The following is a 72,089-nucleotide window of genomic DNA, read 5'->3' on the forward strand; positions in this document are numbered from 1 at the left end:
GGTCCTTGAAAAAATATTCTTTTAAAAATCCACGCCTGGTTTGGTCCTTGAAAAAATATTCTTTTAAAAATCCACGCCTGGTTTGGTCCTTGAAAAAATATTCTTTTAAAAATCCACGCCTGGTTTGGTCCTTGAAAAAATATTCTTTTAAAAATCCACGCCTGGTTTGGTCCTTGAAAAAATATTCTTTTAAAAATCCACGCCTGGTTTGGTCCTTGAAAAAATATTCTTTTAAAAATCCACGCCTGGTTTGGTCCTTGAAAAAATACGCCTTGTTTTCTTTTAAAAATCCACGCCTTGTTTGGTCCTTGAAAAAATATTCTTTTAAAAATCCACGCCTTGTTTGGTCCTTGAAAAAATATTCTTTTAAAAATCCACGCCTGGTTTGGTCCTTGAAAAAATATTCTTTTAAAAATCCACGCCTGGTTTGGTCCTTGAAAAAATATTCTTTTAAAAATCCACGCCTGGTTTGGTCCTTGAAAAAATATTCTTTTAAAAATCCACGCCTGGTTTGGTCCTTGAAAAAATATTCTTTTAAAAATCCACGCCTGGTTTGGTCCTTGAAAAAATATTCTTTTAAAAATCCACGCCTGGTTTGGTCCTTGAAAAAATATTCTTTTAAAAATCCACGCCTGGTTTGGTCCTTGAAAAAATATTCTTTTAAAAATCCACGCCTGGTTTAGTCCTTGAAAAAATATTCTTTTAAAAATCCACGCCTGGTTTGGTCCTTGAAAAAATATTCTTTTAAAAATCCACGCCTGGTTTGGTCCTTGAAAAAAAAATATTTTTCAAATCCACGCATGATTTGGTCCTTGAAAAAATATTCTTTTAAAAATCCACGCCTGGTTTGGTCCTTGAAAAAAAAAATATTTTTCAAATCCACGCCTCATTGGTCCTTGAAAAAAAATTCTTTAACAAATCCACGCCTTGTTTGGTCCTTAAAAAAATACTATTTAAAAACCCACACCTTTTGTCCTTAAAAAAATATTATTTAAAAATCCACCTCTTTGGTTTTGATGGTCCTTGAAAAAAAATATCTTTATAATCCTTAAAATTTGTAATATTAAAACAAAATTTTCATTCAATATTTACCAATAAAATTCCTTCAAATTATCCTGAAGCAACAAACGATTTAACAAATTAATTTCAAATTATTATCTCTTTTATTCGATAAGACAATATTAACACAATTTCTAATCAACAGTACTTCATCAATTGCCTTTTGGGTCCAATTTTTCCACTAATTGATTTACATAAATTTCCCACCCGTTGCTGTTGCATCTTCACATCGTCTTCCATCATAAATTTATGTTTTAATTACAAATATTTGCAAATCCTTATCGCCAAAAATCAAAATCTACTTTTCAAGTTGTTTTACAAGATTTTCAATTTTAATTATGTTTACCTTTTGTTAATTATGTTGTTGTTATTATTCCTCTAAGGTGGAGGAGAGCAATTAATTCCCCTCTTAACCCCGGCTATTGTCATCAATCCTTGAGAATATAAATACGGAGCTCGCTTGTGGTGTGGAGGGTGTGGGAGGCACAGAGAGCGCATTACAATGTTAATATAAGAAGTTAATCATTTACAAAACATTTACCCACTCAAAAGGTTCTTTTGAAATATTCTGAACACGCGCACTTAACAAACAACAACAACAAGAAGATGAATAACAACAACTTAAATACATAACAATAATCAAATGAATTGAAATATTAATTGAAATTTTTGTGCAAAATTGAAATGAATTGAAAGTTCAAAGTGCAAATGAAACTAGTGACAGTGTAGTTGAGGGAGGGGGGAGAGATGGAGATATGGAACACAAGGCTACAAAAAATAAAGAGTATGTAAGGATTTTTGTAGAATATTATTCAAGCATTTGAAAGGAATATGTGAGAAAATAGCAGGATTTCAAAAACAGAACCAGATTCAAGCATTTCGATATACACAAGGTCACCTGGATTTCTCCTGATCAAGCAACGAGACATCAAATTGATCATGTTGTGATAGATGGAAGGCATTCATATTCACATTAGATGTTCGATCGATACGAGAAGTGAATATCGATTCGGACCATTAACTTGTGGTAGCCAAGGTTCGCACTTGTCTTCATGTAACAGCAAAGGTGTGATCTAACACAACACGGAAACTCGACGTCGAAAAGCTGCAAACACAACAGGTAGCAGAAGTCTACTCCGTTCAACTTACCCACCTGTTTGACGAAAGCACTCCTTGTCCCGATAACAATATAGACGCACAATGGCAAAGAATTGACCACTACCTACCAGCTGCAGCAAAAGCAACACTTGGGTACCAAAAACCAACATCAAAAAACCCATGATACGATCTGGAGTGTCGTAATGCTACTGAGGTGAAAAACGCAGCGTATAGGATAACCCTGCATACAGTAGCAACATGTAATGCCAGAGAGAATTATCGGGACAAAAAGAGGGAGGAGAAACGTATTTTTATAAAAAAAGAAGAAAGAACAAGAACAACGTAAGCGTAGGCAAATCGAGATGTACAGGAGTCAGAATGAAGTCCGGAAAATTTACAAACGGGTAAAACACCAAACCGAAGGCTTTTGTGCAGGCACATTCTCCTGTAAAGATGAAGAAGGAAACCTGCTGACATATACAGACAACGTGTTGATGATCTGCAAGGACCATTTTGAAAAGCTTCTGGTATCAAATACTGGCGGTGAAGAAGATGCCCCAGAACGAATAAGAGATGACGGTGTAGATGGTATAACACCTAGCCAAGATGAGGTCTGAATAGCAATTAATCGGCCGAACTATTCAAGACCGGTGGACAGATGCTGATCAGAAACATGCTTCAACTGATTATAAGAATTAGGTTAGAGGAATGCATATCCAATCCACATTGAAAATTTACACGAAGATGCGGTTATGGACAAGGACGGCGCTGCGCAGTTTATATTTAAGGATTAAAATAGACCAACAACTTTTTTAAATTGATCTATAGGCTACAACTAAAAACCGAACATTACAACACATCACCTGGGGAAGCGGATAGAATGGCTGTTGATCGGTTCAACTCGGGAAAAAATATTCCAAAAATATGCCAGGGTAAACAAAATAGCTGTTGATCGGCCAAGGGGTGAAAATATTGCCCATGCACGGAATATAAAACCGCAGAAAGTTAGAGTTCGGTACAGTAGTTTTCGCTTATAGTCCATTTCGCTTAAAGGCCAAAACGGATATAAGCGAAAAAAGTACTATTTACTGACATTTTTCTTCCAAATTCATACAAATTATTTGTTCTATAGTCCACTTCGCCTATAGTCCATTTTCGTTTATAGGCCACATTTTCTGTGCATGCAAAACTAATATTGCATAGAAAAAATTTTCATATAAGCCACCCTGTTTTTTGAACTTGAATGACATTTGGATTTCTGGCACCTGTTTTTTGAAATTTTCATATAGGCCACCCAGTTTTTTGAACTTGAATGGCATTTGGATTTCTGGCAACATTTATAAATGTCAAAAATTGCTAGATTCATAGAAGTTGTGAAAATGGGTACGCGCGTTACATTGAGTGTGGAGAAAAAATTAAAATTATTGAAAGACTATGATGAAAATAATATGAAATGTGGACAACTGAGTGCCAAGTATAGAGTAAATAAATCAACAGTTCATAAAATAATCAAAAATAGTTCAAAAATTAAAAAAGCTTCCAATTCGTGCAATCTAAAAACATTGCGTCAAAGAAAAGGTGATCACCCTGATATTGAAAAGGCGCTTCTTATATGGTTTAATGAAATGCGGGGCCAGAATGCAGTGGTTATTGTTTAAACAATTTATTTATTTTAAATAAATATATGAATTTGATTTAATAAACTTAAATTTTATTTAGAAAAGTACATGTTTTGTGTATAGTCCATGACGTGTATTATATCACGATTCAGTTATAATCCAGTAATGGACTTAAAACGAAATTCGGATATAGTCCAAATTCGCTTATAGTCCACAAAAGTTGTGCAACTATAGTTGTGGACTATAAACGAAAACTACTGTAGTAGTTGTGTTGGTTATCATGTGATGGGCCCGTCCCACTATACTGCTGCGCTCACTGGTTGATAAATAAATTTGACACCTCATGACGCAAGGCGAAAAAAGGCATTTCGGTCGAAGGATATGCCTAAAAACCCCCAAATTACCGAATAATTGGGGGGTACTATTATATATGCTCTACCCCAAAATTTTGGGTCAATATTTATAGGTTTTGTTAGGGAGATTTTATATTCCAAAATATAAAATATATCAAAATACAGCAAATTTAGTTCAAATTCGTGATTAAAGTCCCCTAAATACTAAAATTTGAGATGTAGCCTTATATGGTGGCTACTCTATAAAGTGGTCCAATATTAATAATTTTTGTAGGAAGATTTACTATCCAAGGGGAACCCAAAATACCAAATTGCAGCCAATTTGGTTGAGAACTTGCCCAAAAATCTCAACATATCGAACATTGAGGGGTACCGTTGTATCAGGGACACACTAAAAAGTGGACCAATATCTGTAATATTGCGAGCTCTATCGTGATTTCAAAAAGCGAATATACAGACGAACAAGTCTAAATCGAAATAGAATTTTATTCTGATCAACAACATGTATATATTCCGATTAATATTTGGAGGAGTTGTAAACGGAATGACACTCCACCCTTGTGGTCCCAGATGATTACTTAAATCAAGGTTATTTAGTCCTTAACAAATACTGTTTATAATATCCCTTTGTATTTTTTCTTAATAAAACTATTTATAACCAGTGAGTGGAGCAGTATAGTCGGACGGGGCCGACCATATGATACCCTACACAACTTCCACGAAAATCTATCTTTCTGTTGTTCTATATTCTGAGCTTGTGCATTATTTCGTGATATTTGTACCCTCTTGACCGACAAATATTACTAAAATTCAGTACAGCTCTTCTAATTACATGTCAGATTCCCTTCACTGTGGGTTGTGTAGTGATGTTCGGCTTTCTATTGTGGCCTATAGATCCACTCGAATTAATACAAAAAATTAAGTTTTCCGTCCACCTCATCCCTGTATTATTATCTGATCATCACCGAAAATAATACGCGTTGTCCTTGACCATTCCCGGATCCTCATGGAAAATGTCAAACCTATCATCGCTATATTTCAGCCCTCTAGTGTGATAATGGGTTACTAAATAATATATGAATGCGTAGGCACTGTAAATATTTAAGTGTAACTCCCACATCCAAGTACATATGGCAATATAATTGGTATCAATTTAAAGGTCAACCATTCCTCTTGGATATACTATCAACTTCTCTGGTCTATATTCTTCAGGGGTAAATATATACGCTATAGAATACAAATTTTGAAATTTTTCACATAAAAGTCAAGGTCCATTTGACCCTCTAAATATTGACCGATCTTTATCCAAATATTCACGCCTATTCTATGACCCTATCCCCTTCTCCATTTGAAAATTCGCGATGTTCGGGTTATAATTGCGGCCTCTGGAGCGACCAGAAAATCAGACCAAAATAAAGTTTTTGGTCCATTTCGTCCCCTAAATATTTACCAATCTTTATCAAAAACAATAAGGGTCTTCATTGGTCAGAACCCATCCTACATGCCAAATTTCGTAAAGATTGTTCCATAACTGTGGCCTGTATCATATTTAGAAATTATAATGGACAGACGGACGGACACACATGTCTAGATCGACTCAACTAGTCGAGATATGACGATCGGTATACATAAAGGTGGGTCTAGGATCAATCTTTCGCGGCGTTACAAACTCTTGGGGCTGCACAAAGCTATAATACCCTAACAACATAGTTGTGTAGGGTATAAAACTCACCGCATGTGACATTCCTTGGAAAGAAAATTACTATCCTCTGTTTTGTAAGCTAGTGTCGACAGACTAATAAGGATAATTGTCATTGACTGAATAAATAAGAAGGATGAATGCATAGCAACTACAACACGAACAACAACAAAAACATTTAATACATTTCTTGCTAATTATGAAATAATTGTAAGTATCAACACAAGGACACAGACAACTAATACACATACACACGACACATTCTGAAGAACCCAAGACGAAGATGATAAACTTTTAGCTATTTGTCACTTATGGAAATTAACAACCACGGAAACAGCAGCAGCAACAACAACTTCAGCAGCAACAGCATTAATAGTTAAATATTTACCATTGTAAAGATAAATTAGTTATTTATAGTTTCAACATAAAAGGCAACAAACACACGCACACCCACTTACACTAACATCAATGGCAGAAGAACTACGAAGGGAATTTTCCTTTTATATGTGACTGAGCTAAGATAAATTTTCCCTTTTTCCCAACTCCCTAGTTGGAATAAGCAAAACAAACCAAGCTGTCAACCACCACCAATCCCTGGGAAAAGCTAACTTCGTCAACTAAGAAACCGCAACAACAACAAAAGTAACAACAAACATTGTAGTTGTAGTAGTTAATACTTTTGTAATTATGTTATATCAATGCCAACATCATAGTGGGGTTTTTTAAGACTTCCTCCCCCTCCTCCTCCCTCTTCAAAAAGGACAATTATCATTGCCTGCAAATAAAAATAAATAAATATCTAACATTCAGCAGCATTATTCAAGGCATTCCTGATATTGCTTCGTCCTTCTCTTTTTGACATCATCCACATCGCTGTCAGCGTCAGCGTCAGCATCATCATTATCAAACATTCGTTGCGTCGCTTTGCCTTGTGCGCGTTGTCAGCGTAATAAGCCCTCGCATAATAAACTTTTCTATTGCTTCTTTTCATTTCATATTTGAATGTTTGTTGTCACATATAGTTGTTGTTGTAGTTGTTTTTGCAAATTTTTCTAGTTTTCTGTCTCGTAGCAATGCCATTGCCAGTTGTGGAAAACTGAAAGAACGAAACGCTTTACTAATTCATGAGCGTCGGGAAAACATTTTACATTTTTCCTATTTGGCTACAAAAACAGCAGCCCGGCGACGACAACAACAACAAAAATAATAAACGAGAATTCTTAACATTTCAATTCAGTTTTCATAATGTTGCCTTTAGTTCTTTTATGTAAGCGTGTGAGGGAGTTTTCTTTTTATTTAATCTTTTGCTCAAAAATAACACTTAACAAGAATAGTGGAAGAAGAAGAAAACGAAGAAGTAACAAAGTTTAGATTATACATCATAAACAGGCGTTCCCTTTATAAAGACAGTGGGTAAAGTAGTTACAATGTGGTAGGGGGAAATAATGTGTTTTTAGGCACATGAAGGGATTTTTCTAGGCAACAATGTCCTAGACAAGTATGAAGGCCTGGACGTTCTTAGTTTTGTACAAACACAGAAACAGAAAAGGATCAAATACATGATATATATGACTACATGAATATATATATATAGAGTTATCCATTTCGTGATTTCAAAAGTAAACGTAAATAAAACCCATATAACATATTTTTATACCCTTCACCACACTGTGGTACAGGATATTATGTCGTTGTACATATGTTTGTAACAGGCAAAAGGAAACGAGATAGACATGGTTCCTTTTGAGAATATGCATAGAATCACTTTTTAAGCCGATTTATGCATGTCCGTCTGTCCGTCCATGTATTTTTGTTAACAAAGTACAGGTCACATTTGTGATCCGATTTGAATGAAATTTGGCACAGTTCACTTATTTGGCCCAAGGACGAATCTTATTGGGAAAAATCGGTTAAGTTTTGATATAGCTCCCATATATATATTTTCGTCCGATTTTAGGTAAATAGTGCACCAAAGTCCCCAGATATCCTTCGATTTGCGCGAAATTTGGTACAGCGTACTGAATTAAGTCTAGAACGATATGTGTTTAATTTCGTGAAAATCGGTTCAGATTTAGATATATCTCCCATATATATTTTTGTCCGATTTTAAGTAAATAGTGCACCAAAGTCCCTATATATCCTTCGATTTGCACGAAATTTGGCATAGCATTCTGAATTAAGCATATAACGACGTGTGTTAAATTTCCTGAAAATCGGTTCAGTTTTAGATATAGCTCCCATATATATTTTCGTCCGATTTTAGGTAAATAGTACACCAAAGTCCCTATATATCCTTCGATTTGCACGAAATTTGGCATAGCGTACTGAATTAAGTCTAGAGCGATGTGTGTTAGGTTTCTTTAAAATCGGTTCAGATTTAAATATAGCTCACATATATATTTTCGTCCGATTTAATGTAAATGGTACACCAAAGTCCCTATATATACATAGATTTGCACGAAATTTGGCATACTATTCTGAATTATGCATATAACGACGTGTGTTAAATTTCCTGAAAATCGGTTCAGATTTAGATGTAGCTCCCATATATTTTTTCGTCCGATTTTATGTAAATGGTGCACCAAAAACTCTATATATCCTTCCATTTGCACGAAATTTGGATTTATAAGTAAATGAAGAACTCAAAATATGGCCGAATGCAAGAACATACTGAAATAAGTGTAACCTAACAAGTGACTAGTTTCGATGAAGTCGGTTTAGATTTCGATATTTTGCTTTAAATTTATTTACATAATTTTGTCCCATTGTAAGACACAACTCTATATCTGACCGCTGACCATCCGGATTTTGCCAATGATATAGCCAATAGGAGGTTGTACAGATCCCTCAATCGGTAGACTGGACTACAGCGAACGCCGTCGATCAAGCTCGTCAGTTATTTCATTCCTATATATGTCACTATGTCCTGGAACCCAACATTATGTCGTATATCATGCAGAGCACCTTTACAGTCAAAACCCGCTTTTGAATTTATAGTACACGACTTAAGTGCCTTAAGGACCGTCTAACTATCAACATATATAGCCAGCGGTCCTACATTGTTAACAGTAAGTGTTGTGACTATTTCAGCCGATTTCGTGATTGCTAACATTTCTGTCTGAAAAACGCTACAGAGATCGTTAAGTTATTTTTAGCTAATTCTTTGTAGTAAAAACCTGCACCAGTGCCTTCCTCCATCTTCGACCAGTCTGTATATATCGGCAGACCGGCCAGAGGTCACTTGTCACTTTCCTGTTAGTAACATAATCACTGATGTGAGTGTTCCTATCTAAAAAGTCAAATCTGAATTTGTGTTCTGGACGACGATCTCCACGTGTTCGTTTCCTGGAATCCCAGAGCCCACCTCACCGGCTGGAATTTGACAGTAATATACAATGGTTAGAGATTTAAAATAATATGTTACAGACATATTGTGGTGTGCTTCTGAGTGCTCCAGTAGTAAGGATTGACGCTGATCACTGTACGCTATTGGCCAGCAATATACACTTGTTAACCCCCTGCTACCACATAAGGCCACCATATGTAAGTATGGGGAGTACAACCGTCCGCTTCTCCTCCTCCTCGGTCCGAACCATTTGTCGACGTGTATGCTGCACCAGCGAAGTAGGTCGATGATAAAAGATCAATAGTCTCTCTACCGGAGTTTGTCCACGTTCCATCAGTTCTATTAAAACTACCTATCAATTTGAGATCTTTAGGTATTACTCTTCAAAATCTGGCCGCTTCGAGCAGTTCCTGATCTCGAACTTATTCTAGCTCGTCTTTCGAGGTTCATGCAAGGTTTCTGTTGTTCTCTCGGGATGGAAATCTGGAAAAATATCATAATATTATAGAAAAGAGCATTTTTCAGATTGAGAAGCACCATTTTATGGGGGTTACCCTTAAAACTTTATCAGGTCAATACTGATAATTTTAGATTCGATGATTTGCCAAAAAATCTCCAAATACCGTTTAATTCGGTTAAAAAATCCACTCAAATTTGGTATTTTTGGTTTTCAATGGATATTAAATATTTTTACATAAAAAATCATACTGGGTGAAGTTTTGGTCATTTGGGTGAAGTTTTGGCTATTGGTGTCAAATCTTTTTATAAAATCTTGTTATATTATTTCTTACTAAAATTACCAATATCAGTCAGGTATAGTCCCCAAATAATGATACCCGTAATTATACCCTTCACCACACTGTGGTACAGGGTATTATGTCTTTGTGCATATGTTTGTAACAGGCAAAGGAAACGAGATAGGCACATGGTTCCTTTTGAGAATATGCATAGAATCACTTTCTGAGTCGATATACGCATGTCCGTCTGTCCGTCCGTCCATGTATTTTTGGGAACAAAGTACAGGTCGCATTTATGATCCGATTTGGATAAAATTTGGCAAAGGTCGCTTATTTGGCCCAAGGACGAACCCTATTGAAATTGAGAAAAATCGGTTCATATTTAGATATAGCTCCCATATATATTTTCGTCCGATTTAATGTAATGGTGCACCAAAGTCGATTTGCACGAAATTTGGCATAGAATTCTGAATGAAACCTAGGACGATGTGTGCTAAATTTCGTGAAAATCGGTTTAGATTTAGATATAGCTCCCATATATATTTTCGTCCGATTTTAGGTAAATAGTGCACCAAAGTCCCCAGATATCCTTCGATTTGCGCGAAATTTGGTACAGCGTACTGAATTAAGTCTAGAACGATGTGTGTTTAATTTCGTGAAAATCGGTTCAGATTTAGATATAGGTCCCACATATATTTTCGTCAGATTTTATGTAAATGGTGCACCAAAGTCCCTATATATCCTTCGATTTGCACGAAATTTAGCGTAGCGTACTGAATTAAATCTAGAAAGATGTGTGTTAAATTTCGTGAAAATTGGTTCAGATTTAGATACAGCTCCCATATATATTTTCGTCCGATTTTATGTAATTGGTGCACCAAAGTCCCTATATATCCTTCGATTTGCACGAAATTTGGCATAGCATTCTGAATTAAGCCTATGACGATGTGTGTTTAATTTCGTGAAAATCGGTTCAGATTTAGATATATCTCCCATATATATCTTCGTCCGATTTTAGGTAAATAGTGCACCAAATTCCCTATATATCCTTCGATTTGGTACTGGTACAGCGTACTGAATTAAGTCTAGAACGATGTGTGTTTAATTTCGTGAAAATCGCTTCAGATTTAGATATAGCTCCCATATATATTTTCGTCCGATTTTCTGTAAATTGTGCACCAAAGTCCCTATATATCCTTCGATTTGCACGAAATTTGGCATAACATTCTGAATTAAGCCTAGGACGATGTTTGTTAAATTTCGTGAAAATCGGTTCAGATTTAGATATAGCTCACATATATATTTTCGTCCGATTTTAGGTAAATGGGGCACCAAAGTCCCTATATATCCTTCGATTTGCACGAAATTTGGATTTATAAGTAAATGAAGAACTCAAAATATGGCCGAATGCAAAAACATACTGAAATAAGTGTAACCTAACATGTGACAAATTTCGATGAAGTCGATTTAGATTTCGATATTTTGCTTTAAATTTATTTACATAATTTTGTATCATTGTAAGAAACAACTCTATATCTGACCAAAATTTATGTTGCAGAATTACATGTTTAATTTCATTCGATATTTTGAATATACCCAAAGTGGTGAAGGGTATCATACTACTTTCCTTACTGGTTTCATAATATATTAGGCTGGGGTAAAAGAAATCCATTAGGTCATCGAAAATGCCAATAAAATCGGAGAAATTATAGAAGTTTAGAATAGTTGTAACAACGCCCAGGAGCTAAAAATCGACCATTATACTGTTTTAAACCATTTACAGAAAGCTGGATTCAAAAAGAAACTCGATAGGATGGATCGAATTTTGGCCAAACGGAATGATGTAGACCCACTTCTTAAACGGATAGTGACTGGACATGAAAAATGGATCACATACCATAACCCTGTGGGAAAACGATCCTGGTCAAAGAGCGATGAAGCGCCTCAATTTTTTGCCAAACCAGGACTAACGGCCAAGAAGGATCTGCTATGCATTTGGTGGGACTGAAAGGGGATTATTTATTATGAGTTGCTTCCATATGGCCAAACATCAAGAGTCTCTCTACCGGATTTTGTCTGCGTTCCATCAGTTCTTTTAACACTAGAACGCCGAAGGCGGTCATTTTGACCGCTTTCCAATTTCAAGTAAAAAAGCAACTGTGCAGTTAATGACACTTTTTTTAAAAAATTTGGTGACTTTTTGTACCTTATAGAATTACGTTTATTATAAAAAATTCACCAAATATTAAAAAAGTGTCATTAAATGCACAATTGCTTTTGTACTTGAAATTGGAAAGCGATCAAAATGACCGCCTACGGCGTTCTAGTGTTAAAACTACCTATCAATTTGAGATTTTTAGGTATTACTCTTCAAAATCTGGCCGCTTCGTTTACTCCTTTGATTGATTCACTTAAGCAAATCCAAGACCTGCACTTAGCCTTATTTATTTCACGTATGTACCTTTTGAAATGTTTTCTATAAACTTCCCAATCTGTACTAAGTTTCGTCAAACTAGCTTTGTTATATCATCCAGCAGTCTTTCACACGAATGCTAGATCGTTTGACCATCATACCGACTGAGATTTCCTCTTAGCACACGTAAAGGGCAAAAAACATTATAGCGCGTCAGAACAGTTCCTGTGACTTCGTTCACAGCTATCTCAAAATCCCCAAACGCTCTGAGAACATTATGACCTTAGAATGGGTATGCTGATTTCGAACTTTTTCCAGCTCGTCATTCGAGGTTCTTTCAAAGTTTATGTTGTTCTCTCGGGATGGGAATCTGGAAAAATATCATAATATGATCGAAAAGGAGCATTTTTCAGATTGAGAAGCACCATTTTATGGGGGCTACCCTTAAAACTTTATCAGGTCAATATTGATCATTTTAGATTCGATGATTTGCCAAACAATCTCCAAATACCAAATACCGTTTAATTCGGTTAAAAATCCACTCTAATTTGGTATTTTGGGTTTTCAATGGATATTAAATCGTTTTACAAAAAAAAAAATCATATTGGGTGATGTTAGACCAAAACATCACCCAATATGATTTTTTTTACGCCCCTTTTTTATCGAATTAGCCCTTTTTTATATTATGGGTTTTTATTTGTTGTCGAATCTTTTTATAAAATCTTGTTATATTATTTCTTACTAAAATTACCAAAATCAGTCAGATATAGTCTCCAAATAATGATACCCCTCATTTTGATTATGCATGTTTTCAACCGAAATTCTGCCTTGAAAATGTTCCTACAAAAAATTATTGATATCGGGAGGTATTTGCTATTAACTATGAAATTGGATAAAATAAAATATGTGATATTTATCTAACTGTGAATCGACTTTAAACAAATATCAATAGGTCATCCGTTGGGCTATGTCTGTACTTCTACAAAATGCAACAACGTAATTCTATGTTCAATTTTGTACGTTGTGCAAAATATAATGTCAATTTGACTAACATGAGGAGTTTGATGTCCAATTTACTTAAAATCGGGCGAAAATATATATATATATATATATATATTATATCTGAATATGAACCGATTTCTACGGAACTTGTCACAGGTTAGGTTATACTAATTTCAGTACGTTTTGTTCCTATCAACCATATATTGGATCCTTGGTGCGTCAATTACTTGAAATCAATCTATAATATAAGGGAGTTATACCTAAATCTCAACCGATTTTCACGAAACTTGGCACACATCAGTCTGGACTAAATTCAGTACGATATGCCAAATTTCGAGCAAATCGAAGTATATATAGGGACTTTGGTACACTATCTTGACCGATTATTACGAAACTTGGCAGACATCATTGTAGGGTCAATTCAGTAGGGGAGAGGGGGGCACCTTTGAACGTGGGGCACCTTTGAACAGCGCTCATTAAATCTTGGTTATATATTTTTCCGACCCGCAACCACATTTTTGTATATGGCAATCTTGTTCTTGCTTTTGGCTTGCTTTTTCAGTTGTCGAAAAATTGTGCATGGGTGACCATGTTTTCTCAGTGTCATTGTAAACTTTTATTCATTTGTTTGTAACGGAGCAGGAAGAATTCTGTGATAGTTTTCTTTCGCCAAACAAATTTTTTGCATTCCAACAATCATTTCTAACATAACTAATTTAATTTCTTTCATATATATTTATTACAAAAAAAGTTATTTTAAATTTCCGTAAAATGCCATGGGTGGGGCACATTTGAACATGCCCATTAAACTCGAGTAAAAAAAGGAGTTTTTAACTTTTGGCTTCGATTTCTCAAAATTTTAAATGGGCTAATAAAATTACGAAATTAACTGTATTTTTCACCATATTAATTTTAGTTTTTAAGTCATTTTATGTTTTAATAACTTTTGATCTAATTTTTTTAAATTTTGAACATTTTTTATATATTTTTTAATGAATTAATGCATTTTTGATATGTATGAATAAAATACATACATATTTGAACATAAACACTGTAAAAAAAAACATGTCGTTCAAAAATGCCAATCACTGTTCAAAGGTGCCCCCCTGGGGGGGGGCAGTTTTAAAATATCTAAATCTGGACTGATTTTCTCGAAATCTGGCACACATCATTCTAGGCCTAATTCAGTACGCTGTGCAAATCGAAAGTTATTTAGGGACTTGGGTGCACCATTTACCTTAAATCGGACGAATATATATATGGGAGCTATATCTAAATCTGGACCGATTTTTCCCAATTTCAATAGGGTTCGTCCTTGGGGCAAATGAATGAGCTGTGCCAAATTTCATCCAATTCGAATAATAAATGCGACCTGTACTTTGTTTACAATTTAACATGGACATATGGACGGACAGACGGAAATCGACGTACGTAAATCGACTTAGAAAGTGATTCTATGCATATCCTCAAAAGGGGCCATTGGTCTATCTCGATTCCTTTTGCCTGTTACAAATATATGCACAAAGACATAATACCCTGTACCACAGTGTGGTGAAAGGTATAATTATCCGTAATTCCATCAAAATATCATCTTGATTAATAATATTGCATCAGAGGCTGGGAAAGTCCTTATTTTTGAGAAACCTATCCATCCTCTTCGTGTAACTATTTGACCCTTTTAGGGTCAGCGAAGTCATTGGTCATTCCCCGAAAACGAGATTATTCCAGGTTTAGTTCGAAGTACTTATGCCCATTCTACAGCTAATTCTATTTCAATTTTAAATTAAATTTTGATTTGAAATTCATGAAATTCTGGTGCATTGTCTTATTGCAGCTTGGTTTCCAAAAGTGTCGCCAGTTGTAGATCTTTCCTTCAGATCTTCAATGGCTTGAAAAATACATAAACCATAGGTCCACGGTTTTGAAAATTTCTTCTCATTTCAACAACACTGTCTTCAAAAGACAAAGCCATCCATATATACCAAAAAAAAATATTCTCAAGTAATGTCATACCATAATTTTATAATGGCAAGTTCTTCTTTAACAAAGAAGAAGCTACAAAGAAAGAAAAACTAAAAATTGTTCACAAATTCGCAAAAAATGGGTGACAAAGCAACGCACACACACGCCCTCACATTCATCAGATAAACATCATGAATAGAATATTGTTTCCTTAGCATTTAGCTTGTCACCAAGCATCGCCCACCGCCCTCCTCCCCACTAAATGAAAAACACTAAAACGAAACAAAAAGCAATGAAAATCAACGGCAACGAAACGCTCGCGCAGCAGATGAATGTAAAGTTTATTTCCCGAATAAAATGTTATTTTACTTTCTTTCTTTAACATCAAGAAATAATAAAAGTTTCTTTTGATTTTTTAAGAACCATTTTTTCGCAAAACGTTTGTGATTCGAATGTTTCTTTTGCATCATAGAGAGAAAGAGAGGGAGAGTAGTATTTAGTAAATTTTCAATTACATGTTTTTTGCTGGTGTTGTTTTTGTTATGTGTAGTAATGTTGCTGATGTTGTTGTAGTGCTTGTTTCTGCTAGTAATTCATGTGAATAAATATGCTGCAGCTAGTGTAAAGAAACAATTGCCCCTCCTTCTTCCTCTTACTCTTGCCCAGACATCTTTGCTCAACATGTAAAATAAACAAAATTGTATAAAGTTTGTCTTTTCCATCCATTCAGACATCCTTCCTTCCTTTCTGCCATTCCTCTCGGCCATACAAAAGTTAGTCCTCACGTTCCCCCTTTCTTTTATTTTGAATTTGTTTTTGCCTTGTCACCACCACTATGGCATAGTAAACTCATCATATCTTCGTAGGAACATACGGCCCAAGTTCTTTTTTCACATTCCACCGGGATCCTTCCCCTTCCATTTGTTTTGTTACAAAGTGATCCCCGAAGCCAATATACACTCATACAATTTAATAGACTATCCAAAAGATATGAACAAATTATTTTTTTCTAGAGCTGACCTGAAGAAAATCATCTTCGTTTTCAAACGAATTGACTGTAATTTTCTAAGTTTGGTTCTCATTGGGTATTAAATCGTCCTACCAAAAAGGATCAATATTGGTCCACTTTTTAGGGTAGTCCCCATATAACGTTACCCCCCATTATTCGGTATTGTGTGGGTTTTAGACTCGTTTTGAATTATGGGTTCACTTTGGCTTTCAAATCTACCTAACGAAAATATTGACTTAAACAACATGTACCTTAGAACTTTTTGCAGGGTTAACTTACTTTATGAGGATTTATTTGACAAATATGTAATGGAATTGGCAACTAAAACCCACTATGTTAACTTAATCCGGTGTAATGTAATGTATGTTTAATATTTTGAATTCTCATTGGGTAGAAAATGCTCCTAGCAAAATTTATTAACATTGGACCATGTTTCCTGGTAGCCCTCATATAATGGTAACCTCCATTGTTAAGTACTAACATATGCCCGCAACTTCGTTAGCGAATGTATTAATGTATTAACATATTATTTTTAGATAATACTGCACATGTCTGAAAAAACAATCCACAAATTAATATCGACCATAAATTAAATTTGAGTACCATTTAGTACCAATTTCATTTCTAAAGGTTCACCTAAATCCAAATTTTAACAAATTTTCCATTTATCACACATTATTTCTATAAGTACCCTCCTCAACCCATGATTCCAAATTCAAATTTGAGGATTCCAACTCTATTAATTCACCCACGATTTAAATTGTGCCGCATTTAGTAGTATAATTTCCAAAACTTCCTACTTAACCCAAACCTACACCCCGACAGTGATTTTAAATCCAAGTTTCAGAATTCCAACTCCATAGGTTGACCCACAATTCAAATTGTACAAAATTTAATACACAGTAGTATGCATTTCCAAAAACCTCTTACTTACCCCAAACCTACACCACCACAGTGATTAAAAATATAAGTTTCAGGATTCCAACACTATCGCTTCACCCACAATTTAAATTGTACCAAATTTAGTACACTTAGTACAAATTTCTAAAACTTCCTACATACCCCAACCCTACACCCCCTCAGTGATCCAAATCCAAGTTTTAGGATTCCAACTCCATAGGTTCACCCAAAATTCAAATTGTACAAAATTTAGTACACAGTAGTACGAATTTCCAAAAACCTCTTACTTACCCCAAACCTACACCACCACAGTGATTCAAAATATAAGTTTCAGGATTCCAATTCTATCGGTCCACCCACAATTCAAATTATACCAAAAATTTGTACACAGCAGTGCCAAAATTCACCCACCCACTATTGGCTCACCCATAATTCAAATTCTACCAAATTTAGTACATAGTTGTACCAATATCCAAAACTTCCTACATACCCCAATCCTACACCCCCACAGTGATCCTAAATCGAAGTTATAGGATTCCAACTTTATCGGTTGACCCTCAATCCAAATTTGAGGATTCTAACTCTATCGGTTTACCCACAATTCAAAGTGTACCAAATTTAGTACACAGTAGTACCAATTTCTAAAACTTCCTACATACCCTAATCCTACACCCCCACAATGATACTAAATTCAAGTTTTAGAATTCCAACTCTATCAGTTCACCCACAATTCAAATTGTACCAAATTTAGTACATAGTAGTATCAATTTCCAAATCTTCCTACATACCCCAATCCTACACCTGCACAGTGTTCATAAATAAAATTTCAAGATTCCAACTCTTTCGGTTCACCCAAAAAATCAAATCGTACTAAATTTAGTACATAGTAGTACCAATTTCCAAACCCTCCTACATACCCTCAGTGATCCTGCACCTCCACAGTGATCCTAAATCAAAATTTCAGGATTCCAACTCTATCACTTCACCCACAATTTAAATTGTACCAAATTTAGTACACTTAGTACAAATTTCTAAAACTTCCTACATACCCCAACCCTACACTCCCTCAGTGATCCCAAATCCAAGTTTCAGGATTCCAACTCTATCGGTTCACTCACAATTTAAATTGTACCAAATTTAGTACACATTAGTACAAATTTCTGAAACTTCCTACATATCTCAATCTTACACCTCAACATTGATCCTGGCTCCAAATTTCATGATTCTAGCTCTATTTGTTCACCTAAAATTCAAATTGTACCAAATTTAGTACCATTTAGTACCCATATGTATTATTTTCGTAAACTGAAGCCTGACCCCAATCCCACACTCCTACAGTGATCCTGACTCCAAATTTCATTGTTCCCTCTCTATCGGTTCACCCAAATCCAAACTGTACCGATTATGGAACGATTTAGTAATTTTCGTACACATAAATAACAAATTTTCAAAACTACGTTCATATCCCAATCGTACACTCCGACGGTAATTTTAATTTCAAATTCCAGGATTCCAGCTCGATTTGTACCTCTACATCAAATTTGTACCAAATATAGTACCATATAGTACTTTTTGTACACATGAATACACGCTTTCCAAACTCTCCTCATATCGACCCTAATTCTCAACCTTAATTTGCATTCCAAATTTCAAGTTTTTAGCTCAATCCATTAACATGCTACTAAATTGGACCAAATTTAGTACATTTCAGTACTTTTCCGATACTTATAGTTCGAATTTCCAAAAAGTCCTTTGCTACATCTATTCTACACTCCATCAGTGACCCTCAATCCAAATTTCAGATTTCTAGCTCTACTGGTTCGCCAAATACAAATGATACCATATTTAGTATTATTTAGTACTTTTCATACGGTTCTAGTACGAATTTTCGAAAACCCAGCCTTATCTGTATCCTTTTGACCAAGAGTGACACTCACCCAAAATTTCAAGATTCTAGCTTCAGCCGTTTAGTCTGGGAGTTGATGAATCGTTAAATCAGTCTGTCAGTCAATCACTTTACTCTTTTATTAGTATAGATTAAATTTGTACCAAATATAGTACCATATAGTACTTTTCGTACACATAAGTAAGCGCATTCAAAACCATCTCCTCAAATGGACCCTACATCTCAACCTTAATTCACGCTCCAAATTTCAAGTTTTTAACGCTATCCGTTCACATGCTACCGAATTCTACCAAATTTAGTACATTTTCGTACTTTTCGGATACTTATAGTTCGAATTTCCAAAAACCCGTTGCTACACCTATCCTACACTCCATCAGCGACCACCAGTCCAAATTTCAGAGTTCTAGCTCTACCGGTTCGCCAAATACCAATGGTATCACATTTAGTACTTTTTAATACTTATCTGTCACCTTTGGACCAAGGGTGACCCTCACCCATACTTTCAAGATTCTAGCTTCAGCCGTTTCGTCTGGGCGTTGATGAATCGTTAAATCACTCAGTCAGTCAATCACTTTACTCTTTTATTAGTATAGATTAGTACCTTTTTGTACTTTTCGTACTGTTATAGTACGAATTTCCAAAAACCCAGCCTTATCTGTCACATTTGAACCAAGAGTGACCCTCACCCAAAATTTCAAGATTCTGGCTTCAGCCGTTTCGTCTGGGCGTTGATGAATCGTTAAATCAGTCAGTCAGTCAATCACTTTACTCTTTTATTAGTATAGATTTTGGTGGTTTTTGGTCATGTTTCTCAACCGAATTGACTCTAATTAAATTTTTAAGGCTCCATATGGGGCGTCAAATCTTCCTACTAATGATAAATATTGGTTCTCTTTTAAGAAAATTTCCCATATATAACGCTTCATCACAAATTTCGGTATTTTGGGCACGCGCTTCAACCAAATGCATGCTTATTCAACCATATTTGGAGCATATAATGCCCTTCTCTTCATCAGAAACTGATATCAGGTCTAATAACCATAGAATACGGATTGGAGGTCTTCTGTTTTGAGGAATACTAATAGCAGGTCTACTATTCCAAATTTCTACCGATTGGATTTCTTTTATCCATAAAATGTCAAAAGGAGGTCTTCGGTTCATGGTAGACTACGAGGGCAGTTCGGAAACTTCTTAGCCTAGCACAAAAAACGCGATATAAAGAAAAAAATATAAGTGTAGAAAATTCCCATTGGAGGAAAAAAGAACAGGTTTTCTAAATTTTTGAACCGTATATTTAGATAATAAAACATATAATAGTCCGGTTCAATAAATTTAGCTCTTTAATGATATACATATAAGGCAATGAAACCGGTTTTATTGTCTGAATATTCGGTTCAAAAATTTAGAAAATCGTTTCTTTTTTCTCGACATTTATTTCCTTGATGTATTTGGCATAACTATATAGGTTTTTAGTAAATAATTCGGACGAATCCGACAGTTCTACATAATAAGGAATGCATACTGAATTTATTGAAATAGATATAGGGTTTTAGTGACAACAAGTGAAAAAGCGTTAAGTTCGGCCGGGCCGAACTTTGGATACCCTCCACCATAGATATACTGATAGGTACTAGAAATGAAAATGTAGGGAACATACCAAAAAGTGGACCTATACCGACATTTCTAAAAACAGATTATGTAAACCATAATACAAATTTCAGAAATTTTTAATGGATAATTATTGCCTTGTGACTATTGAGGTTGTGGACTTAAGGGTGAGGGTGGACACTTTAACACGGTGGAAACGTGCCTCATCGAAATATTTGTCCTAGACCCCATGTTTCTTTGGATCAAATCCATTTCAGAAAATTAAAATTTCATCCAAACTTTGCGCGTCTTATTATTTCTTCCAAACTAAGTTCAAATTCGAAAATGAGGAATATCGGTCCACTCCATCTGGAACCTCCACACAGGGGCTAGGTCTAAATGCGGCTGTAGTTCATTATCGAACCTTTTGCTCTATTTTTTTATCTCGCTATCCTCCACAGGTGAAATGATTACAACAGAATCTTAGAACCAAATTCAAAACGCGGAACAAATCAGATAACTATTTTAATATAAATAAGTGAAAAAGCGTTAAGTTCGGCCGGGCCGAACTTTGGATACCCTCCACCAGGGACGTACGCAGGAGGGCGGCCCGGGGGGCCCGAGTCTTAAAACCAAACTCAAACCGCGGAACAAATCAGATAACTATTTTAATATAAACAAGTGAAAATCGTTATGTTCGGCCGGGCCGAACTTTGCATACCCTCCACCATAGATATACTGACAGGTACTTGAAATGAAAATATAGGGAACATACCAAAAAATACATTTCTACAATCCGATTATGTAAACAATAATTTTTAATAGAAAATTATACCCTCAGCCTTATGGCTAATTAGTGTGTATACACTTTCACACGGTGAACACTTTCACATGTTTCTTGGGACCAAATCCATTTCAGAAAAATTTGATTTCATCCCATCTTATTATGTCTTCCAAACTTAGTTCAAGTCCAAATTTGGGGAATATCGGTCCATGCCTTCTGGTACCTCCCACACAGGGGCTACGGCTAAGCGTAAATGCGGGCTATAGTTCACATATACATAGTTCATTATCAAACCGTACGTTCTGGTTTTTTATCTCGATATCCTTCGAAGGTGAAATGATTACTCTGTTTTAATCATTTCACCTTAGAACCAAACCCAAAACGCGGAAAAATCAGATAAGTTTATTAATTAAAAAATGGGGTTTTATGGGGGCTACGCCTAAAAGAGGTTGACTATTAATAATTTTTGGTAGGGAGATTTGTTTCCATATACGTCTACAAAATACCAAATTTCAGTGATTTCGGTTGAAAAACGCGCTCAAGAACCTACAAATGCCGAAATTTAGGGGTACCTTTATATGGGGGCTACCAGTACCCAATAAGAACCCAATGCACCAAATGTCAGCGAATTCGGTTGAAAACGCGCTCAAGAACCCCAAAATAGCGAAAATTTGGCGGGTACCCTTATATGGGAGCTATGCCTAAACGTGAACCGATATATCCCATCTTCGAACTTGACCTGCCTGCAGACAAAAGACAACCCTATGCAAAATTAGCAACCTATCTAAATTCCTTCGGATTACAACAGACGGACAGACGGACGGACAGACATGGCTATATCGTCATATAATATATATACTTCATATATATACTTCATAGGGTCGGAAATGAATATTTCGATGTGTTACCAACGGAATGACAAAATTAATATACCCTCCATACTATGGTGGAGGGTATAAAAACGAAATTACAGCAAAGTCGTTTGAAAACGTTTTCGAAATCCCCAATAATACCGAATATTATGCGGTACCGTTATATAGGGACTGCACCAAAACGTGGACCGATGTATCCCATATATCTCATATAAATCGACATAGAATTTTATTCTGATTACGAATAAATATACTTTATGGGGTCCCCGATGAATATTTCAAGGTGTTACAAAAGGAATGAAAAATTTAATATACACTTCACCTTACGAGTATGGTGGAGGGTATAAAAATCCATAACAAATATTCCATCTATGCTAAATCCGATGGTCTCCTATCTATAAAAAAATCTGGATTAAATATTCTCCCCATGCATTTTCTTCGAGTGTATTTTTTTGAAACCAAAGAAACTATGAAAAACTGTTGACAAGTTGTTGCTGTTGGCATTTATTTTCTCTACAGTTGTTTATTCCTGTCTCAAATATCCTTGCTACATAGTAAAGTTTGCCTAAACGTAGTTTTATATGTGTGTGTGTTCGTTTTTTGTGTATGTATGAATGTGTATTTATTTATTTTGTCTCCATTCTACACTTGTGTATACATTTTGCAAGCAAAAATACTGGGATACAATATTAAAATAAGGACATGTTCTTCATACATTTATTCATACATAAGTATATAAATAATAAACTATTCATACAAACACACATACATATCTGTGTGTGTGCGTGTGTTTATCGTTAAATCATCTTCAATGGATGTTGTTAAACTACTCATATTTGTAATGTGAAACAAGACAGCAAACACAAGGACAAACATACTTGGTGTCTTTCATTGCCATACAAATAATGTTATCATTTAAGGACATTTGTAAGTGGGTACTTTGAAATGTGATGAAATTGTGTCCTCTTTTGCCTGTTGATAGATATTTTTAATAGTTGAACAAATAAAAAAATAATTTGGGATTTTTTTTTATTTTTTTCTGTTGAAGTGGTTTCAAAATAAATTCAAATTCGAAATAGCCAAAAATCTATACATATATATAAAAGAGCTTAGTGTTAAGTGAGTGAGTGACTGAGTGACTGACAGATCATAGCCCAGACGAAACGGCTGAAGCTAGAAGCTTGAAATTTTGAGAGTGGGTTGTTGTTGGTGTGTAGGCATGAGATAAGGCTGGGTTTTTGAAGATTCGAACTAGAAGGGTACGAAATGTACCAAATTGGTACCCTCTGTAATAGGCGAACGCGAAGAGCTAAAATTCTGAAATTTGAAATGTGCGTCACTGATGAAACGTTAGAAAGCTGTACAAAAGGGTTTTTGGAAATTTGACCTATAAGTGTACTAAAAGTACTAAACATTACTAAATTTAGTTCTAATCGTGTATTTATTGAACATATATAGCTAGAATCTTAAAATTTCATACGGAATAAAGGTTGGGAAGTAGTGTTGATGTATGGAAATGGTTTAAAAAATTCCTACTTATGTGTATAAAAAGTACAAAATGGTACTAAATTTAGTACTTTTTTCATTTAGTTGAGTGTATAGAGATGGACTCATGAAAATCGGAATTAGGACTACTATTGGAGTACAGGATTGAGTTAGATTTTAAAAATTGTACTTGTGTGTACGAAAAGTACTTAATGGTACTAAACTTGGAGCAAGTTGGATTTAAATAGAGCTAGAGTCTTCAAATTGGGAATTAAATGACTGTTGCAGTTTAGGATTGAGGTACTTTTGGAAATTCGTACTTATTGGTACGAAAAGTGCTAAATGGTACAAAATTTAGTACATTCTTGATTTTGCTTGAACGGATAGAGCTGAAAACAAAACTGTTGAAGATTGAGCTATATCGACATCTTTGGAAATTCGTATTTATGTGTACGAAAAGTACTAAACGGCACTATATTTGGTACAATTTGGATTTGTGTGAACGGAGAGAGCTGGAAACCTAAAATTTGGAATAATGGTTGCTGTTGGAGTATAAAATTAAGATACGGAAGCATAGTACTTATGTGTACTAAATGGTACTATATTTTGTACTACTTTACAAATAGTTTTTGTTCGAGCGAATGGAGCTGAGATCCTGAAATTTTGAATTAAAATTACAGTTGGAGTACAGGATTGAGATATGTCGGTAGTTTTGAAATTTCGGTATTATGTATACTAAATTATAGTAAATTTGGTACAATTTAGATTTGAGTGAACGGATAGAGATGGAAAACCAGTAATGAAAGTAGTAAAGTCGGACTGGGCCGACTATATGATACCCTTCACCACTTTGGGTATATTTTACATATGTATCCTAACAGACGACGCGTTTGGTTATAAATCTATATCTGAACCGATTTCAGGAAAACTTGCCAGAGACTAATTTATATAAGATTAGTACGTAGTGTCAATCGGCTTAGCTATGGATCTTTTCACGAAGCTTAGCAACATCATTCTAGATCATTAATTCAGTACCCTATACCAAAATTCGTGCAAATCGAAAGATATATAGGGTCTTTGGTGCACCAATTACCTTAAATCGGATAAAAATACATATGGGAGCTATATCTAAATCAGAACCGATTTTCACGAAACTTGGCAGACATCATTCTCAATCTTATTCATAACTCTGGTCCAAATTTCGTGCACATCAAAATATTTCCAGGGACTTCAGTGGTCTATTTACCTAAAATCGGGCGAAGCTATATATGGGAGCTATATCTAAATCTGAACCGATTTTCATGAAACTTTGCACACATCATTCTATACTTAATTTAGTACGCTGGGCCAAATTTCGTGCAAATCAAAAGATATATAGGGACTTTGGTACACAATTAACGTTAAATAGGGCGAAGCTATATATGGAAGCTATATCTAAATCTGAACCGATTTTCATGAAACTTTGCACACATCATTCGTGACCTTATTCATTACGCTGTTCCAAATTTCGTGCAAATCGAAAGACATATAGGGACTTTGGTGCACCATTTACCTTAAATCGGATGAAAATACATATGGGAGCTATATCTAAATCAGAACCGATTTTCACGAAACTTGGCAGACATCATTCTCGATCTTATTCATAACTCTGGTCCAAATTTCGTGCACATCAAAAGATTTCCAGGAACTTTAGTGGTCTATTTACCTAAAATCGGGCGAAGCTATATGTGGGAGCTATATCTAAATCTGAACCGATTTTCACGAAACTTTGCACATATCATTCTAGACATAATTTAGTACGTTGAGCCAAATGTCGTGCAAATCGAAAGATATATAGGGACTTTGGTGCACCATTTGCCTTAAATCGGACGAAAATATATGTGGGAGCTATATCTAAATCTGAACCGATTTTTCCCAATTTCAATAGTTCAATAGGTTCATCCTTGGGCCAAATGAAGGAGCTGTGCCAAATTTCATCCAATTCGGATAATAAATGCCACCTGTACTTTGTTTACAATTTAACATGGACAGATAGACGGACGGACGGACATGCATAAATCGATTTAGAAAGTGATTCTATGCATATTCTCAAAAGGAACCATGAGTCTATCTCGATTATTTTTGCCTGTTACAAACATATGCACAAAGACATAATACCCTGAACCACAGTGTGGTGAAGGGTATAAATATTTTACAATTCGTTTTGTGTGAGCGGGAATCCATAAAATTAGAATTAAAATTAAAGTTGGAGTGTATGATTGAGACATGGAGGTAGTTTTGAAAATGTATAATTATGTGTACTAAAATGTACTAAGTTATAGAGATGGAAAACTTATTTTTAAAAATAAAATTACTATTAGATTACAGGATTGAGATAGTGTTGGAAACTTGAACTCATAAGTACGAAAAGTAATAAATGGTACTAAATATGGTACAATTTGGATCTATATGAACGGATAGGGCTGGGATCCTGCGATTTATGATTAAAATTACTGTTAGAGTTAGGAATTGAAGACGTTTTGGAAACTTATACTTACGTCTACGAAAAGTAATAATTGTACTAAATTTGGTACAATTTGAATGTTGGTGAACGGATAGAGCTGGAATCCTTAAATGTGGACTTAATGTTATTATTGGAGTGACGTTATTTTATGAAATTGGTACTTACGGGTTAGAAAGGCACAACATTTGGTACAATTTAGACTTTGGTTAACGGGTAGAACTCGAATCCTGAAAGTTGCAACTTAGGTTACTGTGGGAGTGTATGATTGATATAGGTTTGGGATATGGGTACGAAATGTACAGAATGGTACGAAATCTGGTACAATTTGGTGAATAGACAGAGCTTGAATTCTTAAATATGGACTTACTATTGATATTTGAAATCAGGTTTAGAATACAGAATGGTCTGATCTGATACAATTTGGTTTTTAATGAACAGGCAGAGCTGGAATTCTTAAATTGGGACTTACGATCACTGTTTGAATGCAGGATTGAGGTACATTGGGAAATTCGTACTTATGAGTACAAAAAGTACTAAATTTTGGTACAATTTAGACATCGGTGGAATTAAGATTATTGCCATACATTCCCCGCCAATAAAAAAATGTTTTTATACCCTTCACCACACTGTGGTACAGGGTATTATGTCTTTGTGCATATGTTTGTAACAGGCAAAAATAATCGATATAGACCCATGGTTCCTTTTGAGAATATGCATATAATCACTTTCTGAGTCGATTTATGCATGTCCGTCCGTCTGTCTATCCGTCTGTCCATGTTAAATTGTAAACAAAGTACAGGTCGCATTTATGATCCGAATTGCATGAAATTTGGCACAGCTCATTTGTTTGGCCCAAGGACGAACCCTATTGAAATTGGGAAAAATCGGTCCAGATTTAGATATAGCTCCCATATATAGATTCGCCCGATTTTAGGTAAATGGTGCACCAAAGTCCCTATATATGTGTCGATTTGCACGAAATTTGGTATAGCCTACTGAAGAAGGTCAAGAATGATGTGTGCTAAGTTTTGTGGAAATCGGCTCAGATTTAGATATAGCTCCCATATATAGATTCGCCCGATTTTAGGTAAATGATGCACCAAAGTCCCTATATATCTTTCGATTTGCACGAAATTTGGTATAGCCTACTGAATAAGGTCAAGAACGATGTGTGCTAAATTTCGTGAAAATCGGTTCAGATTTAGATATAGCTCCCATATATAGATTCGCCCGATTTTAGGTAAATGGTGCACCAAAGTCCCTGAAAATCATTTGATTTACACGAATTTTGGCATAGTGTATTGAGTTAAGTCTAGAATTACGTGTGCTAAGTTTCGTGAAAATCGGTTCAGATTTAGATATAGCTCCCATATATAGTTTCACCCTCTTTAAGGTAAATGGTGCACCAAAGTCTCTGCTAATCTTTTGATTGGCATGAATTTTGGTATAGCGTACTAAATTAATTCTTGAATGATGTGTGCTAAGTTTCCTGAAAATCGGTTCTGATTTAGATATAGCTCCCAAAGTCTCTGAAAATCATTCGATTTGCACGAATTTTGGCATAGCGTATTGATAATTAGTATAAATTAATCTCTGGCAAGTTTGCTTCAAATTGGTTCAGATATAGATATCTCGTAGCTTCCATATATAATTTCGACTTATTTATTAAGAATAAATTTTAAACAGTGCAGCATACCGAATAACGTGTGTAAAGTTTGCTTTAACTCGGTATACACAAATCTGTCCCACTGTACGCAAACGACTCTAAACTTGCCTAAATGAAATGAAATTTAGCATAGGTTCCAGAAAGATATAAATATCACATATTTAAGTTCGTTCAATTTCATGTCAAAATTCCATCAAAAAGTCGACGTCTTTTCGGATACATATGTACCCAAAGTGGTGAAGGGTATCATAAAGTCGGCCCAGTCCGACTTTACTACTTTCTTTACTGGTTTTTTTATATTAACAAATTGGGCCTGACTATTTTGCAAAAACAAAGACATATTCTAGACTCCAATTTAATACTATATTTCAAATTGGAAGCTAAACATAAGTCTGAACCGATTTTATATGTGAAATATAAAGCTTAGCTTGATGCGATTTAGCAAATACTTTAAATTTTGCCCTCTAATTCAGAAAATAGTGACATTAAAATATAAATAGCAAACCTTGTAATAATTCGTTTTTTTAATAAAAAGCTAACCACAAACAACAATTTCCTATTTGTTTTCAAAATATTTTTTTCAATTTTCCACTTGATTTGTTGACAAAACCAATCTAATTATTAATCATGCAGAAAAATTTGTTAACACAACATTACACACAATTTATTGACAAATAATAAACAAAAAACAACAAAGGAAATAAAAAAACAATTATGAATAAATTATATAGCTTTTTTTATAATGTCGGTTCTTCATTTAAAACCACCGGTTCCCCGTCTAATTTCTTTATTGTTGGCAAACGTTTAATGCACTCAGCCCTCCAGGTGGCCTCATCCATGCCCTCCGAAATGGGATTGCCGACAACAACTAAATCTTCCAATGTTTCCAATTCTTGTAAACGATTAAATTCAGACCAATCCTTTATCAAATTATTGCTAATATATAAGACCTTTAATTTTTTGAGAGCTGTGAGGCCTTTGAGTTTCTCTATCAGGTTATAGCTTAACCAAAGTTCTTCAAGGGTCTCAGCGACAGCTTCCTGCAAAGAAAATTATTTTTACTACAATTTCTCATGAACGTCGTAATTTATTTTTTCAGCTTACCAAACCCGATATTTGTTTAATATAATTCCTCGATAACGACAAGACACGAAGATTTTTCATGCCATTTAAACCGAATATTTTCTCAATCATGTTGGTGGAAAGACTGAGGCGTCTGAATGAAAAGGTGATAGATTTATTTTATAGATTATATTCATTCAATTAGAAATTATGGGACAAAGGACTTCCGATACTCACTCACAATTGACCAGTGTACCTAAGGTATTGTCCATTTTTTCTATTGGTGGCCATTGAAATTGCAACTCAATACAGGTGGCCTGTGTGGCATTTTGTTGTTCACGTTCTTCCCACCGTTTAAGGGCTTCTTTAATTGTCGTTGCTTTGGACATATTGACTTCTTCGAAGAATTTATTGAAACTGTCGCTATTGATTTGTTGCTTAAAATAATAATAAATAAGCGTTGTTTATGGCACTCGGTTGCCTAGTTTCATGCGGTATTATGACAATCTCCATAATTGACTATGGTAACACTGGACTATAAATAAACAGAATATGGGGTAAGTGATATTATGGTATAATCATAAATAAAGAATTATTTTGAAGCAAATAAAACAAATAAAAACCAGTAAGGAAAGTAGTAAAGTCGGACGGGGCCGACTATAAGATACCCTTCACCACTTTGGAAACATACAAGATTTGCTAATATGTACAATAAGCTGTAAATAGAATCGGGTGAAATTAAATGTGCGATCTACTTAGATATTTGAACCAAAAAAAACCAGTAAGGAAAGTAGTAAAGTCGGACGGGGCCGACTATAAGATACCCTTCACCACTTTGGGTATATTCAATAGATGGGATCCTAACAGACATCGCATTTTTTGAAGGACAATTAACATGAAATTAAACATGTCATTCTGCAACCTATACTAAATTATGGTCAGATATAGAGTTGCTTCTTACAATGGGACAAAATTATGTAAATAAATTAAAAGCAAAATATAGAAATCTAAACCGATTTCATCGAAACTTGTCACATCTTCGGCCACATTTTGAGTACTTCATTTACTAATAAATATATAGGGACTTTGGTGCACTATTTACCTAAAATCGGACGAAAATATATATGGGAGCTTTATCTAAATCTAAACCGATTTTCACGAAATCAAAGGATATATAGGGACTTTGGTGCACTATTTACCTAAAATCGGATGAAAATATATATGGTAGCTATATCTAAATCTGCACCGATTACAACAAAACTTGTCACACATCGTTCTAGGCTTAATTCAGAATGCTGAGCCAAATTTTGTGGAAATCGAAGGATATATAGGGACCTTGGTGCACTATTTACCAAAAATCGGACGAAAATATATATGGGAGCTTTATCAACATCTGAACCGATTTTCACGAAATTTAACACACGTCGTTCTAGGCTTAACTCAGAATCCTATGCCAAATTTCGTGCAAATCGAAGATTATATAGGGACTTTGGTGAACCATTTACATAAAATCAGAAGAAAATATATATGGGAGCTATATGTAAATCTTAACCGATTTATCCCAATTTCAATAGGGTTCGTCCTTGGGTCAAATAAGTGAACTGTGCGAAATTTTATCCAAATGGGATCACAAATGCGACCAGTACTTTGTTAACAAAAATACATGGACTGACGGACCGACGGACATGCACTAACCGACTTAAGTGATTCTATACATATTCTCAAAAGGAACCATTCGTCTATCTCGTTTCCTTTTGCCTGTTGCAAACATATGCACAAAGACATAATACCCTGTACCACAGTATGGTGAAGGGTATAAAAATAATTTGGTTCAAGAACACCAAAATACCGAAAATGTGGGGTACCCTTATATGGGGTCTACACGAAAAAATTTACCTATATTTATATTTTATAGTGGAGAGATTTGCTATCAAATAAGAACTCAATGTACTAGAATTCAGTTATAAAACGAGCCCAAGAACGCGAAAATACCGAAAATTGGGGGTACCTTTATAAGGGGGCTATCCGAAAAAATGGACCTTTATTTATAATTTTTAGTAGGGAGATTTGCTACCCAATAAGAACTCAAAGTACCAAATTTCGAATTCGGTCGAAAAATGCGATTAAAACCCCCAAAATACCGAACATTGGGGATACCTTTATATGAGGGGTATCCGGAAAAATGGACCTTTATTTATAATTTTTGGTAGGGAGATTTGCTTCCCAATAAGAACTCAAAGTACCAAATTTCAGCGAATTCAGTTAAAAAACGCGCTCAAGAACCTCAAAATACCGAAAATTTGGGGGTACCCTTATATGGGAGCTATGCCTAAACGTGGACCGATTTTCTCCAATTTCAATAGGGTTCGTCCTTGGGCCAATTAAGTGACCTGTGCCAAATTTCATTTAAATCGGATCATAAATGCGACCAGTACTTTGTTAACAAAAATACATGGACGGAAAGACGGATATGCATACATCGACTCAGAAAGTGATTCTATGCATATTCTCAAAAGGAACCATGGGTCTATCTCGATTATTTTTGCCTGTTACAAACATATGCACAAAGACATAATACCCTGTACCACAGTGTGGTGAAGGGTATAACATATAACAAATGTCGATAAAATCGGAGAAATGATTGAAGTAGACCGGCATGTTAGCAGTCGTAACATCGCACAGGAGCTAAAAATAATGGATTTCTTTTTCCGCAACCTAATATATAGATGTTGTATTTGCATGTGAATATTTTTTACAAAATCCAATACTCTTTATTATAGCTCCAATTTGATACGTTGTGCAGAAATTCATCACAATCTGAAAAACTTTAGTTATTTGGTACGCCATTTAGATTAAATCGGATAGAAATATATATGGAAGCTATATTCAGGTTTAGATATAACTTCCATATATATTTTTATCCGATTTAATTTAAATGGGGTACTAAATATCTAAAGTTTTTCCGATTGTGATGAATTTCTGCACAACGAGTTCCAAATTTTTCAATCCAATACTCTCTACTATATTTCATGTAAAGCGAACAGTGAGAAGTTATCATGCCCGCAATCAAAAATAGGGACTTTCTTTGCTTATAAAAAACGACAACAAAACAACAACAACAATTGTTTGTAAATTATCAAAAAATCGAGAATGAGGGGTGGTTCCCTTAATTCAATTTCCTGTGCAAAATGTTGTGTCAATCGGACAATCTTTTGGAGTTTGGTTCACCATTTACATAAAATCGGACGAAACTATATATGGGAGCTATATTTAATCTGAATCGATTTCAACAAAACTTTGCATACATCAATCGGGATCTAATTTAGTACGCTGTGCAAAATTTTGTCTGGATCGGACAAATATGGACAGTATGGTGCTCCATTTACATAAAATCGGACGAAACTATATATGGGAGCTATATCTAAATCTGAATCGATTCCAACAAAACTTCACATTCATTAATCTGGACCTAATTCAGTACGTTGTGCCAAATTTCGTCTCAATCAGACAAAATATTATTCAAAAAGTAAAGAAGCGACTTGATCGAAACCCACGTGGCAGTGGCCGAAAAATGGCTCGTGAGCTGAACATATCGTAATATTCCATTCGGCAAATATTGAAAAATGATACCCCGAGCTCATTTTACCACATTTGCCATTGAAATTTCGGCCGCCACAACAGCCGATGGTCGCTCTCCGCTCGTAATAATCGACCGTGGCATCAGAATAAATACCAAATATTATTGCGAAAATATTTTGGAGGGTGTATTAAAGCCTTGGGCACGCATAACTTTTGGCCGCAGACCTTGGATATTCCAACAGGACTCAGCACCATCGCACTCAGCACGCGCCATCCAAGAATGATTACAGAATAAGGTTCCTCGCTTCATTTCCAGCGCATAATGGCCACCAAAATCTCCGGATACCAATCCATTGGACTATTTTGTCTGGAGTATTTTGGAAAGCAAGGTTGGGACTAAAAAATACCAAAGTGTCGATCATCTCAAGCAAGCGGGAATGGTCCAAAATACCGCAGGGCAACATTTGGATAGCGTGTGACGGTTTCATTGCCGATTTGAAGGAAATAATTCGTGCCGATCTCAAAAAATCTAAACTTATTCTAAAATTTGATAATATTTCTGACAGTTTTTTGCTTTCATTCAATAAAATTTGAAAATAACCAGTAAGGAAAGTAGTAAAGTCGGACGGGGCTATATGATACCCTTCACCACATTGGGTATATCTAACGATTGAATCCTAACAGACGTCAAATTTTTGAAGGACCAGAGACAAAATTATGTAAATTAATTTAAATCTTAACCGATTTCAACTAAACTTGCCACACATTATGTTATTGTAACTTCAGTACGTAGTGCAAAATTTTGTGCCGATTGGACCCACCTTGGTGAAGCATTTATATCCAACTTCTAGGTTATTCTAACTACAGTACGTTGTGCAAAATTTGTGTCAATTTTGTGTAAACTCGGACGACACCATTTACATTAAATCGGACGAAAACATATATGGGAGCTATATCTAAATCTCGACCGATTTTCACGAAACTTGACACTCATCATTCTAGGCCTAATTCATTACGCTATGCCAAATTTCATGAAAATTGAAAAATATATAGGGACTTTGGTACACCATTTACATTAAATCAGACGAAAATATATTATGAGAGCTATATCTAAATCTGAACCGATTATCTCGAAACTTGACACACATCATTCTGCACCAAATTCAAATTCTGCACTCTATGCCAAATTTCATGCAAATCGTATGATATGTAGGGACTTTTTGTGCACCATTTACCTTAAATCGGACGAAACTATATATGGGAGCTATATCTAAATCTGAACCGATTTTCTCGAAACTTGGCACACACCATTCTAGGCTTAATTAAGTACGCTGTGCCAAATTTCGTGCAAATCGAAAGATATATAGGGACTTTTTGTGCACCATTTACCTTAAATCGGACGAAACTATATATGGGAGCTATATCTAAATCTGAACCGATTTTCTCGAAACTTGGCACACACCATTCTAGGCTTAATTAAGTACGCTGTGCCAAATTTCGTGCAAATCGAAAGATATATAGGGACTTTGGTGCACCATTTACCTTAAATCGGACGAAAATATATATGGGAGCTACATCTAAATCTGAACCGATTTTTCCCAATTTCAATAGGGTTCGTCCTTGGGCCAAATAAGTGACTTGAGCTAAATTCGAAATCGACTCAGAATGTGATTCTATGCATATTCTCAAAAGGAACCATGGGTCTATCTCGATTATCCTTTTGCCTGTTACAAACATATGCACAAAGACATAATACCCTTTACCACAGTGTGGTGAAGGGTATAAAAATTAGACAAATTATGGCGTTTGACTTTTTTTGCAGTTTTTTATCTCACGGTGTCAGAGATGACCTGTCAGAAACAGTGACGTAAATGACATACATTTCCCCAATCCAGTAGGTTTTTTACAAAATAGCTATTTCCATTAATTAATTCAGAAATTACGCATGCTTTACTCAAATCCATATAAAATTTTAAAATATTGTTCTCAAAAAAATTATAAATTTTTATCAGTTCTAGTAAGGAATAGTCAGATATATGTAAAAATAATATATATTCCTGAAAATAACTGTATATGCTGATAATATTGAAATAAATGACGTTTACTACATTTATTACATTTTATACAGGTATATGACGTTTACACCTTTTTGACAGTCGAAAATCTAAAAATTCGTCACACGGACCATCCCTGCACCCTGTACACTGCACTTAGACTACCCAGAGGATTTTTATCACACTTACAAAAATTTAGTCTAGTTGGAAAATTCGGCTAGGAACTTCTACCGTATATGGGAGCTATGTCAAGGAATGAATTTAAATTGAAATATTTCTGGAATACGTTTTTTACGAATTTACATTTTCTGAGCAAGAATCGGAAAAGGGCGATGAAAACATAAGCATATAGCTTTCTTGTCTCTGGGCCCAATTTGAAATCTTATAAGCAACTTTTTGTAGAGTATTTGGATGTCAAAAACTTCGACATAGAAAAAAAAAATATAGTTTACATAAAATTCTTCATTCTATATGACTTAAGGCACACAGTGTTACGACCGCGGCCAAAAATGGTCAAAACCAAGTACCTCGGAGGACAATTTTTTTTTGTTAAGGATTGATAGAAAACACTCCAATTATATCGATATGTCGAGTAGTTTTGTCTCTACAAAGGTTCAAATCTGATAATTATTTATAAACAGATTTTTTACCATATTTTCGAAAAATGGATGTGTGTTTTCTGATGCTCAAATATTTGAATATTCAAATTAACGGTTATTATAAAAGTGTTTATTTTGGTTGCTGTGGATGTTAAAAACTATGATTCGCTGTAGTTTGTATGTATATAGATATCATATGGTGTATACAGTCGTCCACATTGTAGTACTTAGTTCATCAAATTTCAAAAAACAAATTTTAAAATTAGTGGAGCAGAAAAAAGTTTCAAAAAGTTTCGCTCTATTTTTTTATTTGAGTGATGATAAGGGTGTTATTTAAGGAATAATAAAAATTAGGTACAGAGACCTACGGTCCTAAGAGTTTTTTTAACTTTTTTGGTGACCACCTTATGAAAAAATGTGGCATATTCATGAAATGGTTAGAAGCGAATGGTCAAATATGTTATGTATACAATTAAATAAGTTATTGAGGGTCAAATAGGAAGGAGAAGATGGATTCAGAACATAGAAATCATACAATATTTTACATAAAATTTGCAATTAAGTCGTACGTTATTCGAAGCGGAGATATGGGAAAATTGGTTTTAAAATATAGCTTTTAAATAAATTTTCAGTCAGTTTGAAGATTATACTTATTTATCAGATTAGTTGAGATATAATCTTATAATCTAAACTTAGAGGTCGTACATCAATTACCTTTGTGGAAAATTCATACAGAAAAATATTAGTTCAAATATTAGTTTTGATATGCTAACAACAAAAGTCATGCCACAAAATAATTAGTTGCAGCCCGAACTTTTGTTAAAGCCAAGTCAAATAAGGATTTTATTTAGTACTAGCATATGCCCGCAACTTCGTTAGCGAATGTAGGAAATATTTAATAATGTATTAACATATTATTAACATATTATTATTAACATATTATTTTATTTTTAGATAAAACTGCATATGTCTAAAAAAACAATCCACACATTAATATCGACCATAAATTAAATTTGAGTACCATTTAGTACCAAATTTCATGATTCGAGCTCTAAAAGTTCACCCAAATCAAATTTTAACAAATTTTCATTTAGCACACATTACCCACACATCCATAAGTACCCTCCTCAACCAATGATTCCAAATTCAAATTTCAGGATTCCAACTCTATTAATTCACCCACAATTGAAATTGTACCGAATTTAGTAGTAGAATTTCCAAAACTTCCTACTTAACCCAAACCTACACCCCGACAGTGATTTTAAATCCAAGTTTCAGGATTCCAATCCACAATTCAAATTGTACCAAATTTAGTACCCATAAGTATTATTTTCGTAAACTTAATCCTGACCCCAATCACATACCCCTACAGTGATCCTGACTCCAAATTGCATTGTTCCCGCTCTATAGGATCACCCAAATCCAAACTGTACCGATTATAGCACGATTTAGTACTTTTCGTACACATAAGTAACAAATTTTCAAAACTACGTTCATATCCCAATCGTACACTCCGACGGTAATTTTAATTTCAAATTCCAGGCTTCCAGCTCGATTTGTACCTCCAAATCAAATTTATACCAAATATAGTACCAAATTTATACCAATATAGTACCAAATATAGTACTTTTCGTATACATGAGTACACGCTTTCCAAACTCTCCTCATATCGACCCTAATTCTCAACCTTAATTTGCATTCCAAATTTCAAGTTTTTAGCTCAATCCATTCACATGCTACGAAATTGTACCAAATTTAGTACATTTCAGTACTTTTCCGATACTTATAGTTCGAATTTCCAAAAAGTCCTTTGCTACATCTATTCTACACTCCATCAGTGACCCTCAATCCAAATTTCAGATTTCTATCTCTACTGGTTCGCCAAATACAAATGATACCATATTTAGTACTTTTCGTGCGATTCTAGTACGAATTTTCAAAAACCCAGCCTCTGTATCTGTATCCTTTTGACCAAGAGTGACACTCACCCAAAATTTCAAGATTCTAGCTTCAGCCGTTCTAGTACGAAATTCCAAAAACCCAGCCTTATCTGTCACCTTTGGACCAAGGGTGACCCTCACCCAAAATTTCAAGATTCTAGCTTCAGCCGTTTCGTCTGGGCGTTGATAAATTGTTAAATCAGTCAGTCAATCACTTTACTCTTTTATTAGTATAGATTAGTACCTTTTAGTACTTTTCGTACAGTTATAGTACGAATTTCCAAAACCCAGCCTTATCTGTCACATTTGGACCAATGTGACCCAAAATTTCAATTCTCTAGCTTCAGCCGTTTCGTCTGGGCGTTGATGAATCGTTAAATCAGTCTGTCAATCAGTCAGTCAGTCAATCACTTTACTCTTTTATTAGTATAGATTTTTTATTACAATCCGACCTTGTAATATTCTTAACAGCCATTCACAAAAGCATGAAGAGGAAGCTTCCACATTCCATTATATAATATCCCATTGTATGAATTTGTATGTACCACCTCAAACAAATCAAACAAGTGTATTCACTGTCTCTGCCATAATTTAACAGTTAAGTGTCCTAAGTGCCCAGTTAAGTTATTGGCAAACATTATTGCGTTAAGAATGGTAAATATTTACAACGTTTGTGGTCGTTAACCACAAAAATTGAAAGTGTACTACAAGAGAAATATATGCGAACAAATAAAGGTAAGTATAAACGAATTATATTTACACTTGACCTTAAGTAATAATTTCAAATAATTTTTAATGTATAGAAAATGAGTTTAGAATTCTCATTATCAAGGCCTATATAAGGTCGGCCAGTAAGCGAATTCATAGAGAAAACTTAAGTTTAACGTCAATTATTTTATTAAGATAATTCACTTGAAAATTTTCTTTAAAATATTGAAATAGTCCAAATGTGCTTCACAAAGACGATATAAATTATAATTGAATTTTGGCAACATATTAATATTTTCGTTTTGACGTCTAACATAATTTTGTATAGGTTTCAAAATATGATTTGACAGCAAACGTTATACTCACCTGTGCTTACTAGCCGACCTTATAAAGGCCTTGCTCATTATATTACAAGCTGAACGACACGTTACATTACAATAACCAGGGATCGGAGCAGTATAATCGGACCATATTATATCCTACACAATAAGCACTGATATCTATGTTTCTGTGGAGCCTGTATAATATTTCGCGATATTGGCACTCTCTTGACCAATTACATGTCAACAGCTCCTCTGAGGAGTATTTTCCTACCCACCACTCAAATTTGTTGTGATGTTCGGCTTATAATTGTGGCGTCTAGAGCGGCCAGAAAAATTAAGTTTTCGGTCTATTTCATCCTCGTAATATCATCTGACCATAATTGAAATTTTTAGTCGTCGTCCTTAACTATAGCCGGAACCTCATGCAAAAGTTTCAGTCATCAGTAGAGATGGTATTTACCGGGTATTTACCGGGTAAATACCCAAGGGGTGGGTAAATACCGGGTAAATACCCATTTGCGGGTATTTATTTGGGTATTTACTATATTGACTCGGTAATACAACATCTTACACCCTATTTCCGGATTTCTGTTATCAAATCGATTTAGAATGGATAGTTTTACGATACTTTAAAGACGTGGGTAAATACCCGAGTTTTTACCCAAAAATTGGGTATAAACTCATTAACTGCCGAACCACTTGACATAGGCGGCCACAATTTTGCACACATGTTTCTAATGACAAAGCAAATATAGAAATCCAACATGGGGTCCCTGGGTCCAAGTTTTGATATAGCCCCCATATAACCATATCTCCCGATTTAAGGTATTTTTTTGTTTATTAGACACATTTTACAACCAAATTGGCTGTAATTTGGCACAGAGTGCTCTTTTTGGGTACAAAATGTCCATGCAAAATTTTATGTATGTAGGTCCACGTTTACTGGTAGCCCCCATACAAAGGTACCCCTATTTTGAGTATTTACCCAAAAATTGGGTATAAACTCATTAACTGCCGAACCACTTGACATAGGCGGCCAAAACTTTGCACACATGTTTCTAATGTCAAAGCAAATATAGAAATCCAACATGGGGACCCTGGGTCCAAGTTTTGATATAGCCCCCATATAACCGTATCTCCCGATTTAAGGTATTTTTTGCCTATTAGACACATTTTAAAGCCAAATTGGCTGTAATTTGGCACAGAGTGTTCTTTTTGGGTACCAAATATCCATGCAAAATTTTCTGTATGTAGGTCCACGTTTACTGGTAGCCCCCATACAAAGGTACCCCTATTTTGAGTATTTACCCAAAAATTGGGTATAAACTCATTAACTGCCGAACCACTTGACATAGGCGGCCAAAATTTGGCTCAGATGGTTTTTATATCAATACAAATATTGAAATCCAAAATGGGGCCCCTGGGTCCAAGTTTTGATATAGCCCCCATATAACCGTACCTACCGATTTAATGTACTTTTACGATCAAATTGGTTGTAATTTGGCATAGTGAGATTTTTTTTGCACAAAATATTCATGCAAAATGTGGTTTTTGACACACATGGTTTAAAATCAATATTATTTCCTGTATGGGAAAAGGGGTCTTCAAAACACACGTCAAATAGTTCGGCTGTAAAAGAGTTTATAAATATATATAAATACCCAAAATCAGGACTGCTATATAGGACAGAAAAAGTTGACCAGAGCAAACAATTGGTACTCATAGAGAACTCTCTAAGCCAAATTCCAGCCAATCAAATTGGCTAATAGATAAAAATGTCCTAAAATCGGGAGATACGGTTATATGGGGGCTATATCAAAACTTGGACCCAGGGTCCCCATGTTGGATTTCTATATTTGCTTTGACATTAGAAACATGTGTGCAAAGTTTTGGCCGCCTATGTCAAGTGGTTCGGCAGTTAATGAGTTTATACCCAATTTTTGGGTAAATACTCAAAATAGGGGTGCCTTTGTATGGGGGCTACCAGTAAACGTGGACCTACATACATAAAATTTTGCATGGACATTTGGTACCCAAAAAGAACACTCTGTGCCAAATTACAGCCAATTTGGCCTTAAAATGTGTCTAATAGGCAAAAAATACCTTAAATCGGGAGATACGGTTATATGGGGGCTATATCAAAACTTGGACCCAGGGTCCCCATGTTGGATTTCTATATTTGCTTTGACATTAGAAACATGTGTGCAAAGTTTTGGCCGCCTATGTCAAGTGGTTCGGCAGTTAATGAGTTTATACACAATTTTTGGGTAAAAACTCGGGTATTTACCCAAGTATTTACCCACGTCTTTAAAGTATCGTAAAACTATCCATTCTAAATCGATTTGATAACAGAAACCCGGAAATAGGGTGCAAGATGTTGTATTACCGATTCAATATAGTAAATACCCAAATAAATACCCACAAATGGGTATTTACCCAATTTACCGGGTATTTACCCAATTTACCGGGTATTTACCCTTTGGGTATTTACCCACTGCCCATCTCTAGTCATCAGCGCTACATTTCCGCCCTCTAGTGATAATACTGAATAAAATGAGAACGCATAGATCCCTGTAAGGTAAGTAAAACTCTCACATCCGTGGCTATTCATCAATATAATGGGTACCAATTTAAAAGTCAACCAACTCCTCTTGAATACACTTTCATCTTTTCGGGGCCAGGTCCTTCAAGAGTAAATATATTCGCCATAGGATGTAAATTTTGACATTTTTCACACAAAAGTCTGAGTCTATTTGAAACGCGCAATATTGACCGATCTTCATCAAAACAGTCATGCTTATTCTATGGCCAGAGCCCTATGGCCTGTGTCGTGTTTACAAATTATAATAGAAGGGAGATGGTCGGACACACAAGTCTAGATCAACTCAGCTAGTCGATATATGACGATCGGTCAATATTTCGCGGCGTTACAAACTCTTGGGGCTGCACAAAGTAAAATATGAGTCGTTTATTTTGAAAGTGGACTAAGTACATTTTAGGTTCTGAAACAAATCTAAGATTTCTAGAAAAGGTTACAAAACATACTAGATTATATATTCTATCATTTTTAAGGGCACAAAGTCACAAGCAAAATTAAAATAACTTAACAATATTTTTGTTTTTGTTATTTTTCATGATTAGTAATGTCTTTCTATATATTAAAATAAAACATTGTTTTTTTTACTTTATAATCTCCTCATATTATATAAGGAAGGAAAAAAAATATTTTTTTCATTTCGCACCATTGGGACTTGACTTATATTCGTGTAGAACAGGTTTTTTGGGGTTTCTCTTAATTTATTATCTGGTCTAGATTCCTCTCTATTAGTAGGTTGTAAGTGTTCTTGAGGTCACACTTTCATGCTTTTTGTTTGAAGATGGCATAGTTTATAATCTGAGCTAAAAGCGAATCACAATGGGTTAAATACACATAGAGCTCCACGTGTTGAATGTTCCATAATGAAGTAGCGCTCCACGTGCCATATGGGTGTTTCATACTTTAGCACCAAATCATCATTTTTAAAACCGCATTAAATTCTCACTCTGTCCACTGCTCGGTAGTTTTCCATTGCAACGATGATGATAAACAATGCATGAGAATGCATTGTTTATCATCATCGTTGCAATGGAAAATAAAGAAAAGCATTCGAATCATTTGCACAAACCATAATCAACATGGCCCAAGTTAACGTCTCAAAGGATTCAAAAAAAATTGAAAAATACATTCAAGTATCGCGTTTCATTTTGAAATTTCTTGGTATCGATATGACAATTGTACCACGACAATATTCAAAATATCTTCAAATTGCAATTACCTTAAATCAAATTTTAAGCATCGTTCTACAAATCGTTTATAATCTCACCACCCAAGCGGAAGATGAAGATTTTTTGACCAACATCATTTATATCAATTATAATTTTGTGGCATTGGGCAAGCTACTCTCGATGTATTATCGACGTCAAGCTTTGCCCAGGGTTTTGAAAACTCTCGATGAAATATATCCCGAAAATCGCGAGGAAGAAAAATATAATTTAAAGAAATATTTTCGTTATTATTCGCGAATTGAAAAGTTCATTTGGTCGTTTTATCGTGTGGTGGGACCGGTCTATGTCACCCTACCATTGGTGCAGTCTTTGCGTTGCATATGGACAATGGGACAGTTTACATTATTTCTACCATTATCGCTGTGGAAGATGGGCGATCCCATGGATAATCAATGGTGGCTGCTATATATCGTCTATTATATGATTGGAGCATTTTCAGCGATATCTTCGGGAATGACAATAACCGGATGTGACCTCTGTCTGTATAGTTTAATAACACAATTGTGCATGCACTATGATTTATTGTCACGCCGGATTTTGGAACTGCAACCGGCTGAGGGAGAAGATTTGGTCACCAAAAAGTTGCATATTTTAATACGACAACATCGGCAGATAACGGAGTGAGTATGAGTAAAAAAATGTATATCTACCCTCAAGGCCTATCCACAAGCGTGGATTAATAACAAATCATGTTCAAGGACTGTCTCTCAAAGCGTGAATTTGTGATTTTTTTAATATTTTTTCAACGACTATTCTCAGGCGTGGATTTATTAAAAATATTTTTTCAAGGACTGCTCTCAGGCGTAGATTTATTAAAAATATTTTTCAAGGACTGCTCTCAGGCGTAGATTTATTAAAAATATTTTTTCAAGGACTGCTCTCAGGCGTAGATTTATTAAAAATATTTTTTCAAAGACTGCTCTCAGGCGTAGATTTATTAAAAATATTTTTCAAGGACTGCTCTCAGGCGTAGATTTATTAAAAATATTTTTTCAAGGACTGCTCTCAGGCGTAGATTTATTAAAAATATTTTTTCAAAGACTGCTCTCAGGCGTAGATTTATTAAAAATATTTTTTCAAGGACTGCTCTCAGGCGTAGATTTATTAAAAATATTTTTTCAAGGACTGCTCTCAGGCGTAGATTTATTAAAAATATTCTGATTTGAAGGAATATTTTTAGGCTTGATTTTTTTAAGAACTATTTTAAGGTTTGAATTTTGTTAAGAACTATTTTAAGATTTGGTTTAATGAAAAATAATTTTCCACATCTGCCTTAAGGCACTGATTTAAAAAAAAACAACACAAATAATCTCAGGCTTAAATTTTTAAAGTTATTTTTTCAAGAACTATTTATAGGCGTGGATTTGTTAAGGACTATTTGTAGGCGTGCATTTTTAAGGACTCTTTTTAGGTATTTTATTTCTAATGACTAATTTTAGGCATTGCTTTTTTGAGGGATTGTTTCAAGGATTTTTTCAAATTATTTCAAGGACTATTTTCAGACTTAGATTTTGAGTTGAGTTAAAAAAATACACTTCACCACACTGCGGTACAGGGTATTATGTCTTTGTGCATATGTTTGTAACAAGCAAAAATAATCGAGATAGACCCATGGTTTCTTTTGAGAATATTTCAATTGGATTTAGATCCAGTGAATGCACAGGTCCTTCATAGTATTAATATTGTAGTCCTGGACAAATGTTTTGCTAATCGACTGGTTTGTTTTGGATCATAGTCCTGTTGAAATTTCCATTTTATATGTATTTCATATTCTGCATATAGAACTATAATATGGTTCAGCATTGAGCGGCATAAATTGCATTTTGAATTCAATATCTTGGTCCAAATCCTCAGTACAAGAAAAACGCTCAAAGCTTTAAAAGTGCTCCACCTTCTTTGATCGTAAATTTTGTTCTGTGGGTATCTTACATATTGTCAGGATCCAGTATCACCATATATCACAATATAAAACGAATTTCGTTAACTCGATGGGTTTCAAATGTCAATTCCATTGTATACATGTCAAATAAATCCTCATAGAGTAGGTTAACCCGGTAGGTAGTCGTATATGGAATATAGCCAAAGTGGTTACATAAATCAGTTTGTAGAAATGTCGGTATAGGTCCACTTTTTGGTATGTTCCCTATATGTTCATTTCAAGCACCTGTCAGTATAACTATGGTGGGGGTATCCAATGTTCGACCCGGCCGATCTTAACTCTTTTTCACTTGTATTTTGTTTTTCCTTCCAGCTTAGCCAATGAAATCAATCGGATTTTTGCTCTCTCCATAATATTCTCGGTGATGTCGTCATCGTTTACCTTATGTTTGGTGGCCTATCAAATGTTGGACGATGTTTCAATGTTTACCATAGTTAAAGCTTTTATACTGCTGCTATACGAAAGTAAACAGGTGATTATTACATGTTATGTGGGACAAAAACTCAAGGAGTGTGTAAGTACAAAATTCGTAAACAATTAAATAGTTAATAATAATAATAAGAAATGTTTATAGAGCTCCCTTGTAAATGCATCCCTGTATGCCCATAGTTGGTATGATGGTTCCCCAAAATATAGACGTTGTGTGCTCTTTATGCTTTTGTGTACCATGGAACCATTTGTTTTGAATTTTATGGGAATTGCTGATATAACCGTTATAACTCTTAAGGAGGTAGGCAAATTTGGAGTCAATTGAATTTGGATAAAATATTTTATTTTTTTTAACAAAATCCCAAATGATCCGCAACACTACTGTATTATAATTTTCTTTTTTCCATTTCCAGGTTTATGGAAATGCTTACAGGCTATTTACTGTTTTCAAAAGTGCCTAATTATGGGAGGATCATTTATCTAAATTAAACTGCTATATCTCATTTAACACAAGAGTTGGTTTAACAGGACAATTAAGGGCAGATAAGCCAAAGATAACATTTTGAATGAATGCGAAGTCATAGCTTATGAAGTTATATTAAAAAAAAAACGCGAAGACACAAATTATTAATATTTCACACATTTTTCGTCACATAATGCGAAATTCAAAACCATAGCATTCCCATAAATTTTGCAAATCAATTCAATCCCATTCCAAAAAAATCAAAAAACTTTTTTCAATTTTCTTTTTTAAATTACATATTTATATTATTATCATCATCAGCATCATAATTAATAATATATAATAATGTACATCATATTATTATTAGAGTTTGTAAAATTCTAAAAAAAATAAAGCTGTTCCTTTTATTCGCAAGGAAACAAACCTATTTGTGTAGCCCAAGTTGTAAAGATGTTGTATCGCATTTTGCCCCCCAATTTTAAGATCGTAAAAATAAGTTTAACTACAATTGAAATAGAATGAAAAAACTTAACGTCTATCCGCTGTACCACTACCCCGTTTGCCGGCATATAAATGTTTGGGCATTTTGGTACCAATAAAACGATCAGCTTCACCCTTAAGACCCAATCGTGTAACCTTCTTGGCAATATCTTTCTTGGCCATAATTTGTGCCTTCTTCTTCATGGCCACATTCTTAATGCCCATGGTATCGCGTGCTGGCTTACGTTTCAATGGCTGGCCAGTCTTCTTGACAATGGCTGATGATTCCTTATCCAGCAGAGGCTTTTTCAATTCCTTCTTGGTGCCAACGGCAACTTGGCCACGTCTTAAATCCACCACCGATTTGGTGAAGTTGGCATTCTCCGAACCAGACATATCGACACCCAAATTTTCCATTGTCTCCACCAATTTGCCAACCGAACGATCGCGCACCTTGGGCTGTTTGTGACGTGGAATAATGGGTTTGTTTTTGCGTGGTTGCAGACGTTTTTCGTCGCGCAACATGAAACGCTTGAGACGAATCTTCTTGGCCATTTCTCGAATTTCTTTCAGTGTTTCGTCCATTGTCATATCTGGAATATCGTAAACACCACCCTCTTCGCGTATACCCTCGGCACGTTCCAATTCTTCCAATTTCTCGAAAATATCCGGATCGATATAGTCGGCAATGTTGTGTCCTTCCCAGAATTCGGGAATAACATCGTAACGTTCCTCTTCGGCAATTTCGGTGTAATTCTTTTGCAAATCCAATGTATAATCATCACCCAACTCCTCTTCGATATCCTTCTCCAGTTTACGTTTACGCTCAGCCTTGGCGGCATTCTTTTCCAAACGGGCCAAAGCCTGTTCGGGTATGCATGGAGCACGTACCTTATCGTCACGTGGTGCAGGCATTGCAACATGTAAACGATTGAGAATGTTATCCACTTTCTTGGTACGCATTTTTTGATCGACACGATACGAGAGCAAACGTTCACAAGCTTCCATTTTTAATTCCATAACACCAGCTTCACTAACGGTCGAGAGGAAGAGTACAGGAACATTTTTATCTTCTTGTAATTTTTCAATAACTTGTCGCTTTTCTTCGGGTAAATCTTCAAGGCCAAGAATATCGATTTTGTTGATGGCCAAAATCAATGGCTTATTGGTGAACAAAGGTTTAATACTTTCGAACAGTTTAATTTGTTCTTCCAGCGAATGGCCACATTGTTCGGAAATATCCATAAAGTAGAGAACACATGAACGTAAATGAGCCAAGGCAGTAATGGCCTGCATTTCAATGACGTTACGTTCTTCCAAGGGATGATCCAAAATACCGGGGGTATCAATTACCTGTAAGAAAGAAAAAAATGTGAATATGAAAATAGGTTTGTTTTGAAATCAAATAGGGGTTGTAATTGTATTACGAATAACTAGTTTATATAAAAACTTGATATAAACTAGTTATTCGTTTGGAAAATGCGGAACTATCATAAAAAATAGAGTGCATTTATACAAGTATATTTTTCAAAGACTATCCTAAGCTGTGTATTTTTATAAACATTTCTTGAAAATGTTATTCCACGTCCATCTTCACGGATAGATTATTAAAAAATTCTTTTTTTCAAGGACTATCTTTAAGCATGGTTAACTTTTACGTATGTTTTTAAAGGTCTGCCCTCAACCAATGTAGATATTTTTTCAAAAATATTGTTTAAAATTAAAAAATATTTTGTTGCAAGGACTATATCCACAACAAGCGTGGATTTTAAAGGAGTGATTTCTCAAGGTCTGTCCCTACAACAATCGTGGATTTTCAAATCAATATTTTCTCAGCGTCTACCCAGCAAGAATAGTGGATTTTTGCATCAGTATTTTCCCAAGGTCTAGCCTACATAAATGGTGGATTTTTAAAATAAAAAAATTCTCAGATTCTACTCTGCAACAAAGTTGAATTTTAAAGGACTATTTGGTGCAAGTTTTGTTTAAGATCTCATCTCGAATTTTCCTTTTAATACCAATATTACCTTCATCGGTCCATAAATGACAAGGTTATGATCATATGAATTTCGGAACTTCAGAGGTCCATATCTCGGAAAGTGTGAACTTTCCCTTGAAAGTCGTGTTTTTCGTGATCGGGGAGTCGAGACCTACCTTTAGTAAAAATGTCGGAAATAATCAAGATGAGCCCCTAAACTAAATATTTTCCTGCAAGGGTTTCAATTCCTCCATTGATGTGAAATTACTTTCTATATAGGAAAATTATACATATTTATCCTCTAAGAAACCTCAATGCCAAACAGCTAGTTCGGAAATGCGGCTAGAACCTTAAAAACATAGACCTATATATTTTCTATATTTCTTTATATGACCTAAACATTTTCTCCAAGGGGTATTTTATCCTTTGAGAACCTGAAATATTAAATTTCGTCCCCTCCGAATGTGATATGCGATTAAGACCCTTGAAATGCCTAAATTCAGTTTTGAACCTTACATGGGATCTATATCAAAAAGTTGCAAATATTCTGCCAGGATGTAGTTTATCATCTGAGAAATATTAAAATCACTTCGATTCGAAAATGAAGCCAGAATCTTTATATTTCAAATTATCGGGATAGATGAGGGCTATATTAAATGATCATCCTAAATTGGAGATTTTAAGCAAGGAGATATTTTATTCTCTCAGATATGGAAATGTCAAATTAAAACTGCTTCGTTTGATAAATAAGGATACATAAAATCTGTCAGAACAAGTTATTATCGGCAATGCCAAAATATATATCTAGAAAGTATTTTATTATCTGAGAAAGAAAAAATACTAATTTAAATAACATTGGTTGGTTAGAAATAACGAAAATGTAGCTAATTTTTTTAGAGTTTCTGTTTCTACAGAAAAATTACTTCGCCCAAATTTTTTACCCAACAAAGGCGTTTTTTATCTTCTGAAAATGCGGAATGCAAAGTTGAAGCTACTTCTTTCAAAATATTTAAAATAGAACATGTCCGTTATGTAGGTGCTATGTTCAAAAATATACAACCCATACAGCACAATCTTAATTTCATCTGTCCATAAAACGATCCGCCATTTTAAAGCATTTTTTTTTTTAAGAAAATGAAAAGGTTACTTGCCGGTACTATTTTATTCTTCGCAACTGTATCTGTATTGACAATTCTTTGCAAGGGGGTTTTTATCTCCCGAAAATTCTGGCTTTTCGGACAAAAAATTCTGCCAGACAAAAAACTTATTTTAGAAAATGAAGCTGCGACCTTCATATTCCAAACATTGCCTGATATATATCGTTTTTAATATCAAGCATCCATACATGAAGACGCATAAAATTTGGGAACAAATTTCTTTTCTTTGGTTGTGTAAGATGTTGTCTTACAGAACATTTGTTCCAATATATATCTTGTTTATATTCAGGGCTACATCTTGATTTTTCAAGGTAATTTCATTCCTTTACAACCTGACTACTCTCCCTAAGTTGTATCCCTTACAAAAATACATATTTATCATTATGACAACTTACCTGCCATCTCAAATATTTGTAGTCGGTGTGACCAACATACAAGGATTTGGTGGTGAAAGCGTATGGCTGCACCTCAACATCGGCACGAGTGATCTTATTGATGAACGATGATTTACCTACATTGGGGAAACCACAAATGATGATGGTACGCGAATAGGGATCAATGGTTGGTAAACGGGATAAATGCTGGCGTACTTGTTCCAAATATGTCAAATTGGAAGCTTGACGTTTCATAATAGTGGCCATACGACCCAAAGCGGCCTTTTTCAATTGTTTACAGCGATACAAAGAGTCACCATATTTCAATAAGCGGACATAATCCTTGCCAACACTACAAAGCAGAAGAAAACAATTAGAACATGTCATTATCTTTACAATCAATGGCCATACTTACTTATCAATTAAATGGCGTGCTGTGTTCAATTGACCCAAAGCCAATTTGTAATGGTCCTTGTCGTACAGGACATTCATTAAATCCGCATAGAATGGATGAACATCATCCAACTTGGGGAAATCTTGGATAATCTGCGACAGACGATCGTGGAAATTCTGTTGGGTGAATTTCACTTTGCGTGTGTAGAAGGCACGAATACGGGATATCTTGTAGCCTTTGTGCACAACGGTGGGGGTTTTACGTTGTGTCTTCGACAACATAATGTCGATAAAGTCCTGGAAAGAAACAAACATAGAATTTCATCATTATTTGTAAACATTATTGGAGTCTCCCAAATAACAAATTGTTGCTATTTGTCACACAAATAGGTTATGATAATGGACCCCAAATGGGGTCCCAAACTAAAGTTAGATTTTTTGTTTATATATTTAACATACCTTTGCTGGCGGAACCACCATAATTTTCTTAAAATTATACAAACTCATTTTGCTGCAATTTTCCTCCGGTTACACGTGTAAATCAAAAAGGAAAATTAAAAATATTAGACGGGTATTTAATGCGCACAACAACCACCAGAATTTCATAAATTTATTAATAGAGCCTGTTTATGCATGTTTTAACGCTTCAGTCTGGAAGTAATTAATATATTATGGATGAAAAAATTATTTCATGGTATTCCCTACTGGATTTTGGAAAGAAATCATAACCTTTCATTCATTTTTCGCATTTTTAGTTATGTGTTGAAAAATGTCAAATAAACACAATCACTTGGCAGAAGAAGCCACCACCTACATAGTTGTTTTTTTATTCAAATTAAGCTGCCCTACCTTGTATTATTGTATCATGCGTGTGATGCTCTTTATAAAGTTCTACAGCCGGAATATTTGAAGGTAATTTGAACTCAATTGGTTAGGATTTGATAAAAGAGAATGGAAAGCAGTATCTGAAAAATTTATGGACAAATGGAATGTCCCGAATTGCAGTGCGTCTGTAGACGCTAAACACATCGAGCCATATTCGCCAAAAAAACGTAACCCTCAAATTGGAAATTTTAGAGTAGAAGGTTTCTTTTATTAAATACTGATTAAATAAAGCTATTATTTTAAGATTTAGAACTATAGTTCAAAACTAAACTAGTTTATAACAAAGTTACAGTTCTAAATTTTAAAATAATAGCTTTATTAAATCTGAATTTAATAAAAGAAACCTACTGTAAAATTTCAAATTTGACGGTTACGTTTTTTTGGCGAATATGGCTTGATATTGTCATGATGGCACCACCTCGCTCTGGAAGCGTATTTTACAACTATAAAAGTAAGTTTGAAACATTGTGTGAACATATAAACTATAAAAAAATATATTTCAAGAACTCACAGTATAGTACTACTCGTGGCTATAGCAAATGCCTCATATAAGTTTTTGTATATCGATGTCGGATCGAATGAAAGAATGTCAGATGGTGGAGTTTTCCGAAAAACGTCATTTAATGAAGCTCTGGAGGACAATAAATTAAATTTGCCAATATCATTTTGCTGATGATGTATTTGCTATGACAACAAATATATTGTTACGAATATAACTTTAGATTTGAGTTAATTTAGATGAATTTCGTTAATTTAAGAATTTGAATTGTAACGTAAATTTCTACTACGCAGTTTATTCGAATAACTTCACAACAACAACTACTGTATAGATTTTTCTACATCCTTCCATTTCCTCTTTCATTGTCTATTTTGTTGTTGACGTACAATTCTTGTTAAACGTCATCATTGATGATCGCTTAATTCCTCTTTCTTTGTTACCCCCTCGCCTGTATATGTGTTGTTGTTATTGTTCACTCAATGTAAGTTTGTATGTGTTTGTTGTATTGGTAGATTGTTCTGATGCTACCAGATTGTTCGTAATCTAGATGTTACCAGATCGTCTAGAAACTTCTGTAGCGACAGGCATGGCTCATATAAATAGAGGAAATGGCAAGGCAGTTAGTCAGTTGTGAATCAGATCGCGAATTGAAATAGTCAAGTAACGTAAAGCTGTAAAGTAACGTGCAAAGTAAAGTTGTGTCAATAAAGTCATTGTAATAATCGTAATCAGAAAGAACCCGCGTTTTATTTAGTACGAACTGTATTGGGAAATAAAACAACGTCTACACGGGATTAAGTAAAATCCAAGAACGTAACAATATTAAAACCTTATAGAGAGAGAGAGAGAGTTTTTAATTATTGTTTATCTAGAGCTAGGAGAGTGGTGGAGAATGCATTTGGAAGTTTGTGAGCACGTTTTCGGATATTACGCACACCTATAGTGTTGGGGTCCAAGGAGTTCCGATTTCGTTGCTTTATAGTTTCAACAGCCTCCCGCATAATTTCCGCAATCTGGGTTGTCGCTGATTGTACATTGGATACATCGGGTCGCCTTGGTGTTGAAGTAATGGGCGGTGCCGGGAAAAATGGTAAAATACAATCATACACATGAAATTATTAAATTTGTGAGGAGATATTATACATAATTGTAAATACTTACTTTCAAATCTATATAAAGATTAGAAATTGTTTCTTCCGTTTGCATTTCTTCCGCCAGTCCAACGAAGTTCATCGCAATAAAAAAAAAAATCCACTTCGGCGGTTCCACTGCGCTTTGTCCAGACATGGTTTTGCATCTGGCAGAATGTCCCCGATATTGAATCCGGAGGTTGGTCCATTTTGCACTAAGGTCTGCAGTGGTGTATTTATCTTCGAAATGCAAATTTCCGCCATGCATTGTCCCGGAGCATCTTATTATAGTAAGCATCATGACCTGCATTCCACAAACACTGTTTTGATTCCTCCAAGGCAATCAGTTTAAAAATGTCTTCCTCTACCCAATCCTTCGCCACTTTTGGTTTTTGGCGGGGTTTTTTAATTGTCCCGGAGCATCTTATTATAGTAAGCATCATGACCTGCATTCCACAAACACTGTTTTGATTCCTCCAAGGCAATCAGTTTAAAAATGTCTTCCTCTACCCAATCCTTCGCCACTTTTGGTTTTTGGCGGGGTTTTTTAATTGGAACTTCATATTCCGAGTACCTTTTTTGTCATTTTATATTATTTTCTTTAATTTTATTGTTCTTCACGAAAAAACTCGTTTGATTAAACGCACAACAGTTTGTATTGAAGTGCGGCCAAACGCTGACAACAATGTATGAATCAGCTGTTATTTTCCTTTGTTTGATCCAACAAAAATATTGAAGGGCAAATAATTGTTTTCCTAAAAATAACGCAAATATTTGCTAGTTGGCGTTCACATTGTGGGCAAATCAAACAAAATTTTGTTTGCCCAAAATCAGCTGTTTTTGTGCCTGCGATTGAAAATATTTTGTGGTCAGATTATGGCAAAAAAATATTTCACACATTTCGTCAAATATTTGCCTAGTGTAAACTTACCTTAAAGCAATTCAAATTGGAAACACTATGATTAATGAACTTTGTTTAAAAATAAACTAATAGATAGTCCGCTTTTCCACAGGCAAATTTTTATTTGGCAAATTCTGAGTTTGTAGGCGAGAGGGGTGCGAGGAAGAAAAACAAAACTTTGCCTGTTCAGAATTAGCGTGTACCGTTTTTACTCAGAAAAGCAGAAAATCTGTTGGTTTTCCCCCTCGGCAATGGAAAAGCTGAAGATATTCCTATTAAAAAGACAACCAGCTACTTTTTATATTCTTCTTATAGAAGAGATGTAGAACTGAATATATTATTATTTAATGGCAGAAAATCACATGTTACACTTATAGAAAAAGACATAGTTCCTTCAGAATAAGTTATTAAAATGTGCAGCACATTTAAGACAACTGATTACGGAAGTTGATACTTCCAATGCTACCAGCCTCTAAAGTTCAATAGAGTTAAAAATTCAATAAAACAATCATTTTGATTGGAAGAAGAAGTTCTGATTATTCCAATATAATATTTTGTTGGAATAAAAAAATATATATATATATATATATAGCTGACGTTTCACAACAACATTCAAGTAGTTTAGATTTATAGTTGTATTTATTTGACGGGCTCAAGTACAAAAATCGCATTGTTGTATTTGAAATTTTGAAATGAGACTGCCATGGATTCCATATGATTTGAACCTTTGTGAAAGCCAATCTGGCTTTCCGATTCTTTTCAGGAAATAAATGGCTTGACGGTTTCCGGGTATGTAGACCTATTACCACAGCTCGTTTACGCACTGCTCCTGAGTAGAAGTGACAAAATTATCTTCCACCTACATACATGGTATCATGATGCAATAATACGGCGATGCATCAAAAACCAAAACATATTTTTTTGATCATTTGCCATATTTTATTTAGTAATATTTCTGATGGTTGTCAATATTGCACGCCGAATTCAAGTAGAAACATTTGATATGTTCACGTACTGCAGTATTCTACGAATTTTACTATATTTTCATATCATAAAGGAAAATATGTTATTCTAGTAAAAAGTAGAAGATTCTTGCGAGGCGAATATTATCGGCCATTTCGGTAGAAAATGTCTCAAACTGTCTGCTTTTTTTACGTCTTCACGCAATTAAGTCAAATGCTGAAATCATTTCGCCTCTTATGCCATGTACAGACGAGGGTCGTTCGCTCTCTCATTCGTTGTTCGACCCTTAATTATGAAGTAATTACTTAGTTCCCCATACAAAATTGTCTGAGCGAACACCGACTTTTGTACGTTGTTCAATTCGAATCACTCTCTGAATAACTAAGAAATTTGTCCCATCCCTAACAATTGAGAGTATTTATCGAAAATAAATTAATTTTGGCGTGGTTTTATATTTGTCGGGATCGGGATCGGTGTTGAGAGTTTCTCTCTCTTGAGAGAGTAACAAGCGTACTTTTTGTTCACAAAAGGTACGAATTGACATAAACGTACCAAAACAAAAATTAGATTTTTTTATTATTCGTGAATACATTTACGCTTAAATTATAAATTATGCAAATAACTGGTATAAATATTGGCCAATATTTCTCGATAATTATGATTTATTATCATTTGAAGTAGAATTTTACGTACCTTTTCGTACTTTTTTGTTCCTACCTGTGGTAATGTTTTCCAACACAATTCACAATTTACCACTAAGAGAGAGAGAAACTCTCAACACCGATCCAGATAAATATAAAACCACGCTTGACAGCATGCAAATTTTTAAAAAATTTTCAAACTTTTTCAGAAAAATGGAAAATGATAAATGAAAAGCAATAAATTGTATAGATTTTATATGTGCAGCAGAATGTAAATTTTGTTTTCTACATAATGGAATATGCATTTCTTTTCCCTTGGTTCTAATTAGCATACAAAACAAGAAACAAATGTGGGGAAACTCAAACAAAAAATTTTCCAAATTTTTATATGTGACATTTGAATTGAGAAAATATAAAAATGTATTAAAAACAACATTTTCAGAAAAAATGGAAAACATGAATGAAAAGTATTTAGCTATGGGTTCTTAATATATTCAAGAGAAAGAGCATAATTTTTTCTACTTAAATTCATAGGTAATACACACAAATAAGTTGAGATTTCGGTGCAAAAGGAGAAACAAGAAATTTGATAAAGAAAACTCTGATGACATGAATTAAGAATAGTGTTGTATGAACGGGTTAATTCATGTACGTAATTCTGAGAGCGAACTACGTTGTTCGAATGCCCGTCAGAACATGTCATTACACGACCAATTATCATGCTCCTGTTATTTTGAAATCGATGCACAAATTTGAATTTAAACAAAAAAATATTAAACATCTTCATACAGTTTTCTTTTTTTGTTAAATTTATAGTATAAATGGTAAATGGCGCAAAATTGTGCCGGTTTTAGGAAATAAATAAAGGATGCTACAGCACTAAAACGGCATGTACATTAACAGTTTTTACCGGGTTAACCTACTTTATAAGGATTTATTTGACATATATGTAAAGGAATTGGCAATTAAACCCCACTGGATTAACGAAATCCGGTTAAATGTAAACGTACTATAAATCCTGAATTTTCTATTGTATTTAAATGAGCTTTTAATTTATAAGTTGCTGTAATAAAACATGTAAGGGCAGATTGAGGTGAATAACAAAAAAATAAAATAAATAAAAAACAACTATGAAGGTAGTGGCTTCTTCTGCCAAATATCAAATAAAATATAAAATAAATATTCGCAGCAAGTGGTTGTTTATTTGGCATTTTTTCAACACATAACTAAAAACGAGAAATGTTAATGAAATGTTATGATTTCTTTCCAAAATCCAGTGGGAAACATTTTTTCATCCATAACAAAGTAATTGGTTCCAGACGGACGCGTTAATAACATCATTTTCATTTCAATTAAAATTGAATATATTTCAATTTCTTTTGAATTTATTTGACATAGTACTGAATACTAGTATTCAAAACAATACAAATCAAAATACATACACAAAATATGTATTTTGATTTGATGGAACAAGCCACCTTGAGAAAAAATTATAATCAGTTGGTAGCTGTGCCCTCCCTTGTAATAGTTATACCATGGTAATTATGCTATGGCCTACCTTGAATAATTGTACCATGAATAATTTTAAGCGATTTAAAGAACGTTATTTTTCTGTCTTTCTGAGTAGGCATTACTTAATTCACGATGACATGTCATCATCCCACTATGCATAGCACAAACTAACAAGAAGAAGCATATGTTTAAAGAATTTCTCGCTCTCTTCACTTGAAGTAATTACTTTACTCCCAGTTCTAATTGGAAAATACTTTTGTTTTTTCATTGTTAACTTTTCCAAAAACAAAAAGAGGAACAATAAATACAATAAAAAAATACAAATAAAATATTGAATTGTAGTGTGTGGTAAATAATAATAAAAGCAAAACCAAAGAAGGTATGAAGGAAAGTGTTTTGAAAGTACATATTCCCTCAAAAAAGTGAATATTTGAGGAAACTTCCTGCTTAGATTTTTGTAAAATGTTAACTATGTTTCGACGCGTGTATATTCACACAATCTGATAACAAAGAAACTTCTAATAAATGACAGCAACCTTCCCCCAACAATGACACACATTTGATTTGTTTCGGCGAGGTTTTTTTTGTTATTATCAGCTGCAATAAAAATTGAGAGAAAAAAGTGCATTGCAAAATCATATTTGAAGTGAAATAAAGACATACGGGCATAACACACCCCGCCTTCGCCGGAAATGAAACAAATTAAGCATTAAAAGGAATATTCCATGTTTACAATGTAGTGATAATCTGAGTTCCAAAAATTTGTTTATCAATGCGGATAAATGGGTGATCAGACAGACCGCTGCTGGGTTGCATTTATGTAAACATTTTTGTTGTTTTTTTTTTTTTTTGCATAAACGAGGGTCATATGTGAAATGGGGGAACAATTGTTTGGGAGGAAATTTCGTTTAAGGCCATCTCATGCAACGGAACTGGTAATGTTCACTAGGAAACGTAAGCTCGGAGCCTGTCTCCACCAACACTGGATAAAGTGCATCCGAAGCAAAGTACCTTGGTACAGTCCTGGACTGTCAATTACGATGGAACAGGAACGCTGAGGAACGGGCGAAGAGAGGGCTGATTGCACTCTATGCATGCAAGAATTCCATTGGGAAAAGTTGAATAACACCGTAGTTAGGCCCATACATTCCCATGGTTATCTTGTTTGGTGGAACGACATCCAGCAAACTAGATCCAGGGGTTACGAGGAGCACCCCACAAGCAGCTCTGAACCCAATGATGAACTTAAGGCCTCTAGGCCTCAGCATTAAGTGTTAGGCCGAACGTAGTGCCCTAAGGCTGCTAGAACAAAATCTTTGTAGAAGATGTACCTTTGGGCATGGTTTTATCTTGAACGAACCGGCGAGACATTGGAACAACGCTTAAAACTAAGCGACTATATATCACCAGTCTTGAGATTTGACGATGTAGATGTCGTTATTCCTAGTAGAGACGACTGGAACCGGAGTAACCGTCCTCTGGACGGTCTGGCTTTCTATACAGACGGATCCAAGATGGACGAAGGTACATGGGCTAGCGTCTACTGTGAAAGGCTAGGCCTTGAGCTTACCTACACGCTGGATAGCAACTGTAGTTTTTCAAGCTGAAATCTTCGCGATTCGGAAGGCAGCGGAATTAATAAAAAATCTGGATGCAGATCGTTGAACCGGTGACTATCTTTGTGGATAGTCAAGCGGCTCTTAAAGCCATCAAATTCTATTACATCAAATCTGAGGCCGTCCTCAAGTGTAGAACAGTTTTGGAACAACTTACTTATGGCTATCGGCTGTGTTGGGTACCAGGACACCGTGACATCATTGGTAATAAAAGAGCAGAGGAATTAGCTAGACGAGGATCTCAATATACACATCTGGCAATTAATAGCTCAATCAAACCACCCATATGTCATCTTTATCGGGACTTTGAGACGTTCTTCGACGAAAGAGCCTATGAACTTTGGCACAACGAACCTAGGTGCAATGTGTTAAGATCTACTTGGCCGACTCCTTCCACCAAAAGGACACACTCACAGTTGAACCTGGGCAAAGCCGAAATAAGCGTAATGACAGGAATCAATACTGGTCATTGCAATATCAGAGCCTTTACCAGTGAACCAGGGAACCTGCTCTAATCTATAGCTGTTTTCTGGGTGAACGGCCCTCGGCCGGGGTTTAAAACTTTCTTCTATGGACAAACACCAACACCTGCTACGCGACAAATCTCCTGATGAATAATAGTTTTGTGGACTCCAATGGACAGATATCAACACTGGCTACGCGACAGAATTTCCTTGTTTTTTGTAGGAATCAAAAGATATCTTGTGGATCAAAAGATATGGGCCTTATCTTTTGATCCAAAACATATGCACATATCGCACCATTTTGGAAAGGGCAAACTGTGGTCTATCATTTAAGTCAGGGTTGGTGAGAGGCTAAATTTAACCATGTTGTACTTTTGGGGCGTTTTTCAAAAAAAAAAATCGGCATCGAAAACCCATTTTTTTTACTGCATCTCCAAAACGAAATAACCCCTTCATATCACCACTCAATGGAACGGCATTTTATAAGATTTAAAATGAAACCCATTTTATATTATCCGCAGAACCGGGTACTCGTACCCGAACTTCCGGGTCTAATAACCGGGTACGTCCCCAAAAAAAATTATCTCTATAATTAGGGTAAAAACACCTACCTCTACATATGCACCATCATATTTTTGGAGAAGTGCGCACTTTCCGAATCTTCGATGTTATTCATCTATTCCAAACTTGGCTAAAATTTTATTGACCCCAGAGATGGCAACCTACACTCTTGCAACCATGCCTTAGGCCTCGATACAAGGTGTTAGACTGGTATTGTGAAGGGCTAAGATTTTTAGCAGTATTTCTTTGTCCGCGAAGGATGGACTAATTAAGTATTTTTTCTGGAAGGAATCTTAGTTAAGGAGAACGCAAAATGTTTAGTTCCTTCCCAAAGTGTGCCAAAACCATCCACTCCATTGTTCAGTTTATAACATTGACACCTTTTTAAAGGCGATGTAAAACTGACAAACCATCAAATTTTTCAATTTCAAAAATCATCCAGTGACTATCGCTGGGTCAGATCTGTCGATAATTTCCACTTAAAGGTCTTCATTGGTTGCCACTGTAGCCGGTCTGTCGTATGGCCAGCAAAATATATTCACTTGATAAGTGAGAGTTCATATTGTTGTGGTTAAAGAAGGTTAATCATCGTTAATGCCTTCCTTAACTGTTTATACCAACCCCAAGCCAATACTACTTCTTTTGTAAACACAAAATTGCATGTTTGCCATTTATTTTTTTTATCAATATATCTTTTTTTCTTACAGTTCAGTATTTAAAAAAATCAACATTTTAGAATAACAAATACAGAAGCCATGAAGTGCTGAAGGCAAATTTCAGCCACAACATAATGTCACAAAACAGTTCCGAAGATCTACGCAGTGCTGCCGAATTACTAATAAATCAAGCGCGTGCTATGCAGTCTAGAGGTGGCGGCAATATTCCCTATGATATTTGTGAGTGCAATTCTTTTTTTTCTTTTAAAATATAATTGATAATGTACGTTATATTCCAGCCCGTACTCATTCCATTAATTTAATAACCGAAGAATTCCTTGGTGGTTATATGCAAGATGGTCGCATGTCAGTGGTGCGTAGATTTTTCTGCCTATTTGTAACATTTGATTTATTTTTCGTCTCACTGCTGTGGTTAATATGTATTATGGTGAGTTTTTGTTTTCAAAATCGTTTTTTAATATATATTTAATTGTATTTCTATTTGATTGCTAGCTAAATGGCGACAATATCTTTGTGGCCCTGCAAAAACAAATTGTCCATTATACCATTGAAGCCTCGCTGTTTGATGTTGTGGCAGCAGCAATATGCCGTTTTGTAGTTTTGATATTTTTCTATGCTCTATTATATGTAAATAATTGGTTTATTATAGCGGTGAGGAACTATACTTAATATTTCTTTAAAAAAATTCTAAATTTACTTTTTTTATTTCAGTTATCAACAAGTGGCTCATGTTTATTTTTAATTTCCAAAGTATTTGTTTTTGATGTAAGTGGCAACTTTAAAAATACTTTCTTAAATTCTTAAGCCCAAATTGTAATTATTTATATTTTTAGTGGGTCAAAGCCACCCCACAAGTATTTGAAGTGATACTCATTATAACCTCATTTGTTTTGGCATGGGGTGAAGCATGGTTTTTGGATTGTCGTGTTATACCACAAGAACGTCATGCCAGACGTTATTTTGCGGGTACGTTATATTTATAATTTCTTATGCTAATCTTTAAATTATACATGTATTATTTTTTATGAATATTTCCAGCCATGACATCATCTACAGATCGTTCACCTTTAATGGCGCCATTTTTATCGACACAAAATGAACGTCGTCCAGCTGATAGTGTAGTTGATTTTTATTCTCCTTTGGATTCGGCACACAATAGTGATGAAGAAGAGGAAAAGGTAAGAATGATAATAATAGTTACCAAATCAGATGGATGATACAGGACTACGATGATAAAGACTACGTTTTAGAATATATTTTAGGTTTGAATTTCCATTTTGAATACACAATCATCGAAAGAATAAATCGGTGTTGAATCTTAAACGAGACATTGCAGCCCCTATCATTTACACCCAGCTAGGTAGAGGCAATTATCTTAAAATCCAAACCATCCAAAGCCCTTGGTCTAGACAGTATTTCTATGTTCATTTTCAACAAGCTTGGTGCAATAGGGCTGAGTTATCAGACCTAAATCTTTGAATTCTCGTTTTCAAAGTTGGTAATTCCTGATATTTGGAAAGTTGCCTGGATTATCCCAATTCTAAACCAGTAAGGAAAGAAGTAAAGTCGGACTGTGCCGACTATATGATACCCTTCACCACTTTGGGTATATTCTACAGACGTCGCCTTTTCGAAAGAACATTGACATGAAATTGAATGAAAGATATATAAGCACTTTGGTGCACCATTTCTATTAAATCGGTCGAAAATATATATGGGAGCTATATCTAAATCTTAACCGATTTTTCCCAATTTCAATAGGGTTCGTCCTTGGGCCAAATAAGTGATCAATATTTTTATTAAAATAAATTTTAATGTAAGATTTTCCCTACTATATTATTTTTTTTGTTTATTTTGCAGGACGAAGACTACCATAAAATGGGTTTAGATTGTGTACGACGAACATATGATATGTTGCATGTTTCCGATTGGAAAGTTGAAAAGGTAACAAAGAAAGGTGATACCATTAGCAGTATACATCGTGAGAAAATGGGAAAAATCTATAAACTAACGGTATGCCGATTTGTTTTATATTTGAGAATATAGATTAATAAAAACTATATAAAATTTCCGTTACAGTGTCGTTTAAAATATCCTGCCAAGGCATTATGTCATGAATTATTTTATAAAATTGAAGATATGCCACTGTGGAATCCAACAACATTAGAATCTAAAATGGTTAGGGTAAGTAAATAGGATTTTCTTAAATGGAAATGGGAAAACGACTAAGTTTATCACCAATTCAATTTATTTTGGAATTTATAAACTACTACATTTCTAAATTCATTGCAGAAAATAAATTCCTATACCGATATAACGTACAATGTTTCGGCCGGCAGTGGTGGTGGTATGATCAAATCTCGTGATTTTGTTAATTTACGCTGTTGGCGTTTGGTGGTCGATGGTAAAATCTGTGACGAAAGTAGTTTAGATCCCGGCTCATCCGATGAAGAAATGCTTAATAATTCCTGTGAAGGTAGTGTCTCCACAATATCCGATGGTGAGGGTACAATAACACCCCAGCCCAGCAGTGTTGGTAGTTGCCGTACAAGTAGTGCTACAAATATGCCCGATAGCGGCAGAGCATTTAATACGCTGAGCAAAAGTTTGGGAGCCAAAGATTTTTCAGATGTTTTACAGTTAACGTTGAACACCGAACCGCCACCTTTAGATGATGAATTCGAAGATGCTAAAGATCACATTGAAGATGAGGAAAAGGTTGCAGTGGTGGTGGCTACAAAAAGCAAAGAACCTGTAAAACCACCTGCACGAGGTAGGGTGTGGGTTAATGCTGCCATTAGTGTGGAATATGATAAGATACCAGTATATCCCAAATATACGAGAGGTGAAAATCTTGTATCCGGCTTTGCTATGCATGAGGTGGAGTCCAATCCGGATGTTTGTATATTCGAATGGATATTGTGTATTGATTTGAAGGGCTATATACCACGTTATGTGTTGGATTCGGTAAGCCATTGAGGACAAATAAACAAATTTCATCGAATTACACATTTCTTCTTCCTCCTCTCTTTCCAGGCCTATACAACATTCATGACAGATTATATAACATATTTACGTAAATATATTAAAGAATTACGTGAACGACGTCGACGCCGCACATTGCCCAGAAATTAAGCATGTATAGTTTTTTTACTCAAAACCCCCGCTGCTGGTTTAAGCTCTACTATTAAGTAAATTGCCCAAAAAAAAAAAAACAACAAGTCCCAAAAAACACATCATTCGAAAGGCCTATTTGTTGTAAAAGACAAGTAAAAGAAAAAAAATATATATTGAAAAAAAAAGAACTGATTCGCATGTATTTCTCTAAGTATCTCTCATTTTTCCTTCTTCTTTGGATTTAAAAAATATCTCAAGTTTTTTAAAGAGATTTTTTTGTTTGTTCGTATTTCACATGTGTATATTTCATTTTTATATCGTTTTATATTGTTTTCTCTTTTATTAGCATATAATTAATCGCAAATTGTAAATTATAATTTTCATAAGCTCTAAACAATAAAAATATTTTTATTACAAAATGTATTTATCCAATTCTGTTATATATATATATATATATGTTAAAAGGTGTAATGGTATTAAAGGGACATCGAAGGAGTTCAAAATTCAATTGATATAAAAAATATCTCTGAAGATTTAGAAACAAAAATTGAAATGTTTTAAAACCGAGGGAGAATGATACGAAGGATCTGCTTTTCAAAGTAGTATTTATCAAAACTTATTCCAATTAATGAAAACTAATATAACTCTTTCAGACCCAGTTTAATCAATTGTGAGATTTGGCAATTTTTAAGAGAAGGTAGTATATACATAATACATAACCGGTATTGATACTTTCAATGAACTTAACTTGTGCTTCCTATTTAAATTCAGATAAATCTTGAGACATTGCACATAGGTTCGTTGTGCCAAAGTTCATTGGCTCGTTCGTCAAAGAACGCCTCAAAATTCCCTAAAAGATGGGTGGTGTTTGATTGAGTCAGCGATTGCTTGATCTATAGATTGAGAACTCAGACTTGATGTTAGATGATTTGATGGCTTTGAGAGCCATCTGACTATCCACAAAAGAAGCTACCGGTTCAACGATATCTGTATTCAGACTTTTTATCAATTCTGCTGCCTTCCAAATCGCGAAAATTTCAGCTTGGAAAACAATATCATTTCTATCCAACTTGTAGGTAAGCTCAAAGCCTAGTCTTTCACAGTAGATGCCAGCGCCTGTACCTTCTTCCATGTTGGATCCGTATAAAAAACCAGACCGTCCAGAGGAGGGTTATTAGGGTTCCAGTCGTCTTTTTGCTTAATCCAGGTTCTGGACTTATCTCAAAAATAAGAAACGCAGTTACTTCCATTACCTGCAGTCACCGATCTTTCGAGGTAGGATTGGCGGCACAATTTGATAAGTACAGCGTACTGTACCACATGCTGTGCAGACAACAATTCGTGTCCATTTGAAACGCCTTCAGCATCATGAACGCAATTATGCCAAACCTACTCGATGGGTGGAGTGTGAGTTCCGAGGACGGCATTCAATCTGTATTCATTAAGCTCTGGCGTAACTGCATCCGTATGAATGCTATTTAGACTTCGATAGACAACTTCATCTAGAGCATGTGTCGGCGTTTGGGCGCACATGTGCACTCACAGAAAGCGCGATCGTAAACAACCACCAATCAGTCTCGTTTGAGCTGTTGATGAAGGTGGCTGTGCCGTCGCTTTTTTTTATAATTTTGATCGTAGCAATGTATTATTGCAGACGAAGTTTGTCGAGAGAGCGAAAGTTACTTTCGCACACTTTCTGTCTGTGTGACCAAACAAATGCACATATATATATATATATGTTGCCGACCTAGAGGCTCCCTTTTATAACGTTAGACCTCCCTCTCTAGATCATACAGATCGTTCCTTCTACGCCTGACTGAGGGAGTTTTATCCATTTGAGGGTTAGTATGATTATCCTAACCATCACATTAAAAGCATATTGCTATGCTAATGTAAGGAGATGATCTTCGTATCCTCATGAAGATGGTCCACTGGCGTTAGGAGGAGGCACCCTGTTGCAGTTTTCTGGGCGGCGTTTGTTCCTACTGAATGGGACCCCGAACATTTTGGGGTAGTTGAAGCGTCTTGACCGGCACATTCAATGACATTCTCATCTTGGAAGTCCATGTGGTGAATAATATGGCCTAAGATTTCGTGGCGGATATTAAAATATTCAACCATACACATATCGCTCATTTGCTGCAAACAAATTGATTTTGCAGAAAATACGTTTTAACAACCTTATATGGGACAGAGAACTTCTACAGCTTCAAAATCAGAGATATTCATCTGCAAACAATAAAGTTTGATATATGTAGGTAACAATTCTACTTCATTAACTCAAAAATTAGCATTTTTAATTTACCCCGGTCTTGCAGCAAATATTGGCACATTGATGAAATCCCTGCTACGAGGTTTTGACTTCTTATTCTGGAACTCCACGTACGACTGATTGACTTCACGCATATAATTGATTATCTAACGTTTCAATCTTGAACGGATGGAGGTGTTTCCGATACCCGCAAAAAGTATTGCATGATTGGCAAATGCTTTGGGTAGGTTCAGCGCTACCAACACTGCTCTATGGCACGGTCGGTTCTAGTTAAGACCTCGACGTGTGTGTGAAGATGGCGTGTAACGCTATTGTTGTGCTGTGTTCGCTAATACAGGAGTGAATTAATGACTCAAGAGTCTTCACTACTGGTGACACAAGTGAAATCTGCCTATATAATTCAAATTTACCGACATTATTGCATGGATTTAGTAGCGGGACCACTCTGCCCATTGTCCAGGCTTTGGGAATGATATGGGTGGCTATCGACAAATTAAGGTCTTTGGTCACGCACTTAACTGCTTTGCGCTACGAATGACACATGCAACATCACCCATTGTAAACTGTGGTGGTGTCTCCTCGGCGGGAAGATATCTTATACGACATACTACTCTTCGCTTCGCCCTGTTGCTCAAAAAACTGCTGGTTAAAATAACTGGAAGTTTCGTCGTCAGGTGCTTCCACCATTTATTCTGCTTATGCTCCGCTGACCCCCAACGTAAGTTCTTTGACCTTGGGATCTGCTGGGTTAGGTCGAAGGATCTCATACCGCTCATTTGCTAGACCAACTGCCTCTGCTGGAAAATTAGGCCTTATCTTTGGTATTCGATAAGCAGGTACAAATCTGGCGCCTGTAGTTGTAAGGACGTTGCCTATTTTTTTTTTGCTACCCGTACATCAGAAGGAATGGAAAGTTCACTGAAGTGCTGATTGGTGAACTCTCAGAATCTTTGCCAGTTGGCTTTCCTATGGTTAAAGAAAGCGCGGCGTTCAGAGATGATGAAATCGGGAGGTCTGCTTATGGAGACGATAATGGAGAGGTGTTGTAACGCACTTCACAGCTATTAATGGAGGGTATGTACACGTTAAGCATCTCTACCTCGGCAGTACCACATTTAAATGCTCTCACTAATGTTAAGTTCATGCGAGATAAGCTGTATTGAACAGAGTGGTGCATAAGGAATGCTAGGCCCCACCTGTGCGATCCTTCCTCACAACGCTGTAGGCTACAATTTTCATTGAGCTTGATTTCCAGCACCGACGCGACCAAGATATTCTTCGGATTGATAAAGTCCACTATCTCGTCTATTTTTACTCGAAGACCGTTGAAATTAAATTGCAGAAACGATACACCATCAGGAGTAGGATTGCGCTGTAGCTACACGAGGCAATGTAATCCCTTTCGGTGTAGTGCACCCACTCCCTTCACCCATTACATCCAAACCGAACCGAACCACGGTATGGATTTTGTTCGATCCCAGCACGGACCATAAGAATACGGATATGTTACTCCCAAAAGCAAAAAGTGCCAGCAATGAAAAGACGGGTTGAGAATCAAGCTGCTGTCATAATTTGTTCACCTGAGCTGACTGAACATAGATTCGATTGTCATGGGATCGAAAATGGTAGTTGTATATGGTATCACAATGTCGATCTTGTTCGTCTAAAGCCTTTACTTACTGCTTAACAATTGAATACAATATTACATACATATAACAAATGGAATTCACGTGTTGTAATTCAAATTTAATTTATGTCAATTATAAACACACGTTCGGTGAATCATAAATTGGACCTTTGTTACAAAAATTAAGTAATAAGTGCTACTCAGTTAAAATTATAACTTTATTTTTATATACATAACACTGATTAAAGCGGAAGATTGCAAAAACAAATTCGGAATGTTTACAAAATTATGTCTTCGTGGTGTGGCAGCAATTTTGGGAGCCAAAACTATTCACCTCGAAAAGGACGAATATCAACAATTGGGTCTAGATTGCGTGCGACAAGTTTATGATTTATTGTTATCGGAGGATTGGAAATTGATTAAGAAAACTAAAGAATGTGACACTGTCAGTAGCCTGGAAGATTCGCGATTGGGAAAAGTTTATAAGTTGAGAGTGAGTAATTTTTTGAAATGAAAATAATCGTTTTCATTGATACTTAAAAAGAATAAATAAAGAAAACAATTAAGGAGAACAAGTTTTTAAATCAAATTAATAGTGTCATATTAATTATCCTGCCAAGGCATTGGCGAATGCACTACTCTATGACGTTGCCGATATACCGAAGTGGAACCCTACCGTATTAGAATCTATCAAACTCAAGGTAAGATGGCACCAAACAGTCATAAGTTTTTGTATTTATCTTTTTTCCCTGCAGATTTTTAATGATCGAAGTGATATTACCTATCATGTTTCTGCCTCACATGTTGGTGGTTTAATCAAGTCACGAGACTTCGTTAATCTTAGATCGTCTTGTCTAATAGAAGATGGAAAATTAAGCAATGAAAGTTTGATATTAAATAGCGAGGAACAGGAACGTCTTAGAATATTTTGTGCCAACAATGTTATTCGGAATGAATCCGAAAACACATTAAGAGCTATAAAAGAGCATCCACGAAGTTTCGGGCGCCGTGTATGGATTGCTGCTGCATGTAGTGTGGAACGTAATGAGTTCCCCACAAATTCCAAATTTATTAGAGGACATAATTTCCTATCGGCCTTTGTTATGCATGAAGTGGAGGAAGATCCCAACGAGTGCATATTTGAGTGGATTATGTGTATCGATCTGAAAAGTAGTTTACCAAGTTATGTTGTAGATAAGGTAAGACACTTCAGCATATCATTATATTTAAATAGATTTGTTATTTATTTGATTCTGTAGGGGTTTAGAACTGCCATGATCGATTTTGCCAAATATCTGCGGAATTATATTACTGTGTTGAGGCATAAACATTGCACATAATAAGAAAAATAAATGTTAAAATATAATATATATTTTTAGCAAAACATATATATAATTAGATATTGTAATCCCATCACTCTAATTGCAATGAGCCTTCATTCTAAGCTATGGGTCATCCCGTTGAATATTTTTTTTAAAACGTTGAATATTTATAAAAAACCTGGGAATTAAATATTTTTAAAAATGTTTAGTAAAGTTTTCATTTGGGACAATGACTTACAAAATTACAGACACTCAGGTTGGAAAACTGGGACAGGAACCTAAAAAACCGAAAATTAAGAGGAGAGATTTGTATGGGAGCTAATTAAAAACGTAAATATTCAAAACATTCTGGAAATAAGTTTTTTAAACAACATGATTCCGGAAAGTGAAATAACAGCGCCTTAGGGAATAAAACCTTACAAATGCCGAAAGTTGGAGGATCATTATTTTCTAGAAAGATGTTTGTACGGTAATAGAACCCGGAATGATTATAATTACTTTCTTTGAAAAATGTAAAATTTGGAAATGGGGTGGAATCCTTATATGAAAATATAGAAAGATTGTACACAAAATGAGAATCCAATATATTAAATTAGAGTCAATTCGGCTGGATTTTTTAAATAATGGGAATAAAAGGGTTCTACCCAAAAAATACCGGAATTTAGAAGGTACGGTTTTATGTGGTCTACCGTAAAAAGTGGTTAAATACAGATTATTTTTGGTAAGAAGGGTTTATTCATAATTAAATTCCAAAATTACAACAAAACCAATGTAAAAACGAGTATAAAATCCCTAAAATACAGAATATTGTGTATATGGGGGGATATACCAAAACGTGGACCGACATATACCATTTGTAATACCAATCACCTTATGAGTAGTAGAAATGGAGTAGTGTGCAAATATTTAATATTGCGAACTTTATCGTGATTTCAACAGTATCTTGAAGAGTTTTATGTGAGTACCTGCCTATTGGCCTACCTCCCAGTGGCTGAGCCACAGGCGGAAAAGCGCCCACCAGCGCACCAGCACCGAAGTACTGTACCAAACGGAGAGCATGCAGAAGGCACACTCTCCACAACCACCGCGAAGCTCCCCAGGGGGCCACACCAACTATCAGGCTGGATCAACAGATCCAGGGGCACCTGACACCCGCGGTACGGAAAAACTCCGCTCAGGCTCGAGACCGGAGCCTCTCCCAATTCGACACACGTCCGGGCTGGCATCCCAAAACAAAAATAAGCAACGGCGATAACCGCAAGTGGCAAGGAAAAACCTGGCCAAAAGCAGTTACAAATACACAAATCACAAACAATTAACATGCTGTTCTCACGGACTGCACAAAGGTCCCAAAGGACCGCGGCATCGGACATCACAACACAAACAATGAACAAAACTGCCCTCACGGACAGCCTACACTACATCCACAGGACGAGTGAAGCACATGAAGTGGAAACCACGAACCACCCACGATGCACAGACAACCGCAGGCAGCACGTACACCACCTACAACAGCCAACAACCGCCGATAACCGCACCAAGACTAGCACCGCCACCCGGTGCACCTACCCACCACCATCCTAAATGCTTCACGAGCAAAACTACTTAAACAACTAAAGGTCCGATCGTCTTCAAGTGTCCTACTGAAAACCCACCCCGCCCCTCCATTCGATATACCCATACTTGCTAAATCTCTAATGTCATCATAGTAACAGCGTTCCGTCAGTATATGCTTCCAGTCCTCGGTCATCCCGCACCCACATAAATCCGTCTGCGACAGGCCTCTTTCATGTCACGTCAGTAAGAAACCAGTACTTAAGCCAAAGCGAAAGTCTGGCCGGTCCACTACGAACGTTGCGTCACGAATAAATTCGTACGTCACCCTCCCTTTGCCACTGTTCGTCCACCTTGTCCTTCCACATATCAACAACACAATCCCGAAGGAAAGTGCTGTACCACCTACCCTCCCCATCCACCAGATCAGAAGGCCTGAGCCAATCATCCTCATCGAACTGCAAACCACGCTTATGCTTATACATGATGGCCCTACATCTCACTTCAAGATTAAGCGGCGCGGCGCCAAGCAGCACCTGCAACGCCTCTGTTGAAACAGTGCGACACACTGACAAGCACGCTAACATGACGACCCGCCCGAAGACAGAAGAGGCAGTTCTGTACCATATAGGTGCACCATCGTGATTTCAACAGACAGGCGGACATGGTTAAGGGCAGCCCCCATGTTGAGACACTCTCAAGAGTGTCTCATTAAAATTTCAAGTGAAAAGCTCAATAGCCGACTTATTGTGTCAGCATGAAGAGTGCTTCTCAAACTTTAAACGTATTCTTTTAAAAGCAGCGTTTTTACGATTGGTGGACTCAAAAACTATTAATCCAATCGGTTTCGATAAATCCAATCCGTGAAGATTTTTTCCCTATTTTTATACCATAAAGTGGAGTGTATATTACATTTGTCATTCTGTTTGCAACACCTCGAAATGTTCACCGGAGACCCCACAATGTGCCCGTCTGTTGAAATCACGATATAGAGCTCGCATTGTTAATACTCCTAGGATGTTTGGAATTAAAAATGGGATAGATCGTTCCACGTATTGGTGTTGCCTCCATATAACGGTACCTCCAATTTTCGGTATTTTGGTGAATTTGGGCAAGTTTTCCAAACAAATTGACTGTAATTTTGTATTTTGGGTTCTCATTGTATAACACATTTCCGTACTAACAATTTTTATACCCTTCAGGGGTATTATGCCTTCGTGCATATGTTTGTATCAGGCGAAAGGAAGCGAGATAGACACATGGTTCCTTTTGAGAGAATGCATAGAATCACTTTCTGAGTTGATTTATGCATGTCCGTCTGTCTGCCCGTCTGTCTGCCCGTCCGTCTGTCCATGTGTTCTTGTGAACAAATTACAGATTGCATTTATGAGCCGATTTAGATAAAATTTGACATAGCTCACTTATTTGGCCCAAGGACGAACCCTATTGAAATTGGAGAAAATCGGTTCAGATTTAGATATAGCTCCCATGTATAGTTTCGTCCGATTTTTGTTGTAAATGGTGCACCAAACTTCCAGTATTTGTCCGATTCAAACAAAATTTTGCACAGCGTACTGAATTAGGTCCAGATTGATGTCTGTGAAGTTGTATGGAAATCGGTTCAGATTTAGATATAGCTCTCATATATAGTTTCGTCGAATTTTTGGTAAATGATGCATCAAACACCCAATATTTGTCCGATTCAAACAAAATTTTTCACAGTGTACTGAATTAAGTCCATTTTGATGTCTGTGAAGTTTTGTTGAAATCGGTTCAGATTTAGATATAGCTCCCATATATATTTTCGTTCCATTTTATGTAAATGGTGCACCGAGCAGCCTACGTCTCAATTAGGTCCATATTTCTACATACTTCCACACACATTATTTTGCTCGATTTTATACAAATGGTACACAAAAGAATCCGATTGACATGCAATTTTTCATAGATTTCAGAATGGAATGTGTATGAGTTTTTAATTAATAATTGTGCTCTAAAGATCATATGTCTGTTCTATCTACAGGATATTGCTTATATTAGCATCTCTTGTATGTATCCAAAGTGGTGAAGGTATCATATAGTAGGCTTTTGATCCACGTCTAAGGGTATCAACTATAATATGGTACCCCCTATATGGACATTTTTGGCACGTTTTTCAATCAAATAGGCTCTAATTTTGTATTTTCTCACCGAATTGGCTGTAATTTGGTATTTTGTATTCTCAATGGCTCACTACCAAAAATATCAATACCATACAACGGTAGCCCCACTATTGGATATTTTAAGAATTTCAATAATCTTTTTCTCACGATTATTTTTTTGTATTTTCAAGTTTTTTTTTAGTTCTTTTCCTAGGATGACCCATTATTTTAGATATTTTGATTGTCATCCTCATGGTGAACATCGTTTTTACTTGTTTATTCTTCAAACAATAAATTCTGACAGTCAATGAAGTCTTCATCTGGCCTTGCCGGTGAACCTTATGATTAAACCTTGGTTTATTTCACTACTTTAGAAACATTGGTTGCTTTTTTAAAGCATACTTTTAGGCGTTGCACTTTAGATATATTTACTTATTAGGGATGCCAAATTTAGATTCTCATAAGGTGAAAGAAATACATAATATGTTATTGTTTAATATAACAACGATAATAATAATGGTTCTTAAGCATAACCACAGTTGACGTAGAAGTGGGAATTATAGAACTAATATTTGTTTAACATTAGTGCATAGTAAATTATTTAAATTGAACCGTAGTCGGTGACACCATAAAATATAAATTCTCACGAATATGTGGGAATAGTTTTCTTCTACTCATGTGTAGAAAGAACGCAGAGCCAAACTTTAACATTTAATAAAAACGGTTTGATATCAAGAAGCTTGATAGAAGAATTTTTCATGCCTTGAGCTACTTCCGGAATTTTTGTTGTTATACCCTTCACCACATGGGGTACAGAGTATTTTGTCTTTGTGCATATGTTTGTAACAGGCAAAAGGAAACGAGATAGGCACATGGTTCCTTTTGAGAATATGCATAGAATCAC

The 72,089-nt window shown here is 35.3% G+C and overlaps 5 protein-coding genes across 5 annotated transcripts; 3 read left to right on the top strand and 2 right to left on the bottom strand.

The window, feature by feature from the left end:
* Nucleotides 1–28,737: 28,737 nt before the first annotated feature.
* On the bottom strand, nucleotides 28,738–29,451 carry LOC133322696 (dynein axonemal light chain 1-like). The gene is made up of 3 exons (XM_061531662.1): nucleotides 29,300–29,451; nucleotides 29,105–29,216; nucleotides 28,738–29,040 (listed from the first exon to the last, which is right to left on the bottom strand). Exons 1-3 carry the CDS (start codon nucleotides 29,449–29,451, stop codon nucleotides 28,738–28,740), a joined length of 567 nt encoding a protein of 188 aa, XP_061387646.1.
* A 12,759-nt stretch (nucleotides 29,452–42,210) lies between these two features.
* On the top strand, nucleotides 42,211–44,919 carry LOC133322692 (putative odorant receptor 85d). Its single transcript, XM_061531657.1, has 4 exons — nucleotides 42,211–42,710; nucleotides 44,342–44,543; nucleotides 44,604–44,759; nucleotides 44,872–44,919. The coding sequence occupies exons 1-4, from the start codon at nucleotides 42,211–42,213 to the stop codon at nucleotides 44,917–44,919; spliced, it is 906 nt and encodes a 301-aa protein (XP_061387641.1).
* Nucleotides 44,920–45,427: 508 nt separating this feature from the next.
* LOC133322695 (nucleolar GTP-binding protein 1) lies at nucleotides 45,428–49,895 on the bottom strand. The gene is made up of 4 exons (XM_061531661.1): nucleotides 49,763–49,895; nucleotides 49,326–49,600; nucleotides 48,932–49,262; nucleotides 45,428–46,754 (listed from the first exon to the last, which is right to left on the bottom strand). The coding sequence occupies exons 1-4, from the start codon at nucleotides 49,808–49,810 to the stop codon at nucleotides 45,450–45,452; spliced, it is 1,959 nt and encodes a 652-aa protein (XP_061387645.1). The 5' UTR covers nucleotides 49,811–49,895; the 3' UTR covers nucleotides 45,428–45,449.
* Nucleotides 49,896–59,257: 9,362 nt separating this feature from the next.
* Nucleotides 59,258–62,290, top strand: LOC133322694 (steroidogenic acute regulatory protein-like). Its single transcript, XM_061531659.1, has 10 exons — nucleotides 59,258–59,371; nucleotides 59,431–59,579; nucleotides 59,645–59,803; nucleotides 59,864–59,917; nucleotides 59,986–60,118; nucleotides 60,191–60,330; nucleotides 61,013–61,165; nucleotides 61,232–61,336; nucleotides 61,445–62,119; nucleotides 62,189–62,290. The coding sequence occupies exons 1-10, from the start codon at nucleotides 59,266–59,268 to the stop codon at nucleotides 62,285–62,287; spliced, it is 1,773 nt and encodes a 590-aa protein (XP_061387643.1). The 5' UTR covers nucleotides 59,258–59,265; the 3' UTR covers nucleotides 62,288–62,290.
* A 4,152-nt stretch (nucleotides 62,291–66,442) lies between these two features.
* LOC133322693 (steroidogenic acute regulatory protein-like) lies at nucleotides 66,443–67,367 on the top strand (the record flags this gene model as incomplete). Its single annotated transcript, XM_061531658.1, has 2 exons — nucleotides 66,443–66,661; nucleotides 66,924–67,367. Coding segments are annotated over exons 1-2 (663 nt in total), but the record flags the coding sequence as incomplete, so codon positions are not given.
* Nucleotides 67,368–72,089: the final 4,722 nt, after the last annotated feature.

Source organism: Musca vetustissima, unplaced genomic scaffold (genome assembly GCF_032173495.1).
Source record: "Musca vetustissima isolate MV318-11 ecotype Yass unplaced genomic scaffold, APGP_CSIRO_Mvet_v1 utg24030, whole genome shotgun sequence".
NCBI lineage: Eukaryota > Metazoa > Arthropoda > Insecta > Diptera > Muscidae > Musca > Musca vetustissima.

Coding starts and splice junctions, on each gene's coding strand:
- LOC133322696 (XM_061531662.1), bottom strand. CDS start 29,451: ATGTCCAAAGCAACGACAATTAAAGAAGCCCTTAAACGGTGGGAAGAA. Junction 29,217..29,299: donor GGTACACTGGTCAATTGTGA/GTGAGTATCGGA, acceptor CTTTTCATTCAG/ACGCCTCAGTCTTTCCACCA. Junction 29,041..29,104: donor TTAAACAAATATCGGGTTTG/GTAAGCTGAAAA, acceptor TTTTCTTTGCAG/GAAGCTGTCGCTGAGACCCT.
- LOC133322692 (XM_061531657.1), top strand. CDS start 42,211: ATGTATTATCGACGTCAAGCTTTGCCCAGGGTTTTGAAAACTCTCGAT. Junction 42,711..44,341: donor CAACATCGGCAGATAACGGA/GTGAGTATGAGT, acceptor TTTTCCTTCCAG/CTTAGCCAATGAAATCAATC. Junction 44,760..44,871: donor CCGTTATAACTCTTAAGGAG/GTAGGCAAATTT, acceptor TTCCATTTCCAG/GTTTATGGAAATGCTTACAG.
- LOC133322695 (XM_061531661.1), bottom strand. CDS start 49,810: ATGAGTTTGTATAATTTTAAGAAAATTATGGTGGTTCCGCCAGCAAAG. Junction 49,601..49,762: donor TGGTGGTTCCGCCAGCAAAG/GTATGTTAAATA, acceptor GTTTCTTTCCAG/GACTTTATCGACATTATGTT. Junction 49,263..49,325: donor GCACGCCATTTAATTGATAA/GTAAGTATGGCC, acceptor TCTGCTTTGTAG/TGTTGGCAAGGATTATGTCC.
- LOC133322694 (XM_061531659.1), top strand. CDS start 59,266: ATGTCACAAAACAGTTCCGAAGATCTACGCAGTGCTGCCGAATTACTA. Junction 60,331..61,012: donor GTGATGAAGAAGAGGAAAAG/GTAAGAATGATA, acceptor TTTATTTTGCAG/GACGAAGACTACCATAAAAT. Junction 62,120..62,188: donor CACGTTATGTGTTGGATTCG/GTAAGCCATTGA, acceptor CTCTCTTTCCAG/GCCTATACAACATTCATGAC.